The 54,201-nt window shown below is 31.7% G+C and overlaps 2 protein-coding genes across 3 annotated transcripts; both read left to right on the top strand.

The window, feature by feature from the left end:
* Positions 1–280: 280 nt before the first annotated feature.
* Positions 281–4,447, top strand: LOC132759507 (uncharacterized; the record flags this gene model as incomplete). Its single annotated transcript, XM_060751294.1, is given in 4 exon segments — positions 281–385; positions 1,047–1,109; positions 1,958–2,117; positions 3,934–4,447. Coding segments are annotated over 4 exon segments (489 nt in total), but the record flags the coding sequence as incomplete, so codon positions are not given.
* Positions 4,448–14,590: 10,143 nt separating this feature from the next.
* On the top strand, positions 14,591–53,880 carry LOC132759506 (TPR and ankyrin repeat-containing protein 1-like). 2 transcript variants are annotated; one of them, XM_060751292.1, is made up of 35 exons: positions 14,591–14,890; positions 15,525–15,644; positions 18,817–18,938; positions 19,149–19,280; positions 21,248–21,413; positions 22,400–22,599; positions 23,942–24,062; positions 24,646–24,784; positions 25,406–25,548; positions 26,218–26,505; positions 27,192–27,332; positions 28,321–28,440; positions 29,738–29,890; positions 30,201–31,024; positions 31,512–31,713; positions 31,816–31,987; positions 32,450–32,609; positions 32,968–33,181; positions 33,306–33,407; positions 33,845–34,152; positions 35,697–35,825; positions 36,308–36,445; positions 36,580–36,904; positions 37,999–38,150; positions 38,903–39,149; positions 39,680–39,807; positions 40,059–40,164; positions 40,279–40,503; positions 40,686–40,852; positions 41,057–41,224; positions 46,261–46,419; positions 47,839–47,927; positions 48,303–48,445; positions 48,783–51,595; positions 51,921–53,880. In XM_060751292.1, exons 2-35 carry the CDS (start codon positions 15,584–15,586, stop codon positions 52,092–52,094), a joined length of 8,931 nt encoding a protein of 2,976 aa, XP_060607275.1. In that variant the 5' UTR covers positions 14,591–14,890; positions 15,525–15,583; the 3' UTR covers positions 52,095–53,880. The 2 variants fall into 2 exon arrangements, with proteins under 2 accessions (XP_060607275.1, XP_060607276.1); XM_060751293.1 differs by lacking the exon at positions 14,591–14,890 and adding an exon at positions 14,897–15,041.
* Positions 53,881–54,201: the final 321 nt, after the last annotated feature.

Here is a 54,201-nt window from a genome sequence, read left to right as displayed (position 1 = left end):
TGAAGTTGAAATCTTGAATTCGTAAGCCGTGTGTGGAGAACATGCATTCACGAAGGTAAGATTGTGAATTCACGAAATACATGAAGTTGAAATGTCCCCACCGTCTTTCGTAAATTATCTTCATATTTGACATAAAACATAATAGTTCATTTAAAATGAATAAATATTTGCACATGATTATGGGTTTGTGGTATCTCCAAAAATTCTACAATGTTATTAAATTAACCATTATATGCCTGAAATTGTGCAACTTTAGTAAATGAAATGATTTTCATTTTAGCTCTTTATAGCCGAGTCGTATAAAAAGGGTAATGAGAAGATTTTAATTATCAAAGACAAGACTACTGGCAAAATAGTCACGGAAATAGATGTCTTTGAAAATGAGGTAAGCAACTGTATATTGTTGGGGTTTGTTTTAATTTTCACAGATAAATTGAATGCATATTTTTCATATTTTACTTTATAAGACATTTGTATGCAATTGATAAGTAGAATCAAACTTTGAATAAGTCGCAACAAAATATCGCCGTTTATTGACACTCAAAATATCATTTTTGGTAAATATATGAACCGGTGTCAATAATACTTTGCACAACAAGAAAAACACTTACATCATTACACAACATTTGAGCCGCGTCGCGACAAAACCAACATAGTGGGTTTGCGACCAGCATGGATCCAGAGCAGCCTGCGCCTCCGCGCAGTCTGATCAGGATCCATGCTGTTCGCTTTCAGTTTCTCTACTTGTAACAGGGTTTGTAAGCGAAAAGCATGGATCCTGATCAGACTGCGCGGATGCGCAGGCTGGTCTGGATCCATGCTGGTCGCAAACGCATAACGTTGGTTTTGTCATGACGCGGCCCATTTGTTTATAATAATTTTGATGTTCTGTAGTATTATATATTTTAACTCATTTAATGTTATATATATTTAATGTAACAGTCGAGTCACATTGTATTGTAACGATACTTACGGTAATTAGTATTCCTTGCCTTAAACAGATAAAAATGATAATGAAAATAACTGTAAACATTCAATTACCTCAGGGATATCAACTTGGAAAACCTGTAGACGAAAATATCTGTCTCGTCTCACCATTTGTCGAAAAGGTAATATTTATATCTTATTAAATATTAGTAGTGCATTGCAGAATTAAATAGGCATGCGCTATATAATAAACAGTATGCTTTATATTTTTTAAAAATGTTTATCTTTTCCTCTAATAAATATTGTATTAAATGAGCAATCAAGTGGTATGTCTATCCTGTCTACTCATTAAGTGTAGGAAGTAATCAAATGCATGTAGATAATATGTATATTTTCTTAAATTTAAATTGTGCATTAAATGATTAATTTGGTCAAACGTATCATGTCGATATGGCAAATTCTGCATGGGAAGATTTTTAACATACATACATGAAAAGAATATATGTAAACAGAATAAAATGTTCCGGAATAAATTATTATTCTGCTACTTTATAAAGGTTTTCAACTTTTCGGCTACGATTTTATGCATGCGTAATTCGCTCAAAAGAAAATATACACTCATACGTGTACTTCCTTCATAAGCGTATTTTGTAGTTGTTCCTTTCGTAATTCAAACAAAACATTTTGTAAAACTTGAAAATATATCTTTTAAGATATTGATTTGGATATAATTAATTATGTATTTTTTAAATTGTACTAGATATATAATTATTATGATCAATGTTTTATATATCATGAACATTTATAAAACTTTCATATTAAGTTTGCTTAAGCAATTCTACTTCTTAACAGTTGTAATTTGATACAAATAGATATTTCTATGAGTTATTGTGGCACAAATATTTTAATGAAATTTTCATATAATATACACCATATTGACTATGACTTCATTTTAGAGGAAACGCTTTGTTTGACAAAATAAATTAAGAACGAAATTCTTTTCTAAAACTTAACTGTGATATCAAATCAGGCAGATGATCCTCCACATTGTTTCAAACGTATACCTGCTATTGACATGCAAGACGAAATACCAGCCGACCTTACAGAATGTAAAAACCGTGATATTGTCTTCGTAAAACCGACAGAATGTCTTAAGCCTGACATGGACGTGGAGAGTGAAGTAGAAAATGGTAAGATTATAAAATTCTAGTAAAGTGTTTATAATGTACATTTTTATTGTTGGTTATATACGCCCCGATGGAAAGATATGCAACCCGGCGAAAAGTTATTTGTATTTGTATTAGAAATTTATCGCTATACCAGATATAGCGTCATTGAATAAAGTTTGATACAAGATTATATTATCATAAAAAGGCAATGCAAGAGTAAATTGGTCTATAACTTAAATTTTACTGTAATGGATACTACAAGGTTAGCTTTTAAAAAAGCTAGTAGCGACTCGCTTCGTAATTTCTTTCCAGGGGCGTGTTTAAATGTAAAAATGACAGTTCTGTTAGCTAAAAAGACTTCAGCGAACATCAAAATAAAAGTGACATATAAAGTTAAGGAAGCCAGTTCTCTCAGTTTAACAAAGAGGAATATGAGTATATATGAAGATGTAAACAGATAGAATGAAGTCCTATGTCTATGCACATTTACTATATGCCTGTTGACCTTGACCAGAAAAAAAAAATAGATAAGTAGAATTCATAAAAATGTCTCTTTATAACGAAGTTAAGTTGTAATTATGTTATTTAGTATTGGAATAAGTGACAGATACAAGTCCTAAAGCAAACACAAGTTGTCTATCAATTCAGCCAGAAAAGCCGGGATCCTATTGAAAAAAATAGGACCCCCGGGGGAAATTGACCAGTTTCAAGAATATAGTTTTCAGAAAAGCCGGGATCGATCATATTAAAAAATTAAGAGATCCAAGGAATTGGACAGTTCAAGAATATTGTTTTCAGAAAAGCTGGGATCGTATATAGGGATCCCGGGGATTTGACCAATTCAAGAATATAGTCTTTGATTTTTCCAATTAATTAGGCATATAATTATAAGTATTGTGATTTGTTAATAAATAGCTCTTAAATATATCTATATCCTAAGTTAAATCAATTTAACTTTCATTACATACAATAAAAAAAAACTTAACGTTTAATGGCCTTTCATTACGACAATAATCAACACAAATATAGTTTATTAGTTTTTTTCCCTTATTTCATCGTATACGATCCCGGATCCCGGCCAGTAAATACATACACTAAATACCGGAAAGGATAAAATGACCGGAAAAAAGGAAAAAGAAAAAAATGCACAGAACCAGATGTCGTTTATGTTAATTAACCAAACGAAAACTTACTACAGAGTAAACAGGACTGGTGAAATCGCTAAATCAAAAAGTCAGTGTAAATATGATTTACTGAAAAGAATCCATGAAACAACATTTTAATCATCAATATATCTTTGCGCTCAAAACAATACTTGCTGCTTTTTAAAAATGGCGTGAAAATTGAAGGTTTTTTGACGCTATATAAGATCAAATTTGATTGGCTAAATAATTTTGGATCCTAGCCCTGATAGATAAATTTTGTAGAAAGCTGGAAGCTAAGCTTCGATTAAATTTTTGGATTGATTCGGAGTTTTAATTAGGTTGTTTCTCAGTAAAATCCTATCGTAATACCGGCTCGCCGTGGCGAGCCGGCACAAGAACGTATTATGATCGGCGCCCCCACACCTCGTGAGATCATAATCCAATAATATTCTCACCAGTCAAGTTCAAGATATTCCTATAATAGACCTAATTATAGAAATGTGCAATCGTTTATCGTTGAATATTGTAGGGTCAAAATGTGTTATAGAAAGAATTTCCAGTACTATCATGATTATTTTTCTTAAAAAAAAATACAAATATACAAAATTACTTTAGTACTATGATGATTTTTAAAATTCATTCCGTCCACTGACGTCATTTCGACATAATTTAAAGTTTCTTCCTATTTTCAGGAATCAGACAAAAAAGGGCCAGAAGGTGCACCATTGAGTTCTCATATTGTGCATTGTGGGGACTGAAATGTGTCAGACGTGGATGGTTAAATGCATGTGTAGAATTAAAGTCCCATTGTGTACGCCCAAGAGTCATTCGTGGTCCTGAATATAATTGCTAGTGCAACTGAATGATTCAAACTTTAACAACCATAGCTGACATCTTACAGAAACGCTTTAGCATGTACTTGACTGTATGGTTTATAATTTCGTTTTCGTTTATTGACATCATCTCAGTTTGCATACAATTGTCTGTTTAAGTCTAACGGATGCCGCATTTTTCAGTGTATGCTTTTTGTTTTCATTCCATATTTGTTAGAACGTTTATTCAATTACATATGCATAATCAAAATAGCTTCTGTTTTCAAATATGTTTTATCAAAAAAAGCAAAAGACACTGTTTTAAATATTATCTCTTTCAGAATCATTATTAGTGGCTATGTATCTGTCTATAAAGAATATTCAAAGAATTGTTTGTTATTGTTGTTTTTTCTTGTTCCTGTTTTTTTCTTGTTACTGCTAAGTTGATAAATAAATGTTATGCTTAAAACTCTACACGCTATAGGTGGGCACAGTATGAATAAATAGTGTCATTAAAAAAACTGACTGTCCTAATAAGAAAGTACCAACTTTGCTTGACATATAATAAGGAACGCTGTTTCCCATACATAGTTTATTCATTTTTTATTCATAGGCATATTCAGTAATAATTTTATAGATTTCAAAAAATTTCGATGATTAAAACATTTTACTCAATTTTACTCAAACAAGATGTAGAAATCGTTACAATAATTCCTTATGATTGTTTTTTGAATAAATGCCTTTATAATGTAATTAAGATGCTATTATGGTGATGCCTCAAAGGTGCATTATGCCTCTGAAACAGATATATTTTTATTTTGTTAGAACGGGCAAGTAAGAGTTTTATAAAGGTTACATAAACTTTTAGGAGCATGCTATATTTTTGTAATTTGTAAAAGGTAGGGCTAAAATTGGAATTATTTGTCATAAATACAAAATAGAATTTTGACTTTCATACATCAGCTCAATTACCAAAAAGCAGTCAATGGCTAAAGAATAACATTTTGGATCTTAAACTTGGTAAAATCAAAATCTGCTCAGAACATAAAATTATCTTGATGAAATTTGTTTTCTTGGGAGTAATTTTTTGTGGTCACTAAAGAAAATCAGTTTTCACACTTTCTCGCGCTTTAAAGGTTCATTTGGTACACGCTTTGCAACCCAACAGTTTAACCAACCTACTCTCTTTTTGTATATGATTATAAAATGGTGTTTGAACACTTAAAAGCATGTTTGCGACATTTAAACAAAAATATGCAAAAAAGTTAACATAACGTGCCAGACAGAGTTCACAAAAAATATATGTCAAATTCATGACCCTGTCCCTGGAAAAGCCGATGTCTGAATTGAAATCAACTGATATGTTACACGTATATGCAAAACTACAGTCTACACAACGATTCGAACAGTTGATGTGACAAATAAAATGACTAAAAATTGAAAAAAAATGTCAAACGTGTACGTCACATCGGTTAACTGTCACGAACTCCACGTTATGTGACAATTACACGTAATTGTGATTATGATTCTGGAAAAGTCAATAAATAAAGAAAACACAGGTCAAATAAATATTAATAACATTTCATACAGGTCTCTAACATAGTTTTAAAGCAGCATGCCACCAATTTTGCTAAATACAGAGTACAATTTTAGAGAGAATTTAAAATAATGAACTTATTTTAAACTTTAAGGAAAGCCTTCGTAAGATGAACATAAACAACTATGATCACCCTCATTAGTGTTACAATTCTGCAAAAAAAATCAAACTATATTCTTATTCTGTAAATCAGAATACATAACTTTATATATAATTATATATTTAACATTTTAACTAGCATGATAATTGAAAATACTTCACATTCAACGACTTCTATTGTGACGGTCATGGAATAGTGAAATACCAGGAGTTTCAATTGCAAACCATAACAAAGACGCACCATACGTTTTAAGAAAAAGAAATCCCTATAAGGTTAATCTGCTGTCTTTACATACCTTAAAATCAATGTTTTTTTTATATATCCCGATTCTTTGTAGCTTCAGTGTAGCTGGCAACACAAAAATCATGAACAGTCCAAAACATATATTTATTGTCATGTTAGGCATTTGGAAATGTTTTTCTATAAAAGGAGTGAGTTAACAATTAAGACTAAGAAAGTTATTATTTTGGTGGTGTTATATATGACTTTCTTCATATGTTCCTTTATCCACAATGTACCCTAACATAAAGTCACTTTCAAAAAACATAATGTGCAATATTCAGTTGGATTTTCCTATATTGTAATGAATTATTTTCACCATTTTCTCCTACCGTAAAAGCCTTTTGATGCCTGAGCTCCATGTATATCTGTAATGGCTTTCCTACTCAGTCATATGTCAAGCCTTTTTAACGGTAACACATTTTGGAACTTCCCCTAATCGATTTGCTATTTTTTCTGATGCCAAGTTAGTTTTCATTGCTTCATAGGTTATTAAAAAGGTGGGAGTGTACTATGATCAGTACGAACGCACTGCACCATTCCCCCACGGGAATAAGCCGTGGTTCATTCAACTTGGTAGGGACATCACCCATGGCCAGTGGATAACCCGTTTTGACTTTGAGGACGGTATACCTAAGGCAGGGGCACTGTTGGGACTTTTTTTGCCATTATCCTACATTTAGTGTGGATGTTGGTCATGACAAGTGCAAGACATTATTTGTTTTGGGGTATGATTTCAAATGCCAAGGTTTACTTGTTATGCTTTTAAGTGTACTTACAAGATCAAATCCACTTTTCCACATTGGGTGTTTAACAAATATGGATATTTCACAAATATATAAATGATATCTCGCTCTTCATTGTTTTGTATATTTGAACAAAATCCAACTAAACAACAGTATCACTATTTTAATTAGTTTAAGATTAATTCACATCTTTAATTTTTGCGCAAAAACATTAAGCCGTTAAAGTGAATATTGTGTTGCTTTTGTTGTGTTGTCCCCCGCCTTTCCGAAGAAAAAAGGGGGATATAGAAATAGGCTCCGTCCGTCTGTCTGTACGTCCGTCCGTCACACTTTCGTGTCCGGTCCACAACTTTGTCATTTATTGAAGGAATCTGAAATAACTTGGCACAAATGTTTGTTATAATAAGACGATGTGTCATGCGCAACAACCAGACTTCTACCTCCAGGGTCAAGGTCGCACTTGCTCATTCAATGTCAACATTTACTATTTGAGGGTATATGTCGTGTCCGATCTATAACTTTCTTATCTTTGAAAGGATTTTGTAAATACTTGCCACAATTGTTCACAACAATGAGATGATGTGTCATGCGCAACAATCAGTCACCAACCTCCAAGGTCAAGGTCACACTTTGGGGTCAAAGATTAACATAGTCTGTTATAGGGTATATTTTGTGTTCGGTCCATAACTTTTTCATATATCAAAGGATTTTGAAAATATTTGGCACAAATAGTCACTATAAAAAGACAATGTGTCATGCGAAACACCTACATCCCTACCTCCAAGGTCAAGGTCACATTTCGAGGTCAAAAATTAACATAGTCTGTTAAAGGGTATATATTGTGTCCAATGTAGAACTTCTTCATAGTGCAAGGGATTTTGAAATAACTTGGCATAAATAATGCCAATAATAAGACGATATGTCAAGTACAACACCTGCACCCCTACCTCCAAGGTCAAGGTCACACTTAGAGATCAAACGTTAACAGAGTCTGTTATATGGTATATGTTGTGTCCCGTCAATAACTTCTTCATAGATCAAGGGATTTTGAAAATTCTTGGCACAAATAGTCACAATGAAAAGATGATATGTCATGCGTAACACCAGTGTTCCTACCTCCAAGGTCAAGGTCACATGTAGAGGTCAAAGATTTACATAGTCTGTTATTGGGTATATTTTGTGTCCAGTCCATAACTTTTTCATAGATCAAGGGATTGCACAAATAATCACAATAATAAGACGATGTGTCAGGCGCAAAACATGGGTCCCTACCTCCAAGGTCACACTAAGAGGTCATACATTAACATAGTCTGTTAGAGGGTATATTTTGTGTCCCTTCTTTAACTTCTTCATAGTTCAAGGGATTTTGAAAATACTTGATACAAATAGTAACAATAATAAGACGATATGTCATGCACAACACCTGCACCTCTACCTCCAAGGTCAAGGTCACACTTAGAGGTCAAAGCTTAACATGATAGATTTTTAAATTCAGTGTTTCATTTTATTTCTTTTATAAATTTATTGTTGCATTTGCAGATCTAGCATTGATCATAATTTTTGACTGAAAGTCCTGAGATCCATACCTCAATCTTTTGAAATAGCACAATTTTTGCTTCATATAAAACTTCCCCGAGGCGGGGGACGTTGGTAACTCTGTTACAAATTCTTGTTTCATTTGTAGCCTATTTATTTGACATTAATTGTGATATTGTGTTTTTTGTTGTTGATTGGATAAAACACATGCAAGCACTCATTTTATTACCAAAATTACATAACACAATGAATACGTTAACATGGTCAGAGTGAATGTCAAAACAACTTTAATGAACCTTTATTTTAACATAATATTTCTTGTATTATGTAAATATACTCCTACAATCAAGTTACTCTTTAATTAATTCAAAATATGAAGGCCTTATGAGTTCAAACATTGTCATTGTTCTTGTTAATTTATTTTTTAAAATGTTTATGTCCTTTTCCTTGAGTTAATTTAACTAAAACTAGTCACACTGAATCAATTGTTGTTATAATCCTAATGTGGCGATCATTATTTCAGTGTTGTGAATCGTAATGTTTTTCTTCATGATGTACATGTACTGTATCCAAGCTACATGTAATGTATTTATCTAGAAGATACATGCTTACAATACTGTACATATAATTTATTGTACGAGTATACCCTTGTGTCACATATCTTCAATTAATCCAATACCAAATGATGGAATATCAATTACTAAAATTTTAAATAGAGAATAACAATACTATTGTCTTTTTGTTAGCAATTTTATCAGACAAAGCTGATATGGGTTTGTTTACGTCATATTTGATAAATTAAAAGCAGACATAAAAACAACAAATCTATTATTTTAAGGAATTTCTGTCTTGTTTGAATTTTTATTCTCTAGGGCAGTAAACCATGCAATAAAGAAGTTGTAACTTTTTCATTACGGGCATAATTTAACGATTTTTTGCATGTACTATTATTTTAACTTTATAAATTATGTGACCAAAAAAAAAAATACAAAAAAAGAAAAGAAAAAAGACAAAAAGAAAAGAAACAAGTTTGAAAACAACAAGTCATATTCGGTATCTTCAATCTACCACGGATATGAATTTCATACAGAGCGTGCAATATGTGTAACTTAAAAAGTCCTCTGGTCACTTCGTGCACATAATTTTTGCCTTTATTGTAAACTGTTGGAAGCAGGAAATAGTATATACAGTATTTATGGATGAATTTTTTTAATCCAAACTTTCCTTGTTGTTTTATTGAAAATAAGATGTTTTTAAAACATTTTGAGTGAAAAAAATTGTATTAGCGAAAAAAATTATATATTTATAAAAGTAAGTGGGCGGATCATGTACATGTATACTATCTAAGCCACGCACCGACTGCCTGTGGTTGGAAGTTGATGCTTTTTGGGGAAAAATCCATCTTTATAACAAATTAACAAGCCATGTAGCAGGGGTGTTATTGGACAGTTACCCTAGTTTATTAAATTTTAAACACCATCAAGTCCAATGTATACATGTAGCCTTCCATGTTTAACATATCTTGATTAATATAAGTTTATTTACTTTGTTTATAACTATTTACTTATTTTTATTTGCATACTTCATAAACAAAAAGTTAGATATACACACATAGTAAATAATGTTTTAACAAATACATTAATGATTTCATACAATTTGAATTAATATATAAATAAATTAAATTATGGACTTCAGTATGTTAACTTATTTTATTTAGACATTTAAGACACAAGTTACTATCATTATACGTTGCATATTCTAAATAAAAGTCATATCCGTAGGAGAAAGAAGATACCGAATATGACTTATATTTTATAAAGTTTCTGATTGTTTTTCTAGATACGATTTCATATAAAAATAATAATTTACATGCCAAAAAATGGTTTAATTTGGTCCATAAAGAAAAAAGTTGCAAGTTATATTTGTTGCATGTTCAAAATACCAGTCTAACCACGGATATGACAAGAAACTTACCACTTTTTTAATTGTGGGCCAAATTTAACGATTTGCTCCATGTAATATTAATATTATTTCAACTTTATAAATAACGCAAAAGAAGTTAAAAACATACAAAAAAGATGAATTTTAAAACAACAAGTCATATTTGGTATCTTCAATCTGCCACGGATATGACTTATACAGAGCATGCAAAATATGTAACTTAAAAAGTCATATTAGGTATCTTCTTTCTGCCAAGGAAATGACTTTTATTTAGAACATGCAACGAATATAACTTGTATTTTTTTCATTTACGGGCGTCATTTAACAATTTTATTGCATGTGTTATTATTTAAACTTTATGAATAATGGTACATAAAAAATACATTTTTTTAAAAAATAACGAGTCATATTCGGTTTTGTTTGCTTGTTTGCTTGTTTGCTTCATTTTACGCTTTTTCCCAACAGTTTCCTAACCATCGTTCCTGGAGAGTTACACCAGTACTAGACAACCTTCCTCATAGCATCTCCCGGGGATCGAACCCACGCCAGAGAGGTAACTGGATTAGAAGTCATCGACTCTAACCCTCGCCCACGGAGGCGGTTCTCCACCTAAATGACTTTTATAGAACGTAAAGCGAATATAACTGATAACATTTTTATTTATGGACCAAAATTAACGATATTTCCAGTACATGTAATTACATTTTATCATTATAAAATATCGTATCAAGAAAAAAAACAGAAACTTTCTAAAATATAAGTCATATTCGATATCTTCCGTACGTCCTTCACGGATATGACTTATATAGAAAACGCAACGAAAATAACTTATAACTTTTTTATTTATGGACCAAAATTTACTATTTGTTTATGTTATTACATGTTATTATTATGAAATATCGTATTAAGTAAAAATAAATCAGAAAATTAATAAAATTATAACTCATATTCGGTATCTTCCGTCCTTCACGGATATGACTTTTATAGAAAATGCAACGAATTTAACTTTCAACTTTTTTATTTATGGACCAAAATTTACGATTTTTTTCATGGAATTACATATCATGATTTTAATATTATAGCATGAAAAAATCAACAACAAAAATCATAAACTTTATAAAATATAATTCATATTCGGTATCTTCCGTCCTTCACGTATATGACTTTTATAGAAAACGCAACGAATATAACTTACAACTTTTTATTTATGGACCAAATTTTAATAAATTTTTTGCATGTTATTTCATTTCATTGTAATAAATATCACATCCAGACAAAAAACCTACAAAAAACACTTAGTTTATAAAATATAAGTCATATTCGGTATCTTCTGTTCTTCTCAGATATGATTTTTATATAAAAAAAACGCAACAAATATAACTTACAACTTTTTATTTTGGACCAAATTTAAAGGTTTTTTGCATGTTATTTCATTTCATTTTAATTAAATATCACATCCTGACAAAAAAACTCTTACTTTATAAAATATAAGTCATATTCGGTATCTTCTGTACGGAGGTACGGAAACGTATAACGACCACCCTTATATGATACATATCAAATGACTTTTTTTATAGTTTTATAGAATGTTTATTATATGTAAATACGCTTTGAGGAAAGAAATACATATTTAAAAAGATGTAAGTGTTTGTCAAAAAGTTAAAAGTAGTTTATCTTGCATTATAAGATGAAAAACGTACGTTAGATTACGAAAAAATACGTATTATATATGATTTACAACATAACTTGATTTTATTGCTTTCTTTATCAAATACAAATGTCTTGACTTTTCTCGTGTCACACATCATATAAGACTATCCATTTATAGAAACTTACAAGAATGCGGTCAACATCAAATGTTACGGTGATGAAGCGCACGATATTTTATATTTTTCATAAAATCTCTTTTTTGCAAAATATATATAATATGCAGTTAAAATGATAATTTCCACTAATTTAGTTACTCATTGATTTAAAATTGGCTTGTACAGAGGATGTTACATGATAAAGATTATGTAAAAAAGGCTTAATCAACCAGTTGCTAATAAAGATAATATATGCTGGTGATGGAGAGAAATCTTTCATACGACAACCGATCTGCAATATTTGCGCGCGTTATGGAGGAGTCACATTCCTTAATCTTTGAAATACAGAAAGCCTCATTCAAAGGGTTCATATATAATCTTAAAAAAAAGCTTTGTATTGTGCAGGATTTTTCTGTCCTCATTATCAAATATAACTTGTAAAATATGTTATATTATATTTCATAATGATAGAGGTATGCGAATAAAAAACCTCAAGTATATATAACTAATACATATAAATGAACTGAAAAAATTCAAAGCAATATAAACAGCAGATTGAGTAAATGATATATATTCAAGATCAAATAGCAATGTAAATATTGGTCAGATATATATCGTGTGTTCAATAAATTGTCTTAAATTCTGTTTTTACCAAAATGCAGGGGCGGTAGATATAAGTAGATAAATGTTTCAGATCAAGTAAGTTTGTAAAAATTGGTTAGGTATATAATATGTATTAAATAAATTGTCAAAAATCCTGTTTTAACTAACATGTAGGGGTGGTCGCTATACGTTTCCGTACGGAAGAGTATACTGACCCCCCCCCCCCCTTAAATATTTTATATGCCTGTTTAAAATACGACGATACATGATAACAACGTAGTTCGTAATGGTTTTTTTTAAACTTATATATATATATATCATATTGATCTTTTCTGTTTTTTGGCTACTATACTGTTTAAGATACGTAATGGGTATTATAAACTTAAGTCTTTCTTAAGACCTTACTTTTATGTATAAGAAATATATTTTTTCTTCTTTTCATTGAAATTCTACCTCAAGAAGCAGACGTTTCCTTGAAGTATACGCTTTTATTTATTTGAAAACAGTATGTTTTCGAGGCACTATTTGTTTGACAGATATAAAGATGATATAATCATATATAATATATATATTCTTTATCTGAGTTTTTAGCTTTGAGGATGTTTAATATGATCCTAAAATAAGTTGATCGTTATGATAACACGCTTGCGGTTCACGAGTACCTTGCCAGTATAATATATATAATTATAATTTAACTGTTATAATATTATTATTATATAAATGGTTTTGAAACTTTGAGTCACTTATACTATAAATATTTCTTACATCTTTTTCAATGATTATACATGTTGTTTTTTTATATCAAAACGAGAAAATGGCCGTTAAATATTTTAATAATAGATGCGACTTATTATACCAAGAGAATCTAATTTAATTTATAAATTCATACATCTTTTTTCATGAGATTCATATGATAAAGGCTAAAGTGCACAACTACTGTATGTTAAAAAGAACATTCTGTTCTCTTAAATTTCCAAATATCATCCAAGAAACAATGCATATTTGTGATTTATGGTGTATAATAACAGATAAAACTCTGTAAGATCTATTTTAAATATCATATAACTTGTCAATTTTTTGAAGATATGTATTATACAAAGGTATTTTTTTTCTTCTGTTTTTCACGGATATGATTTTTAATAAAAAAAAAAACGCAACAAATATAACTTATAACTTTTTATTAATGGACCAAATTTAACGATTTTTTGCATGTAATGTCATTTTATTATTATAAAACATCGTATCAAGAAAAGTTAATAAAAAAAATATCAATTTATAAAATATAAGTCATATTCGGTATTTCCGCTACGGATATAGAACGTAATTCGAATATCACTTATAAAAACTTTTTTATTTATGGACCAAATTTAACGATATTTTGCAGGTAAAATCATTTTATTATTATAAAACATCGTATCAAGAAAAATTAATAAAAAAATAATTACCTTGTAAAATATAATCCGGTATTTAAGTCATATCCGCGGATATGAGTCATATCCGGTATTAAGTCATACCAAGAATTGAGTTATTGAAACAAAAACAAATGTATTAGATCAAGAAATTAATTAGGAGAGAAACATTGTTCTTTTAACAAACATGCCGTTAAGTATGTTTAATCATATCGGCGTAATTTTCAGTAATTTTTTTTTTATCAGTAAAATATTGAACACTTACCTTACTTTCACTTTGTAATTTCGGAAAATTTCGAACCAGCTAGGTAAACAAGAACGGCATGAGAATGAAACTGATATTGTTTAAAAACGTCAGTCTCAAACCATGTCACTAGTGTTAAACCCACAATATATTTCCTCCGCCTGCTTCCTATGATGATTGTCCGAATAATTCAATTTAATACAAAAATTATCCATGAAAATGTTTGAAACGTTGAGCATTTCCTGTTCTAGGTCAACCATCTTGTTTTTGTTACTATTTTTATCAAGGAATAGAAAAACTGCTTTTGAACGAATTTTCGCCTTAGGTTAAGGAATTTCTTACCTAAGGAATTCACTTAAGGGTTTTTTTACTTCAAAGTTCAGGGGAAATTTTACCTTAGGGAGTTTTCTTCAAGATAAGGAAATTTTTCCCTTTTAAACTAAGGAGATTTATGAATACGGCCCAGGAAGTTAATAAAAACCTGTTACACCAAATACACGCAAAATGTAGTGATTCATTTATAAAATACCAACATCAGTCCGCCATTTTTAATTTGGATATATCGTTATGTGGTCAGGTAAATTAATAAATATTATTTTATCTGTCTTTTAAAACACAAAAGATTGATAAAAACAGTGTCTACATGTGATCATAATAGTTATATACATGGCATTGTATTTCAATTTTAGCCACTGCCGAACTGTTTATATATGTCATGGTCGGAGTATGTAAGTCGTTGAATTCTTACTACTTGCTTATTAATAATCTTCTTTTACTGTATTTTAAGCTAATGGAACTGTGATTAATTAAAAAAGTTATTGTAGAAGTTTTTGTAACTTTGTAATTGCCCCGATAAGAATCAGAAACCAAAAATAAGTTTAAAAAATCAATTGTTGCCTTACCACATAAACTAGCTTTGTGATTTTTTTTTTATCAAAAATATTTTGTATACGATCAAAAGAAGAGGTTGTGGTACATATCTGTTACATGCTCGTTACTTGCTCATCTACCAGCCATGTATTAGTTATATTGTAATTTATCAATTATGGAGATTGACTTTAATAAGCACCTATAGTGCTTCCATCAAAATCCATATTATATGCAATAAAATATGTTTAAACCAAGTATTTTATGTAACGTTACACGAGTATTCAGTTTATACATAATACTCTTATGCACATAAACAAATAGCGCTATTTTGTATTAAACAGTTGCGATCATTCTTCTGAATAGGACAGTAAGTGGCAGCTAATATCTCGGACACAGACGAATGGCGGCTCCCAATTTGGTCTGGAATAGTCTGGGATTAACGGAATTGCATGCCGATCGTAGTAAGTTCATTTGTAATGAATATCAATAGGCTGACTGAAATATTGTAAACTTTGTATTTAATTGAGATTATGAAATACCATATAATAAATGGTATATGAACCTTACTGAAGTGTAGACAAACACGTGCCCGATACTAAACAATGGCAATACAATCTAATCGATAAAACTTGAACTTCAAACATTTGCTTATTCGATAAAATTGTAAAAACTCTTTTTGCTATGCTTTATAAATGATTTAAACATGGGAGTTGACAATGGTAAATTAAACTCGATGGTTTTTAACGTTTTTCAGAAGTTTATTATGTCTTATTTATTTGTGTCATACCACATGTTCTCAACAATATTTAATGATATTGTCAATCAAAAACCGGCAGCGTTTCAAACGATTTTAGTTTAACATGTACTATGTTGTAACCGTATAGAACTTACGCCTAAACGTATATTGTAACACCGTATAAACTTAAACCGAATACAGCTTACCATTAGCTGTATCCATCAATATTCTGCATTTAACCGCGCGTGTATAGCTCATTTTTCGTCCAGACTACGACCACGACAACGTTTACACCGACAATTATGACCACATCTATGAACACGGCTATCACTACAACTACGACTCAAACTGCGACCTAATCCGCGTTTACGACTACTACCTAAACCGCGACTACGACTTTAACGGCTAAATGTGCAGATACGACTACAACAACGACTACTACAGCGTCTACGACTAGAATTACATCTGGTTATACAGAATTAACAACGTCTACGACAACAATTACTACGCCGACGCCTACGACGACGTCGGCTACGAATACGGAAACAACGACCTTGACGACTACGGTGACATCTAAAACGATTAAAGCCCCAGTCACACTAGAGCTTACGACCAGTGAAGACCAGTTCACGATCACCAGTGACCTCTGGTCGCGGACAATCTTTAAAACGTCTTACGACGGTCATCGGTGATCTTTGGCAGTCGCAGGTTATCTTATTTAGGTCCCACGACCAATTTCAGTCGTAGAGAGGTTTTTGAGCTTGCACAAAAACCTCCTTGCGATCAAACAGGTCGCTAGTAATCTTATAAGGTCTTAAGGCTGTCGCACGATGGTCGTTCGGAAGTGCGATAATCTTACGACAGTCTTTACAAATTGCCACTAGTCACTGATAATCCTAAGTAGTCTTTAGTAATCGTGTGATGGTCGTACGACAAGTTGTAGGTGATCGCATGTTATGACACGGGTAGTCGTAAGTAATCCCAGGCAATCTTGAGACCATCGTACGTTTACTTATGACCTGTCGTACGATTGTCAATGATGACTTGTCTTACGATACTCGCAAACGTAAATTTATCTGTGCAAAAATGGTTTTGGTCGCAGACAATCGCTGATGATCGTCAGTTTTACAAGTCGCCTGTGGTCGCAAGTAATCGTAAGCTCTAGTGTGACTGGGGTTTAAGACGACTTCGACTGACAATGAAGATGACTTCGAAAACTACGACTACAAAGATTTTCAGACGATGGCAAGGACGAAAAAAACAATAGGATCAATAACCTCTGCATGTAAAAAGAGCTTTTACGTTTTTGATCGAAAAAATGTTTTTGCTATTGTCAAAGTGAACCAAACTTTTGATATATAGATAAAAAATCATAAGGTGCCATTTTCTGGTTATGATCAATAATACGGAAGCGTCCTGGTGCCAATTTAACATGCTCTATAACAATGATAACTCCTACGTAGGAGATAAAAAAAAGCCTAATAAGGAGTTTATAACTCCTACGTAGGACTTTATAGGTCCTACGTAGGACTTTTAAACCTATGTAGCACTTTATTACTCCTACGTAGGAGGTAAAAAAGCCTAATTAGCAATTTATAACTCCAATGTAGGAGGTAAAAAAGCCTAATTAGCAATTTATAACTCCAATGTAGGACTTTATTAGTCCTACATACCTTTATAACTCCTAAGTAGGATATAAAAAAGCCTAATTAGGAGTTTGTATCTCCTACGCAGGACTTTATAAGAAATGCATACAGAATGCTTTGCAAATCTCAACATTCCGGATCGGCGATGGAGCAGGACACTTATCCCCCCACCCAAAATCAAATCAAATCTTAAATATTGTCGACACTTCACATTTCAATTAAGTGTCTCAGGTTTCTGAAGTTGGTGAGGTGTCTGTAAGCACTGGCGTTGCATCCCGAAAAATTGCTTCACAGCTCTTCGAAAAGCTTACTCGACAACAAGCATTTCAGGGTCTACAATATGAATATATCAAAATTTTAAAGGTCTTTAAAGATTACATTTTCCATACGAACTAGCTGAACAAAACGAGCAATTTATCCATTTTCCGCCGTTTCAGATGATTAAATCCTTATGGAGGGCAGGGGGGGGGGGGGGGGGGTGAAGTGTCTTGTTCAAGTTGCGATTTCCGATGCATTATGCATAAGTTTAAAAATGAATTATATCCTACTTTGAACAAAGTTTAACCCATACAATTTTTGTATAATCAATATAACTAAATGCACATAATACAGAATTATCGTTTAATATAGAATGACATCTTTAGTAGTTCAAATTTCGGTACTAGTTGTATTGCTCAAATAATTCAGATTATTGAGTTCTTGTTATTTGGCTCAAAATCATCTCTGGCTACAGAACGATTGTATTTACTTAAGTGGCTTACCACAATTACAATATGACACATATAATTTATTTTCCTACATAATATGCTATCCTGAGTTATACTCTAGCATACATGTCCGTCGCACTCTGTGCTTTCAGCACTTTGATATTGAAACAAATTATCTTTATGTCATAAAAAATCATTCTGTTTTATGCTTTGTCATTGTTTTCGCAATTTAATTTTTCCTGTTAAAAGAATAATTGTGTTCATACATAATGATTTGTATGTCAATGTATCAAAATGTTTTATACTGAATTTGCCTCTTTGTAATTTACTTTTAATGATTTACTTTCACATGTACTCTTTTCAAACAAGTACGCGAAGTTTTTTTGATATATTTATTTATCATGTAGTATAACCAACCAGTCTTAATAACTTCTTCTTCTTATTGTTATTTTTATTTATATTGATGATACCTCGAAAAGTCAATTGAAAATATATTAATAAAATATCATCAGTTGTAAATCATGCGTTCGCCTTTTTCCTTCAGATGTTTTTGAAAATTTGGAAATAGACGAACTTATAAAAAGGGGTCTTTCAAAGCATAAAGACGGCGAATACAGAGAAGCAATTTCTATATTTAGCAAGGCGCTTGCTCTTTGTCAGTCACAAGTAACTATATCATAAGTAACAATAGATTCATTATCTTTTATTATTTTATCTCGGCTTATTAAAATTGTATTTTAACAACCTCTAGTCGTAAGATATGTTGTTTTTTCCCTCATCTTTTTGGTGTTAAAATCTTTCTCCATTAATAATATGAATAAAATATTTGCTCTGGCATATGACTGATCATTTTTATTTGACGTTTTCCGTATAAAGTTTAATTTCAGGAAACATGTTTGTGCAACAATTCACCAATACAGAGCCGACAGCCATCTGCAGCAGAATGAGTATAGGAAAGCTTTAAATGACGTCAGTGAAAGCTTCAGATTCTCTAACAATAGTCTGGAAGTTTGTATAATTTTACTAAATTTACCATAATTATTCCATTATTTACCATAATTTTTCATTAAAATTCAGGAAAAGTCAGAATCTTTTTTAATTCAATATCTTATTTGGCGTTAATATGTACAATGAATGTTCATCGCCAATACACAACTGTATGGCGGATATAATATACAATTGAGAAAAGTATGTTATTACAAAGTTACAAATATAGATAATACGTGCATAACCTAGCCCAACCCCTTGTGAACACAAGGCAAAAGTGTCTTATTTTCTAACATGCGGAAATGATTTTCTGACAATTCGTCTTTTGTGTTGCTTGATATTCTAACATGCTAATTCTATTATGATAGTTTGTACACAAACATGCTTTTAAGTATGACACTTTTCTTAAATGAATTAAAGAATAACATGACAACAATATCAGTTTTTATTTGAATATGATAATTATAATTTTCGTTTCACTTATTGTTTTACGACTTAAAATATGCAATTTATTTCTCATAATGAAATTAATAACACAGCGTTCCTTTAAACTTCTATTATTACTGTTATCGAATTGTTGTTATACATATTTTATTGAAACTGATTATATGCATTTTATTTTGTAAATATTCTATGCGTTATCGCATGTTTATCATTTTCAAACATTTTATTAACACATCATTTATATTAGTATTTTATCAAATATCAAAATAAGCTCTTTAGAATCAATGTGATACACCTTTGATTAATTTTACATCATATCGACACCAGTTATTGTAATTTAGTTGCAAGGGGAAACAGCTATAGTAAATTAATCATTATTTGTTTTCACTAGAAAAAGCCCTTCCAAGTAAAACAAAGAGCATCGAAACAATAGGCTATCTGATTTGTGCGAGGTGGCTAAGTCCCCGAGTATAAATCAGATTGCCGAGTGTTTTGCTGTTGTTTTTTTTTACCTTTTGTATCTTAGGCAAAGATTAAAACACGTTCCCTGTTGTCACAATTTGAAATCCCAGAAAAACTAATGTACGAGCGTCTGGATAAGACTTTTCTATCGTTATCACTTTTTTGTCGACACTATACGTAAACCCCAGAAAAAAATGAGTCAATCGACGAGCACATTCTTTTAATATCTCCGACAGACAGTGCGGTAACTGGAGTGCGGGTAACCAGTTAACGCACTGTGCATGTATTGGTTTACCATTTAACTCTGGCACATAGCAATAGAAAGGTCTCCAAACTTTGATACATTAACCAATTCATGACTTGTACAACCTACTAAATAACAACCACTCCCTGTACATGTAATAGCAAGAGCATCGAAACACGAGGCTATCTGTTTTGTACGAGGGGGCGAAGCCCCTGACTCCCCCGAGTATCAATCAGATTGCTTAGTGTTTTGATTGTCTTTCTCTTTTGTATCATAGTCAAATAAAAAAAATATGTTCCCTGTTGTCAAAAAATGAAACCCCAGGAAAAAGTAACCAATGAACGAGCATCTGAATATGACATTTCTATTGCATTCCATTTCTCTGCCGTCACAATGAGTAAACCCCAGCAAAAATGAGTCAATCGATGAGAATGCTCTGGAGTGCGGGTAACTTATACCTGCAACTCCAGTCAAAGCACTGTGCATGTATATGTATACGATTTAACTCTGACACATTTTCAACAGAAATGTCCCAAAAAAAACTGTTGTGCATGTCGTTTTTGTACAACAGATACCAGTGATGATAGGACATATTGCGACTAAAAAATAAAGCATTTTAAATTACTTTATAGTTATTAAATACAAATTACAATATAAGGTAACAACAATTATATTTAAATAGTAATTTAAGTCAGTAGTTGTAATCTTAGCAGGAATATTAGATACACTGGCAGATATTCTTTCCATGCGAACAAGACCCATAATATAAATTGATACATTTCTTGTTGTTAGTCTTTTTGTCCGATTGATACCTATTTATATATTGTGTTAATTTTAGATTAATGTCATTGCTGGGAAAGCGTTGACAGCTTATGGTAATTACGATGGGGCGTACAGAGAATATATACGTGCTTACAGTCGTGCTGTGTTATTCGAAAGATGGAGAATTGTTGAAGTGTTTCATGAATTCACAACATTTTTTGGTCACCTTCCTGAAAACCTTCGTAAGTGATTGCAGTTTTGCTTTCATAATTTATCACAATTCTTCGTTCAGCACGACATTATTGTTGTGTGGTATTTTAGTTTCTTGTATTTGGCCTTTTTCAATTTGGGTGGTTCCAGTATTCCTATTTGAATACTGTATAATCACCCTTAGGATATGTTGCCTGCTTTTTAAATTTGTCTTTTGACGTCTTGTCTGTGATATGCAGGCTTCATAACCTCAGATCCACTTTCAAATTTCCATTTTATTAAGTTCCGACCATAGTTTTCTCGTTTAGGGCACACGCATTCTTTTACTTGGGGACCATACGCCGCTTTCATGGAATGACACTTATGTGTCACATTGAAGGTTCCATGATAACCGCCGTATGAACACATCTGCGGATGTTTCTATATTCAAAATTTCACCATTTTCGTGTTTAAATGTTGAATTCTGCTTAAGCCGGTGCTAGGGGGCGTGGACGGTAACTTGCACTTTCCATTACTGTCCATGAACAGGCTCAATCAAACCGAGCCTGCAACATTTTACAATTTTGCCGTGTTGGGCTTTCTTTCGGGATTCTGTTTTTCACTATAATTATAAGATTCTAAAGATTCAGTTAAAATTATACCGACAGTTATTTCGTTGATAAATTTTTTTCTTTAAGATTTTTCTATTTTTTAGCTAATGATCCTTAGATCGCCAGCATATTGTTTATAAAAAACATCGTCTATCCTGTCATTGTCAAAGTAATCTGCCTGAAAGATCATTTGATTTTTATCAAATAAGCCTTCTTTTGCAGAACCACCGAGTATGTCAAATGAAGTTAACACCAACTTCCAATAGATTTATATGCAATGTAAATTATATCCATGTTATATTTTGATAAAAATGAGTAACAAAAAATAAAGAATTAAACGTCATGTTTCAAAATGTCAGTATGTTTACATTGTATCGCATGTTCAATGACTAGAACTGTACCAGCTGAATAAATCTTATTTTCATCAGGTAAACCGTTTATGACTAGAACAAGACTCTATATGGGCGAACATGCGAATAATTGGTTAAGTGTTTGTTATCATAATGTTACGAGGAAAGACTGGAAGAAGGCCAAAATGGCATATTTACAATTTAAAGAGTATCAACTAAGACTGTTAGAGTCCATGAAGTTTGATTTGAAACCATTCTGTAATATTAGGGAGATCAAGGTAAGAAGTTTGTTCCTATTACATGTATTATACACATTTTATATCGATGTAGAATGTATCAGTTTTATATCAAAATTGCATACAACTCGGTTGATATTTCTTAACTACGACCTATTTACTTTGAAGACATTTTTATGTTTGCGAAAGTCCTCCACAGTTTCATTTGTAGGAAAACACTTTTTTGACTTGATAACACATACTTGAAATATCTTATTTTTGTTTTAAAACTAAATTTTACCAGCCATGCTTTTTCTGCAAAATAATCGATCTATACTGCTAAATGTATCTATAATGTCTTTTTGTATTACTTTTCCTGCGTTAACTTTATTTCCATTTTCAAGTAAAAATATCATTTAGTTTGTTTTTTTCAAAACTTACCACGGAATTTAAAAGTGTATGTAATTTATAGCATGTAATTTCTAGTTATATGTACTATAAATGTTTTACATGCATGTGAAATAGAATGGGACTAAAACTTTATACTGTATGTATAGAAGCAATCTTTTTTTGCAAACAACACTTGAGTCAAAATGTTGCTTGTTGTTGGTTTCCAACAACTGCTATAACATATCGAGATTTATACGTTCCCCGCGACATTTTGTACGAATTCGGAATTATCGCTTATAAGGAACTCATTTCTTAGTCCCAATCTAGTTAAAAGTACAGAAAATGACACTTTTATAACGAACTCAAAAATATTGGCTATCCGTAAATAGACTTTCGTTTTCATTGGCAGGGATTAAAACTCGACCGAATGTACCGTTTATCGTTGTATGTACTTAAATACATCTATTAATATGAATTTGTATAGTTTTCTTTTTAGGATATTTTTAGCATGAGCTCTTTTCACCAAGATAAAACGGTTATTTATTTCTTTTCGTCAATAGTTGTGCTCGAGTAAAATAATTATAATAATTTATAATCGGTTTTCAACATAATCACGCATGCTTGCAATCTGCAATGTACGCTTGATTTAAATGAAAAGAAATCTTTATCTTCCATAAGTAAAAGTCCCCCTTAAATTATAAAAGAAGATATTCAAAATCTTGTTTATTCTCAACCATGGAAAGAAAACGAAAAGAGTTCAGAAACAAAATATTATATTTTATGAGAAATTGACATAGGGAGTAAATCTAAAACTGGAATAGCAATTATTTAAATTCCAAAAATGGAGGACGATGGTAAACAATCAGTTCGTTATATGTAAATCTGTTCGCTATAAAAACTCCTGATACAGGGAACTAATTCGCTATATGCTTACAAGGAACTTCGGATATAAGGAACATATTTTGAATGTCCCAGTGCGTTCGTTATAAGCGGAGTTTACTGTATTCCTTTCCAGGGAAATTGTTGGATCGCTGACATAATTTTTCATTTGATAAAATGCGGATCTGACAAAACAGAACTGTCTTTAGAAGATGGTGATACATACCTTCATGCAGCTGTTCGAATATCCGTTGTTTGTAAGTCAATTAGAACATCGTAATGAAATTGTTGGCATTATGACTACCTGCTAGATAATGTTTGGCTGAGCTAATAATTCCAATAAGTTGCACTTAAAGTATTTTTAGTAGCACTCAATAAAAATATTGAAATAATGATCTTTATGGAGCAGACATATGTATATAATCATATACCAATGCCGCTGTGTCGACTCCGTAAAAAAGAAACTACTATTGTCCGGCAGTGTAAATATCTTTACGTGACGTCATGTGCGTTATACTTTGTTTGATTGATGGATTCGAACCGATACGTTATACGTCATATGATGACTTTCTAGACTTTCTAGCTTTACTATTGCGGAAGACTTCAGGTCCCCTCCCATGCATTATTTTATGCACAAACAGGCACCTGCGTAGAACCACCAACGTTCCGTAAGCTAACTAGATTCATTACTAAACAAGCTTTAGCACATTAATGCGGTAGGGTAAAATAAAAATAAAAATGACAGAAAAAGGGAATAAATGTAAAATAATTTGATTTTGAGTCATTGCAACAGAAATCATTTATACCTTTTATAAAAATTTGAAAATGAAATTATTTCAGCTGGTCACCCTCAATTAATAAAATACCTTGTTGAAAATGAGAGTGAGGCGGAAGTCGCTAGTAAACCAATGGTAGATAGTCATGGAAACACATTGCTACATGTAGCAACAAAAGAACGGAATGTTAACAAGAAGGACAGGTAAATTTGAATTATAATTTTAATTTTATATATTTTTACAGCATACTTATTAATAAGTTTTATCAGTTATTCATAATTATTGCTAAGTTTAACATTATTGTGTAATTGATCAGCGTTCAAATGACATTTTGCAATTCTGTAGATTTGCTTCGAATTGATTTTTGCAGTGGTATGATATTATTAAAATGACTAGCTTCGTATTCTGATTAATGAAAATGAATAGAGAAGTGTAGGGTATTTGCTGATTGTCGTCAAATAAGACTGTGTTTTGTTTCACAATTGAAACATTCAACATTCAAATTGATTTTAATTTAATACTATATTTTCTTTTAAAGCATTCAGTGGATATCAGTCGTTAGATTTTTTATGTAAAGATGCGTAGATTGGGTCATTAGAACCTGTACAAATATATTTCTGAAAGTAATATCAAAACGATAAGTGTAAAATATTTTTTAGAAATAATAGATATGTAAAACTATTCTTTTCTCCCTATGATTATAATACACAGTGCTGTAGTTGCATTCTTTATAATGTTTTAAGGGAACAAACCATAAAATAGTTTTAATAAGTGAAAAATAACCACGCTTACATCAATTCTAGTGATCTATTGCCACTTTATAGGTACGAGGTGATGACTATACTTTTGGAATATGGCGTTGATCCAGATATCCGAAATGCTAATGGCAGGCTTGCCGCTTCGTACCTGTCAGATGATAAAAGTAAAAATCTCATAAGGACATTTCGTAAAGCAAAGGAAACAAATGGTGAGATGGTATTGATACTTAGAGCTTGTTTATATTTTCGACTTGTTCATTCTTTATTTCCTTTTCACATGAAGTAATGCTGTACTTTATTTGTGTAAAAGTATGTTTTTGAAGATTTGAAAGGTTGTTTAAAGTAGCAACAAAATTTCAAGTTTGTGCTTTTTATTTCCTTTCGCAAATTTACATGTTGGTGTAAGCCAATTAACTGTATTACATTTGCTGATCATGTTTACAAATAAGTCTTCAGTTTGCTTATGGTATCGGATTGTATGTCAATGGAACAAAGAATGATTTATTTTACTGAACATTTGAACAGCTTTTCATTACCTCTTTAATACGAAGGCAAACTGCAATTCGTATTGTTTCAAATATGTTTAAGGAGTTTGCTCAACTAAATTTTGAACACTTTAAAGAATATTTTAACTAATTTTTATTGGAACCTCTCATAGCATGTGATTAAATGTAATAAAACCTAAAATGTCTGATTTATTACCACACAATATACAACAGTTTTGATATTTAATGGTTATTTTGGGAGATTACCGTGTGCACTTTGACAAGTATTTTATTTTTCGTTTTTGTTTACTATCTGAATTGTGCTTATAATATATCAAAAACAAACAATAAATCATTAAAAGCATTTAAAGGTAGTTTTTTTTATACTTTTAGAAAAGTCAAATACTCAAGATGTCCAAGTAATGTCAGGGAATAAAACATCCACTGGCAAGACAAGGCAAAAGAAGAAGAAAGTAAAGAAAAGAAAGATACACAGCACATGTGAAGAATGTCAACAAATTTATAATGAAGCTGTCAGTTTACTACAGAAAAATAAACTTGATGGATTACAATTATATATAAAGTTGTTTAATATAGACCATAGCAATGAGCAGCACTCACGATTAGTTCAGGGCGCATTGAAGGATTTTGTTGAATGCATTGATGAGCTCAATGAAACTGGTACATTTATCACATTTAGTATGAAATTTAACAATATATGTAGGTTTTTTCTGGCATATAAACATATATACTGTTTACACCGGTGCTTGAAAAACCAGTCTTGCACCCCGTGTGTAACACAAGTCTGGTGTTTTAAATGGCGTCATTCCCATGCGCCTTTTATTAATTAATTGTGTTCTTAGGAAGACGTCATTGTGCCGTTACGAATGAATTTCTAAATTCATACGCTACTATAAGAAAAAGTACTAAATGAAAAGATTAATTTTTGTAATTTATTTTCGTAATATCATTAATTTGTAGAATTTAAGACCGGCTGTTGTCACGTACAGAATTATCTAGCTCTCGGGTAGCTGTTAAGCGGAAACTCGGCAGAGCCTCTTTTTCGCCGTAAACAGTTACCCTCGAGCTAGTTATTCCGATCTGTATCGGCAGCTGGTGTAAGATCCTAATAGTATAACTCATATCAGTTTAGTTAAGATAAATTAATATTCAGATGATCTACAAACTCAAAACCAGTCATTTGAATATTTGTCAGCTGTATTGTATAATGTTACCTTTTTGATGTGGAAATATTTTGTTGTTCTTTATTGTCAAAAAGTACACGTAACAAGAGATAACATTTGGCAAATCACACAAATTTATTACTTTACTAATTATTGAATATATTAAGCGTCTTTGCTTTTCAGAAATTCACGCTTGTATGGAAGGTTTATATGAAGGAAAAGTTTTCCTGGTCATAGAAACTATTGCAACATTTCAAAAATGGACACTTTTGGATGTGATTCACAGACATTTGAAACACAGCCTAGATGATAAGGCACTTAAAGGTGATTATTTGCAATACTAAAAAAACAACATTTTTTAAATTATTTTTTATATTATTGATGATTGCTTTGTATTATAATACGTTGCATTTCCATTGCAAAGTGTCTGAGGTAAGTGCATAGCAATTCTAATATATTAGGAGCCAGTTGATCAAAATATTTTTATTATTATAACTTTTCAAGTTGCCAATCTGTTATTCACTTTAATCTTTCAGCAAGAAATTTCGAAACAATTATAGCAAAGTGAACGTTAGTTGAGATTATAGCTGTGATGTTTCAATACAATTCTTCACCTTTTTCATCAATGTCTTATGCATATTATTTGATCTAATGGGTTGTATTTATGCGTGATTGTAGATCTATTATCAATATTTAACGCAATAAGGACAGTAATACCTTCTTTTACAGAGACATTTTGTAGACAAATACTATCAAACACTATCAAAGTTCTGACTTAAGCCATGTATATGAGTTAATTCAAAAAATATACAACCCTCAGGGAAGGTGATCACGTGATATTTGTTTACGGTATCATGGTGACACCGTTAACGACCGGACTTGTGACTTAAAATGTATTTGTTAATTTTTCGTATATCTTTGAACATTCTAATAATAAATATAAACAATGTTTCTGGCTATCATTTGCCGATTCCGATGGTATAAATTATAAAACTTACGATTGAAGGTGTTCTATTTTTCAAGTCATGCTTGCAATAAAATCATATGCATCAATATTTTGATGAAAAAAATTATGCGGTAACACTTTGGAACAAATTCTGCAAGCATATCGCGAAAATACAAGTGTTATATTGGAAAAACATGTATCACTCGAATATGAACATATTTGCCTTTTGTATATACATGCTTACTATTTTGATATTGAAAGATATAACAGATAAACTGCCTTAAAATAAAGATCACTCTCCTTAATCTTTATGTCTTGAATTGTTAATGGATATCATTACCTAAACTTGTAATATTTTAACTTCAGAATTATGTTCAAAATTTTCATTGGATTCATACTCGAAAAATATCCCGCAAACCGAAGAAGAAGTCAATATACGCATTGTCAACAACTTGCTAGACTGTGGATGGTGCCTAGGAAAAGACAGTAAACAATTTCTTTTATACTTGGGATTTAAAAAAGAATATTTTCTTTAAAGGACCATTATACCATGATTAGTACACAGGACAACTTTTAATGCCGTTACTAATTTCAATTTAAATGTGGAGATTTCTTTTAGAACCATGTAAATGTTTTGTATACAGTAAATTCCGCTTATAACGAACTCACTGGGATATTCAAAACCTGTTCCTTATATACGGAGTTCCTTGTAAGCATATAGCGAATTAGTTCCTTGTATCAGGAGTTTTTATAGCGAACAGATTTACATATAACGAACTGATTGTTTACCATTGTCCGCCATTTTTGAAGAGCATTTGATTAAGAAATAGAAATATTCGTCATTTATTTATATTTTAGACACAATACCCGAGAGCGTACTTTTTGGAATTTGAAAATCATTGCTATTTCAGTTTTAGTTTTACTCCTTATCTTTATTTCACATAAAATATAATATTTTGTTTCTAAACTCTTTTCGTTTTCTTTCCATGATTAAGAATAAACAAGATTTTCGATTTTTCCTTCCTTTTATATTGAATATCTTCTATATTAATTTAAGGGTGACTTTTTCTAATGTAAGATATATATTTCTTTTCATTTAAATAAAGCGTTCTTTGCAGTTTGCAATGGATCATGCTTGCAAGCATGCATGCTTATGTTGAAAACCGATTATAAATTATTATAATTATTTTACTCGAGCAAAACTATTGAAGAAAATAAATAAATAACTATTTTATCTAGGTGAAAAGAGCCCATGCTAAAAATATCCTAAATAGAAAACTATACAAATTCATTTGAATAGATGTATTGAAGTACATACAACGATAAACGGTTCATTCGCCCGAGTTTTAATCCGTGCGAATGAAAACGAGGGATCTATTTACGGAAAGCCAATATTTTGGAGTTCGTTATAAAAGTGTAATTTTCTGTAATATTAGCTAAATTGGGACTAAGAAATGAGTTTCTTATTAGCGATAATTCCTTATAACCGTGTTCGCTATAACCATATATTTTTTATATCAAATAAAGAAGGGCAAAATTCGGGCCAAAATAAATTGTTCCCTATAACCGGAAGTTCGCTATAACCGTGTTTGCTATAAGTGAAGTTTACTGTAGTTGTATCACACATCAGTATCTTATACAATGTAACAAATGAACGTTTATAGTAAATTACCAATTTGACTATAATTAGAGTTCAAATAAAATGATCAACATACTGCTATCGTTAAATGTGGTCATTGCATTCTGAAGACAGACTATATATTACGACATCACACAATTTCAGATGCCCGGATATTCATGCAGACCGCCATTGACTTTAAACAGTTAAAATTTGCTGTTGAGCTTTTCAATCATGGGATGGATCTTTCATTCTTGACTATTTACAAAGGCGATACACCGATTCATGCAGCTATTGAAATTGCCATGCAAGAGAAACGTACGTTATTCCTATCTTATATACTTATAATCTTCTTTTGTTAAATAACGTTATTCTGTAAAATTAATGTATGTATTGAATTATAAAATAAATGCCATTGCTTTTCATTTTGCGTTTCTTTCATAAACTTTGCTATCATGACAAGGTCTTTTGGTAGTCTGTTATTGATTAAAAATGGATCTGAGATTTACTTAACATCTATATGAACGTTAAGAACATTCCACCAACGCTCTGTTCAAAGAGTAGCAGACATTTAATTTACGTTTAAAAGTATATCATCCGTTAATTACATTGTATTCTGTCTTTCTAGAGCCGTCATTTTTAAAAGGACTGCTGGGAAAATTTAAATCAGACGAAAAATCGTATCCGTACCTTAACCCAGAACAGTTAGATATGGACGGTAACAGTGTTTTACATCTCGTTACAAAGTCAAACGACAGTGATTTGGTCTTGCAACTTACACAGATACTCAACGAAATGGGTATTCCTGCAAATAATCACAATGTCGATATTATCGCGTCAAAAATAGAGAATTTAAACGACCAAAGTAAATCCACGGAGTCAAAAAGTCGTAGTGAAATTGCTCAATCAAGTCCAACTGTAGATTGTCGGAATAAATCTTCATCATTTCTGAGTGAAAACCCAGAACAAACAAAGAGACGAATAAATGATTTGATTTCATCATTGCCATGCAATATACAAGACACACCTATTCAAAAGCAAGCAAATGACAAAAACATCGAAGTAAAGATGATTGACAAACAGGAACATAACGTTAATACATTCAAACATGAAATACCTTTAAAAACAGTCTCTAAATGTGTTTGTACTGAAGTTGATGATCCTCCAAATAAACACAATAAAGCACGAAATAAAACGTTAGAGGATATTGCAACATCTGTATGTTTTGCTTCAAAGAAAGATGATTCAACTGACAACAATAAGAAATTAGAAGCAATGGATAAAAAAGATGTAGATTTTTCCGATCTTCCACCCCTGGAGTCAAATGAAGATATTATAGAAAAGACAGAACATAATACTGACGTCGATGTAGATATGACGACATGCAAAGAAGATGAAAATATTTCGGACAAAGCAGATGATGAATATGATAGTCTCGATCAAGAAAGTTCCGTATGTAGAAATTTTAATGTTTTTTCCGAGAGAGGATTTACTTTACTTATTTTATTATATCTAAAAACATTTACCACACATTTTACCTCGACATTCTTTTTTATTTTCAATACTTTTATTACAAATATAATCATAATGATTGATAAGCAACGTTGAAGATTATTCTTTGCAAACATTTTCTGACATTAAATTAAAAAAAATCATATCGCTATGGAAATTAAGCTATATAGCTAGTTTTACAACATGTTTTATGATAGATTGATGGAAGCTTTATAATGTCCTCCATGAGAAAATGAGAGATATTAAAGCAAATGAAACTAGTATGCAATTCTTGTCTACTGCATGGAAAAACAAAATACACCTCTTTAAAGTGATAAAACAAACTATATGAAAAAGTATAAAAATCCAGAAACAAAGCGGTCTAACAAAACTTCATAATGTAACAACAAACCTTAATAATGTCATTAAAACCTTTATTTTCTTTCAGTTTGAAGACCTCACATGGGAAGTTGAATATACTGATAAAGTTAGAAAAAGCATGGAAAATAAACATATTGAACCACAGTTAAAACTTAAAATGTTACGAATAATTCGAAGATTGGCAGATGGTGACTGGCAGAACAATTTTTGCAAAAAACTTAAAATAGGACCTCATGATTTCGATTTATTCGAAGCAAAGTTAAGCAAAGGTATGATAGGTACAATCATTTCTATCACCCATCATAAACTTTCGCAATCAATTCCAAATTAAATATTTGCACATGAAAAATGTATGTCTGATTTATTTACAGGTAGTCGTATAATATGGGAGAGAGCTATTAACTTTTCACCAAGATATAATGATAATGCTGCTTGTAGCTTGAATGATACCAATGACAATGCCACAGAAGTTCAGGAAGATAGAATTTACACAGAAGTCATAAGGGTCTGGGATATTGTTATAGATCACGACAAGATAAAAAGGTGATTCAGGCAACTAAAAAATCTCAAATGAATTTTTAATTGTGCTTCGTAATGCTTAATTGATGCTCATTTCGTGATCTATGTGCAGTAACTGGTTAACTCAATATATCTTAGAATATGATTACCCATTTCTGCACTAAGATGACGAAGTATCAAATTAGCATACAAGTATAGTTTCTACTAGCAAAAATATAGTTTATTAAATTTTCATTTGAATAGTAAAAAAGTTACTTTTAAGTTGATATTGAAATAAAAAGAATACAAAAGCAGTGTTATTTAATCAATGTCAAATTTAATTAATATATACTCTTGGTCTTTTACATATAAGACAGCAGAGCACTGTTTTGTACTTTATTGTGAACATGATAGTTTTAATTTAAGGCTTATAAACGAAATATTTATATTTGCAGGCTAGTATGTTGTCTTGTATCAATAGCACCATTTATTCTTTTCTATTACAAGATCCGTGGAACATATTATAAATGCACACCTGCGCGGCGAAAAAAGTCTGATTCAAAGAAAATTGAAGGGTTTGAAGACCAACGATGAATGCCGAAAAAGAAATTACCCTTTACTCTTCACTTCAAATTGTAAACCAGACTTTATATCTGGTACTGATGAGGTAAAAGGTGCTTTTTGACCAAACTCAGTTTAATTGCCAACGTTTCTATGTCTGTTGATATAATTAAAATCATAGATGATCAGCGTTTGTGTGTAACTTGTGTTGACTGATGTGTTTTGATTCCCTATTTCATTGTTTAAACTTCAATGGTAATCATAGTCTATGCCTCTTATCACTGACTTAATTTGTATCAAGATATCACAAATGTATAAATTTAAATAATAGATAGATGTCAGGTAGCGGGTTTGTCTTCCTCTATCAGACTGCATCACAATAGGAGCACAAATCTGACTTATCTGTTAAATATGTTTATAGCAAATTAATGTTTAAAGTGTATTATGAATAATCAATTTTACAGGTCCAAGAACGACATCACTTTCCCCCAGCCAGTTCAAACAAGACCGATTATAATATCCTGAAATTCTACACATGGGATGGAGCACTTGAAAGATATTTTCTTCATGGTGGCAAGAATAATATTGAATTTCCATTTAAAGTCACAGAAAAAGAAGATGCAATAATTCGTTTGAATGACAAAGGGCCAATTCTACTATTGGGCAGAAGTGGAACTGGTACTGCTTAGCATTTGACTTGAATATTTTGCTTAAGATAAATCAAATAAATGCAATTAAAAAAGATGAACCGCTGAAAGAAATGTTTATATTTTGATACAATATGTATTTGCATTTTTTGCAGGAAAAACAACATGTTGTTTATTTAGACTTTGGAATGAATACAAAAATCATTTGCCTCAAGGTGAAAAAAATATCGACGAACGTGAGGAAGGGCAATCTGAAGGTAACGTATATAAGATGTACACGAATCAATAATAACTCATACAAGTTAATTTTAATTAGGCAGATATTGTTCAATGTTTCGGCTATGTAAACTCAAGCTCAATATACCAGCAGACATCAACACTTTGTTCATATTGATAAAAAATGGTTGAATCAGTTAAAAGACTGTGAATATATTAAGAATAACATATGAAACGGAAAACGAAAGAAAAGGCATATAAAGGGTTCACTAAATGAATTAAAAGAAAAAGTTGTTTTCAATATGTATAAAGGATATTTCAACGATAGCAAATTTGTTAATTTCTTAAATTGACCTTTTACTCGTAGTTCACGATCTGATATATCAAATTTATCTGTAAATGATTCGTGTTGTTTCTGCAAATCATTATATTTGTTCTATTGGTGATGTTTACACTTGTATAACTTTGTAAATGTAAGGAAACCGCGAAAGCTTTGAAAATGACGAGAAAAAGGGTGCTGCATATGAACAATTTCATCAATTGTTCCTGACAAAGAATTACGTCCTGGCAGCTGAGGTGAAAAAGACATTTGGTGGTTTTTTGGACACTTACGATACTAAACAGTATAGTATATCGCAGGACCATGAGAAACCAGTTCCTTGTCGTTTCGAAGATTTGACAAACTCATCTTTCCCCCTGTTTCTTACTTCAAGACAATTCCTCTGTACACTTGACGCGTCTATTGGAAATCCTTTCTTTAGTAGAAACGAAGATGGTTCTTTAAAGGTTGTATGCCATTCTCCCTTATAATTGATTTACACATAACTTAATTGATCTAATTGTTTTATATCAAATATGAATTTCTTATGATTACTAATTTTTATGCATTATATTCATATACGAGTATAAAATAATAAACATCATGATATAGTATTTTATTGTCTTATCATATCATGTGTACTCTAACTCTGTAGACAAAGATATGAATGTATTGTGAAAATACATGATATGGAAGGATATTATGAATGAAATAGTTTTAAAGTGATTATCTAGGCCAAGAATATGAAAACGATGTAATCATACAATGCAAACGCCCTAACACACTGTGCACAATATATGGTATATTTAAACCAGCATCTTAAAAATATCTACGCGTAAAGCCATTGCAATCGAGTTCTTTTGAAATGGTGGTAATTCCGTTGCCCGTAGCTTGTTATCGGAAGATATCTAAATTTGCTTATTTGCATATCGGGTTTTGTAGGTTAATATCAATTTATGAGAAGCTTTCAATTCGATAAAATACGAGTATGTTAACAAAACAATAATATTAACTTATCCAAGTATAAAGGAAAGAAGACACGATGGTAAACTTGCAATAGCTATATAGTGTATGCTGCGCTAGTGTAATCAGGAAATTACCGAATCACTTAATTCTTTTAAGTGCTGAGTTAATGTTTTAACTTTTTGTTTGTATTAACAATTGCAATATTTCATATATAGCCTATACTTTGGAGATGTTGTATTTATCATTTATGTCAGTTATTTCGTTTAGCTTGGTAAGTAAGAGTGTAGGTCAATAGATGTTTTGAGCTTGTGCCTTGGGCGAGGTACACAATCCTCATTACGCTTTTTCGTAACTATAATACTTTGTAATATATATGGGGAAGTTGCTTGTCATTGCCCGCCGTTATATAACTGAAATAATATTAATATTAACTCAACTGTAAGACATATAAGAAGTTAAAAGTATATTAAATCTACTCTAGTATTGTTTTATGTGCTGCAAAGAACACAACAAAATAATACAAAAAACCAGCTCCGCCTAAGACTTCAATGCGGCAAAGATTTGAATAATAGTTGTTGCAAAGTTATTCTTAATTAGGTTTAATATCGACTGCGCTCTTCCTTATTTCCAAATTAGTCCATAATATTGTAAACATATCGTCCCCAAAGTGCAATAACTGAATAACTGCTATTAAATTTAGAAGGACTGATAACGTTATTGCACTAATGTGATTATAACATGTTTTGTTAAATATACACATATTGACGTTTACCTATGCACCGGCCGATATGCCAATTAGAAAATTACGATTACTTTTAGAAACTAGCAACAGACAATGAATAATGTATGTCAATGTTAAAAGTACAAAAATAAATCCGGTTTCATCGGCTATCAACGTAAATATCAGCTTAAAGATGTTGGTTCATGTATGCTATATAACTATGCACCGTTAATGCATTAAATTTTACATTTTATGGTTATATTTTGTTTGAGTAGTTGACTAGTGTTATCGCTAATTTTACGTTGATTTCCTATTGCAATGCAGTATCCTGTGGAAGGTTGGGCCGATGAGGAAGAATTTACCGCTCTGGATATATTAGATTTTGATTCTTCCGATGAAGACACCGCTGATGGAGACGATTTCTACCCTGATGTATCTAGAGAAAGACAACAAGTATACACTTATTTTGTTTTTGACTTTGCTGAAAGCAATGAATGTATTTGTTTTTGATGCTTCATTTGTAATGATAAGTATGGGAAATGTTTCAAATGTATCAATGATATTAGGTATATCAGAAGAAACTTATGACATTTGAACATGTAAACTAGATTTACCCTGAACGCTTTTGCCAAGCATTTCAGCATTCCCCATTCAATGTGTTTTGTAATTAAAAAATCTTCGGATTTAAACGTAAAAAAGTAATAAAAAATATGATTATCAATTTAAAAAAAATGAGGTATTAAATCGTATTTATTTTAAAAAATTAAAAAAAAATGTTATGATTTTTTTATAATGGCTTTTAGGTCTCTAACATTTCAAGACATGAAATTCTTGACACAGATATTTGTATCATTAATAAACTAAACAAGTTTACTTAAATACTTCTTCACTTTAAGATCATATTTTATACTTAACATAAGTGTATGTAATTTTAGAAAAGTTATGTTGAAATCAAGAAGGAGGTCACTTTCGAAACCTTTGAAAATTTGATATGGCCGAAACTAGAACGCAAATCAGGTGGACACAGATATAATCCTTCGTTAATCTGGACAGAGATAATGTCTTTTATCAAGGTTAGTTGACTGGTATACAATCTTATAAACTTAGTATAATTCACAAAATATTACTATTTGCGATAATATCCCCATGTTTAAAACAAATCATTGTACATTGGACGGTATTTAGAAACTTTTGATTTTTTCAACAGGGTTCTTACGAATCGCTCTACACAAATCGTGGATACATATCCAAAGAGGAATATTTAAAGATAGGCGCGAAAAGAGCTCCAAATTTTGCAGGAGAGAGGGAAGAGGTCTATGAGATATTTGAACTGTATGAATGTAAGAAGAGACAGCTCCATATGTTCGATGAAACCGACGTTGTTTTTGACATATTCAGAAGGCTTGACGGCTTAGATTCATGTCCGATAACGCTTCATCAGGTATATGTAGATGAGGCACAGGACTTCACACAAGCGGAACTATTTCTTCTGATTACACTTTGTAGAGATCCAAATAACATGTTCTTGACAGGTAAATGATTTAGACGGTATTTAAATACTTAATAATAACTTTGTTTTCTTTCTTGTAAATTTTTATTACCATTGATATATGGAATCAAATGCATAATTATGCATTCTTTCGGGGAAAATAGGTATACTGTTTTGCAAATGGTCGTCATTCTTTCGAATTGTCGCCCGGTTCGTCTGTATGTCGGTCTTTTCCGCTACAAAATTGATAATCATTCACAAATAGCAAATAATTTTTACCCCGAGCATGAGACGTAAAAGGCCGATCACCTTCATTGAGTAGAATATCTCTGTTGGTTTCAGTGCATATGCGCGCACTTCAAAGTTCCCGTGAACTTCAATTAAAGACATATTTCCTTTCAATTACTTGAAAACTTTACAGGTTGATCACACTCGTTGAGTAAAAAGCATTTCCATTCGGAACATCTCTTAATGTTCAGAATCATTTATCTAATACGGATTGAAAATGGAAATAACTAGAAAATAGCTGTGTATCGGATACAAAAATATAAATGTGTATTAGTTTATAATCAATATTCATGTTTAATGTTTTATCTATTTTAAGACTGTGCATTTATGACACGTAAGGAAACTTAAGTTTGGTATTAAAATTGAATATGAATTTTTTTCTTGGTAATATGCACCAGGGGCTTAAACATCTTTTACATCCTTATATCTGTTCTGTATAATTAATCAGAACAAAAATTTGTAAAGAATGTAACAAGGTAAATATGGTAAACATACTATAACATTAACAATTTATCTGTGACATTGATAATGGTTATTCTAACTGTACATAAGCGATTATTGTGCCAATTCTTGTTAATGACATGCATATATGTAGTTAGTCAATCGTTCAAATGTTGTATAATGAATGCTATAGGAATTTTAGATTTAAAAATCTAAAAAGTGCATAAACTTAAACAAGAAGTATATTAAAGTACACTCATTTTCATAATCAAATTAAGGCTTTAAAGACGATATCATCAAACAAAGTTTTCAACGATCAACTGGCAATATGACAAATTAATTCAAACTATATACAAAGCAATATGACAAATCAATTCAAATTGTATACAAAGCAATATTCTATTATAGGTGACACTGCCCAAAGTATCATGCGAGGAATTTCCTTCCGATTTGAGGATCTTAAAGGTCTCTTCCATCACGTAAAACAAGTAGTTGAAGGAAAAAAGAAGCAAAGCCAATCGTCAAAAACCCAATGCCTAACAATAAATGTTCCAAAAAGGGTAAATATTGTAATGCCAGTATTTGGTAATGGCTAATTATGTACTTTGAACATAGTGAGTTAAAACATATTTTTTTTTGACTATTACATGTATCTAGTTGAGAAAAATTAAAAGCACTGAGTGCCTTGATGTTGCATATATCATGATATGAACTTGATGGATACATATATGGCAACATGTTTAAATTTCTTTTCAAACATAAAGGTAGAAAATTTATATGATTTAACCCTTTATATTCTATATACAATTACCCTGTTTGTTCAAACAATAATTATGATTTAACCCATACTTATACTTCTGATAAGTCAACACTTTTTTCCCTACAGCTCAAAATGTTTTTCTACCACTCCTTATGTTGATATCATTAAAAAGAAAACGACAAATTTACTATCGTAGTTAATTACAAATTCAATGTGAGATTGGAAATTCCTGTGGTTAGGGTGACAGAGACTAACTGGTTAGGGTGACATAGACTAACACTTTATGGACTATTTTGTCCTAAAGCTTATTTATTTATAGACACATGTTAGTTCTTCTTTTTAGGTCATCTAAATCAACTTCAAACAACTAAAATAATTTTCTTCTTTTGTTCTTTATATTTGTATCCTTTTTTTTGAATGAAGTTAAGTACATACGACGTAAGTTACATAGCTCTGTGTAAGTATCAATATGTTAGGATTATTTATATTTATCAGGAAGTAAATCATCAGTGTAATAAGAAATGATATGAATATGCTTATTTATCATTGCAGGTACATAAACTAATTTACAACTATAGATCACACTCCGGCATTGTTTCAATGGCTGCAAGCGTCTTGGATATCATGAGCTACTTTTTCAGGGAGTCATTTGACCTGTTGGACCCTGACCAAGGGCTTTTGCCGGGTCCAGAGCCAATTCTGCTGGAATCTTGCACTTTTAGTGATTTGGCTGTAATGTTAAGGGGACACAAAAGAGAAACACCAACTATTGAGTTTGGTGCTCATCAAGTTATCCTTGGTAGCTTTTGAAATATCTTTTTTATTATGAGTTACAAAGATTTTTGACAAGTTGTATGTTCTTACATAAACGGTTGTTTGTATATATAACCCAAGCCGCTAGGTCGTTTATATACCTGTCAAGAAAGAATCTTTCTCACGAATTTATGATACAGCAAACTTCATTTTAGAGACAAAAAAAAGATTTCTTCAAAAATTGACAGCAGCCCTAGATATAAAACCATGTAAACTTCACAATTTCCAAATGAAAAGTGACGTTACAAACATATCAAGATTCCTTATTACGCTGCATCTTTATCAAGTAAAGCTGTATGCACAACAACGTTTATATCTAAATGTTATGCACTGAATTTTAAATGTTTGTCTTTTGTTTGCTTAAATTATGAATCTTATTGAAAAATCAAAGTGTAACAACTATCAGTTTTTCCCGTATATAACCTTTTGATATAATTGTAATATAGAATTATTTGCGATATGTGTTTTCATAAATGCATAGTACTTTGATCGGATCATATTATTTTAAATTTTAAGTATATGATGAAGAGGCTAGGAAAAATCTGCCAGAAGAGTTAAGTTGTGGATTAGTTCTCACTATCTATGAATCAAAAGGTCTGGAATTCGACGACGTTTTGCTCTACAATTTCTTTAAAGACTCCAAGGTACAAACTTCAAAAAAGGATTGTAATGGTTATTATAGAAACAATATTTCATATCTAAATTTAAATAGGATACAAATATTTGATAAAATTCCAGGACAGCTTATCTTTGGTTTTACAATAGAATATAACATATTTCTCAGCAATGTAGATCTAATGATTTTATTGCTCACAATCAATCATTTTATATAGTAATGAAATGTAAAAGATAAATTAATCCTTTAAATCAAAGTTAAGATTACGTCTAATTTTAGGCTTCAAAGGAATGGCGTGTAGTCACACAATACTTGGACGAATTGGCATCTGGCGATATCAATATAGCATCGCAGCAAAGTGGAGTGTGCGTCTCAATTGATACAGGTAAGTTCATTTAATTTACCTGTATATTCACATATTAAACAGTTTATGAATAAGTATTTTGAAGTTTTGCAATATAATTTGGGATATGTATTTGTTCATCATTTTGTTTTACAGATGTTCTTTCATCACAAAATCGACCAAGACCTTTAAATTTTGATCCCTGTCAGCACAAAATACTCAATTTTGAGCTGAAACTACTGTATACGGCGTTGACGAGAGCAAGGGTAAATGTATGGATATTTGATGAAAATGAGGACTTTGAAGGAACAAGGCCCATGTATGAATATTTTAAAGCAAGGAGAGTCGTTAAACCTATTGCGATCACCGATGAGTTGGCCGGTCAGTGTATTAACACTTTTTCGTTTTATTCTTTGGACATATATACATATACATTCTACTTACAATTATATCTAAAATACTTAATATGAGAATGCTAGAAACTATTGCAATTTTGTAACTAAATCATAGAGCTTATGTTTGCCTTACACTATAAATGTTTTTTTATTCGAGTGTCTTTGCAGATCTTTCAGGAGTGATGTTTGTTGACAACTCTGATAGCAAGGAATGGTTACAGCAAGGTGATTATTTTCTGAAAAACCGTCTGTATGGTATTGCAGCAAAATGTTATCGAAAGGGTGGTGATGAATATAAACAGGCTCTAGCCAAAGGACATGAACTAGCCCACATGGTAGGTTAATTGAATAATATTCATCTTTTATATTCAACGTATCAAAACATTTTGTAGATGCTGCATTGATGTATTCAAAAGTAATAATTATACAAAGCGTCAATAAATGTGTGTTATATAGAAAATAAAATATGTTCTAAATTACAGATCACAAATTTAGATTCATTTACATGTCGAATGAGCTATTCTCTGTTTGTGATTTAGGCTTCGAGGAAAAGAAACATGGCATGCGATTTAAAACAAATGAAAACAGAATTTCTGCTTGCTGCAGAAAAGTTTCTGCAATGTGAACATTATCTGAATGCAGCAACCTGCCTTAGAAATGTAAAAGAAGTAGATTTAGCTACACAGCTATATGAGAAGCTTGGTTTGGTAATCAAACTGTTTTTCTATTATTTTATGCCTTTGTCCGCGTTTAGCTTTTTACTTTTGTCTTATTATTGTATGTACATACAACTTTAAAATACTAGCGAAAAAAACTGTGCATGAGTACAATATGCTATTATGTAAGAAATCGCAGAACAAGTTTAAGGTTGCTGATCACTTAAATTGATATGGTTATTGCATAAGCAGTATGTATGATAGAGATACGTTTCTACAGACGTTCTATAAAATCTGTATAACATTTCTTCTCGTCAATATCATGTATGTCAGGTATTTGACTTGCAACTTGCCTGAAATCTACTGGTAGAAAAAGGTCCATTTGGGGGCATTATTTTAACGTAAATTAACATACATTGTTTTTATTTCAAAATAATTTAATTCATCAAATAACGCGTTAACTGAACATACATTTCCAATGTTTTCGTTCATAGAGAGATGTACAACCCAAATGTATTCACTGAAAGTTACGCGTGGATGCTCTGACTGTGACCATCTATTATAATCATACGATCTTTTTCAGGCATCTACAGTTTTTTCGGTACACACCAAAATTGTTCCGAAACGTCAGTATAATAGAAATTCAATAGAGAAAAACGTAATCTCTTAAGAACCTCCAAAACTACAAAATGTTTCAGGCTCGGTTTGATTGAACCTGTTTATTGACGGAAGTGGTAATTGCAGGCTACCTTTCAGGCCCGCTAGCACCGGCTTAAGTAGTATTCAACATTAAAACATGAAATGGTGAAATTCTGAATTAAATGTGTCCATACGACGGTTATCATGGAACCTTAAATGTGACACTTGTATGCCATTCCATGACAAGCGGACCATGGTCCCCAAATAAACGGATGCCGCACACGAACTTTAATTGGTTTTTAAGATATATAATGAGTTAGTTTGTTGGTGAAGCAAAACATTTCTGACTGGCTCAGGGCATAAATGCAGTAAAATCTGACCGACCTCTTTGACTGTTACAAGCAAGACAAACGTCTTAAACGTCAGGGAAATAATTGGAAGTGAGGGCATGTACACGATTCGTGATATTGCCGAAACTTTTGACATATCTCTATCTCAGATACATTTCATTTTTAAGCGTATTTTGAAGGAAAGAAAGATTTCCGTAAGATAGATACCCAAAATATGGAGGATCAAACAAGGGTACTAGTACAAACCGCTAAGCAATTCCTTAAAATGTTTCTAAACTTCAATCAAAGACTATTTGCAAACGATTTCATTAGTGACAAAACAAGGGTTCACTATTTCGAAGAAATGTGAAAAATTGGACTAAGTTATGGCTAACCAAACACGGTAGAAAACCTTTTGTTGCCATAAAAACCATAAACAAATAGACCTTAATTGCAGATTCTTCGCTATTGATGGTATAGCCATACACATTATGTGGCCGAAGGGCAAAAGTGCCACAAGCCTTCATTATTGAGATATTTTACATGTATAGTAAAAAGCTCAGACGATGTTTTCAGAAACAATGCACATGTCATGATACAGGCATACTTCATGTTATTAAAAGATATTATAGCATAAAATCGGCTATTTTTCCCTCTTTTGCCCATGTTATAACGGGACCAAAACCATGTGTTAACATAGTCACGCGCTCTTGTTATAGCCCGGTTTCACCTATGCGCAATACATGCAGGGCCCAGTAAACAAACAAACAAAAAATGACGATTTGGCCTGTTTGCCGAAGAGTCATGCGCTCTTGTTATATTGAAATTTATTGATTCGAGGGCCTCAGTAACTATGCCGAAAAAACGGCGTATATACATCGGTGCTAATCTTGGTTGTCGCCCTTTCTAAGAAAATGACAGTTGTCAATGTAAACAAATACAGTAGAATCTACCTGTCATTCAGTTTAACACTCCGATTAACTTACAAAACTAGATAACACAAAATTAATATGAGAAAATGTTTTTTATTTATGTTAATGTTGATAAATACTCTTTATATTTCTTTGAGAGAATAATGCTTAGTGCCTGATTTTTTTATAAACTTGTTTGCTTGAAAAAAAAAAACGATTCTGATGTCACTGATCTTTTTTCTACCGTCAATCTGAAATCATACTAAGAATTTCTGAGGGTCATGTTTTGTCTTGGGTAGAGGGTAGAGTAATGTAACGTTTTTTTTTCTTGAGATAATACATCTCCAAAGGCCAATTTAAGCTTTGTAAAATCAATTAAAATTCAAAATTTCGTTCGGTTCCGTGAATTTTCCAAGTTGTTGGCCCCGGAAAAATGAAACGCATACGTAAAACATAGAATTGGATAAATACCGTCCAAGCACAAGACTTTAATGTAATTGTGTTTTGTATAAACTATACATCACGAATCTGTTTGAAAATTTTATGCTATAATAGCGTCAACGCACGTTTGTTTCGTGTTATAAAGTCTGCAGAGTCCCTCGGAACTGTTGGAGCCCTCGCCCTACCGGGCTCGGGCACCAACCGTTCCTCGGGACTCTGCAGACGTTATAACACGGAAAAACGTGCATTAACCCTATAATGATACATCTGAGCTTTTGAAGCAATTGTTGCAATCGGAAAAGGTTACCGTCTTGTCACGACGTAAAATGTTATGATCACCTGGTCGACGATACATGTCCTGATAGACCCTTGTTTCGGTCATAAGTCAGAGGTCTATCTTAATAAACGTACCATCAGATATAAAAATTATGTCATTGAAACCGCGGAGAATAATCTGTGGAATGTAATGTTTAAGTCAAATGCCTTTAATGAATAGTCACAAATTTGATATTAAATACTTTCCTGACACTTTAACCGATGTATCTGAACATTTTAATTCTGAAGGGCATTCTACCAAAGAATTTTCATTCCTGGCAATTGATAAAGTAAAGAATAATTGCAAAGATAATTAAAAGAAACTTCATGGATGTATAAGCTAGGCACAATTATTCCTGATGGCATGAATTCCAAAATACTTTATTAATTTTGTAGATTATAATTCTTCATTTAAATATTTATTTTAATAATTGTATTTTCTATTTTTTGCTTATGACTTTAAAATAATTTCATGTCATATGTAGTTTATACTGGTTTTCTAATTTTACATTGCTTTTTTACTGCATCCTTAACAGTGTTAAGTATCTTTTATTAAGATCCTACGTTTTACATTTATACGCCAAATTATGTATAACATTTTGACGTCGTTGTCCTTGACGTCATATGACGTTGACGTCACTTCCTGTAAAACGAAATATACCTGATGAAGACTTTTGAGTCCAAACGTTGTATATTTTTCAAATAAAATACTTGCATTTTTAAATTGAAACTGGAGTTGATTTCTATATTCAAACTTACTTTTATATATCGTAAAATACAGATTACATATCGAACAACATAAACATTTGACACATGCACAGTAAATTTTCCAGCTTGTATTCACAGGACAGATAAAATATCTGAAATAGACTATGCATTTATCGATTACTCTGATTTATTGGAAAGTTTAATCTATCAGTATGATATTGTAAGCATAAATTTAAATAATGTTGGCATTAAATGTTTATTTTATGTAGTCTTTCAGTCTTTCATTTGATAAGCTCTGTTTCACCATAGTTTTTGTGCCCCAAATTAAGTGGCGGGCATTTAGATTTACCCTTGTCCATCCGTCCGTTCTTCCGTCCGTCCGTTCTCTTTTGTGTCGCAGGTAACTCAAAAAGTATTTGACCTAGAGTCATAAAACTTTACAGGAATGTTGATCAGCATGTGTAGTTGTGCACCTGGGTATTTTTGTCTTGATATTTTCAGTATTTTTAGAGTTATTGCCCTTGACTTAGTAAAATTTTGCAATTTTCAACTTGTGTCGCATGCCACTCAAAAAGTATTTGACCTAGAGTCATGAAACTTTACATAAATGTTGATCAGCATGTGTAGTTGTGCACCTGGGTATTTTCGTCTGGATATTTTAAGTATTTGGATATTTTAAGTATTTTTAGAGTTATTGCCCTTGACTTAGTAAAATTTTGCAATTTTCAACTTGTGTCACATGTTACTCAAAAAGTATATGACCTAGAGTCATGAAACTGTACAGGAATGTTGATCAGCATGTGTAGTTGTGCACCTGGGTATTTTCGTCTGGATTTATTTAGTATTTTGAGAGTAATTGCCCTTGACTAAGTAAAATTTTGCAATTTTCAACTTGTGTCGCACGTAACTCAAAAAGGATTTGACATAGAGTCATGAAACTTTACAGGAATATTGATCAGCATGTGTACTTGTGCACCTGGGTATTTTCGTCTGGATTTATTTAGTATTTTTAGAGTTATTGCCCTTAACATAGAAAATGTTTGCAATTTTCAACTTGTGTCGCATGTAACTCAAAAAGGATTTGACATTAAACCTTACGGGAAGGTTGCTCAGCATATTTAGTTTTGCACCTGGGGTTTCGCTTGTGAATTTATCCAGTATTTGTAGAGTTATTTCCCTTGACTTAGTAAAAACTGCTCATTTATTTGTTATTTGTTCCTTGAGTTAGAATCAACCAACTTTACAGGAATAATGATCAACATCACTAAATTACAGGAATAATGATTCACATCACTGTGAAGCTATGCACCTGGGACTTTGCATGTGGATTTTTTTCAGTTTTGTTAGAGTTATTGCCCTTGACTTACAGTAGTATAAATTTGCAATTTTCAACTTGTTCATGCATAGCTCAAAAAGTATTTCACTTGTAGGCCTGAAAGTTTACAAGAATGTTGGTCAGCATGTGTACTTATGCACCTTGGGGTTTGCTTGTGGATTTATTTAGTATTTGTAAAGTTCTTGCCCTTTACTTAGTAAAAGATTTTTAGTTTTCAAAAAATATTTGACCTAGAGTCATAAGATTGACAGAACAGTGGCGCGTTTGGGGCACCTGTGTCCTATGGATACATTTCTAGTTTTATATTCAAATTAAGGAGATGGCGATATAAATCTGATAGATTTGTCATGCGTAAGTTTTTAATATACTCACCAGTTGATAATCATTTTCTATCCATTTCTGCTTCAGTATGAAAAAGCTGCTGAGCTGTTTAAAAGGCACAAACAGTATGAGAGATGCGGCAAATTGTATGAACGCTTTGGACGCTACAATAAAGCAGTGAATGTTCTGTTTGAAAACGAGCTCTACGGCCTGGCATTTGATATTTTTGAAAGACACGCTGACGAGGTATGTACTCATTTTACGCCGTTTGATTTCCTGTTATTCATTTCCCGGCAACAATGTTTGAATGGTGCGTATATGAGTTACATTGCTCATGATTTATGTCAGTTGTAAATTTTGTCTGAAGAGTAAATTCAGATCTGTTCTCGGAAATTACTCGAAACAAAACAGACAGACAGACACAAAGAGACCAAATCAGGTGCCGTGATAAAAATATTACACTCAATCTGCTCTCATGGTTTATTGTTTTTATTCTGAAAATGCAATGTCTTATCATGGACCAGATTAGAACTTCACCTTAAATCTATTATGGAGTCAAACACATAACACAAGCGAGCTTGCTATATGCCAAGTTTTGTTACAATATCTTATTACTTACTCTTTCTATATTTTTTAAAAAGTGACATTGACCTGACCAGGGAGGTGCAAAAGCAATCCGAACCATATAAGATTGCTATTTTGCAAGTTTGATAACAATATCTCATTGCTTACTCTAGTAATTTTCCATATTTTTTCAGTCACATTGACATTGAACCGCCTCAGGAGGGTGGAAAGCGAGATCTTCAAATAAATTTGCCATAAACCAAGTTTGAATGCAATGTCTCATTGCTAACTCGCCCGGAAACAATCTTGACTTTGACCCAAACGCGCTAGAATTAGCAAACCGCAATTACCCAAACCGGGAACTTTAGGTTCGCGATATACGTAATTTAGTTGCAATAACCCATTCCAAATTTTCGTTATCATTCGGAAATCCATGAATTTGACGAACGGACGAATGGACATTGTCGGTGTTTGTCTTATCATTTTGTATCGGTTTCAATTGATACAATTATACATCGGGCTAAATTTCAATTTTAGGTAGAACATCTTTAATTTAGTATTTGAAGTTTCTTTCTGATGGCAAGAACTGAAATCTCTAGCTCGAATATATAAAGATCAAAAATTTGCAAGGGATAAATTTTGCAAGTTTGCAACATCTTTGTATTTTATAGGTTAAACTGAAAAGAAATTTGCGAATATGTTAACTTTCGCCTTTCAGTGGTGTTCTCCTAAGCGTCACTATTGCCATACAAAAAATATCTTTAAAAAATAGCACATACTTTTTTATGTTTTTTTTACTTGAAAGTCACATTGCCACTTTCATGTTGTTTTTTTTTTCAGGTAGAGAAAAGATGGCTTGATAAATCTTCTGTTTTTTCCCATGTCAATGTTCATTTAAATATATTTGTTTTTGTACTTTTATCAAACTCTTGAGACGGAACATCTATCAAACTAACTACCGAAAGTAAAGAAAGTCAAATATATAAGACATGACAAGCAAAATCAATCAATAAAGCAAAAAAATACTAAATATTGGAAACAAATTTATACAAACAAATTAACTAACAACTTATAATGCAAAGATGGTTAAATTATTTGCAGAAAATAACACAAACAGAGGAAACGTTGCGTGAACTAACGAGAGTCAGCAGTTCTAATGTTTCCTTCACAGAGGATAAAATCTATAAACGGTATGACCATCTGTTTCTTGAGCCAAAATGCATTATTAACAATTTGTTGGTCAAAACTAGATTGACGTAACAAAATGTCAAAGGCATATTTTGTGAAAGTTTTTTTAGAAATAACATCTCTCCATTTAACGAACGCTTATTAGATGCGTGTATATTGGAAAGCACTTCACATAATCCCGAGTAAAGTAGATGATAATACTACTTTTTATTAGTATACTCACTGTTAGACATTGAATGCTAATGTGTACATCGACTTGCAACCTCGTAAAATGCATTTTGTCAGATTAGCATTTTTTTCTTTCACTCTCAAAGGGTTCTGATATATTATAATTGACAGACAGATATAATTTATAATTAATGTTGTTGACATTACAGCGCTGCTGAACAGTTTCATAAATGTGGAAACGTTGAGAGTATGAACAAAGCTGTCAGTAGATTTAAACTAAGACGTGATATGATTGAATTTTACAAAAAGAATGGATACATATCAGATGCTGCTAGAGAGCTATTAAGTATAGGTAATAACATGCAGCCATAAATAAAGCTGCAATTGTTGCAAACAGACCATGGGTATTAAATAGGACAGCCAGTTATTAACTATGCATTTCATTCACCTCCTCTTTCTTTTAATATCTTAACGAGTTAACACTCCCGATATATTCTTATTTGTCACTTGAACATGTGCTAAAACGTTTGATTGTCCTATTTAAACACAATTAATTTGTTTTGTTTTTATCTGACAGAAACACGTTTAATCTGTAAGGTAAAACTGAAATATAGTTAATATAATATTTTTTCTTTTAACATAAAATGCCTGCCCTAATCTCTCTTTATACGTGTATCAAATTATTCTAGGAGAGATATCAGAAGCTGTACACATATATCTTATCCATGGCAAATTCTCAGACGCCTTAGAAGTTGCTGAAAAGTCTAAAGATGATAAAGAAATTGCAAAGTGTTTGCTCGTTCGTAGTAGAGATACCATTTCATGTGAAACACAAACCAATGATTCATTAGAAAACGATTTGAAAAGGGCATTATTACTTTTCCGTAAGCTAAAGGACAAGGACTCGACTGGAAAAGTGATGCTATTGCAAGCTAAAGTATATGATGATGTACAATATGTTCGTTCTGCTGAGAAAGAATTCACCAAGTTACCTCCAAACAAAGAAGGTTATATTGAGTGCTGCAATGCATTGGTACCATTTTTAGACAAGAGAAACATCTATGATTGGCTTCCGCAATTTCTACTTAAAGGTGTTGATAATTTGTTTGATGTTTTCAGGAATCTTTTATTTAAAGCAACTATTCAGTCTAAATTGCATGATAAAGCATTCCGGTTTTATGAAATGCATTTGATTACTAGAGAAGGAAAACCGGACCTTGTAGCGTACCCGAAAACAAACCCGATCTGTACCAAAATGCTTCCAGAACAGAAAATGCGCGACATTGAAGCTCAAGGTTTAAATGACATGAAATGTATTCATAAGATTGTAATGCGTTTACTTAAAGACAGTACGCACTGGACAAAGTTCTTAAAGGACACACTATTACATCAAAGATCTTCAGCTCTAGACAGGTTTTCCGAAGATTCTGAAGGCACAAAGTCGTGTAACATGGTTCAAGAATGTAGAGACAAACTCCTACAGCTTGTTGAAACGGATATGCTGCTAGCTAAATATAACTTTTTCACAAATAAGGTTGACACAATCTTATTTGAATATGAAAATAAAGGTGGAAATGATGCCCCGGCTATTAGGAAACAAATAAAGGCCTTAAATTTTCCCATCGAAGCAAATGAAAATTACATGGCGTGCAAATTTATCTTGAAAAATCTTATACAACCGCGTCATCCTCTGTTCGTTGCCGATGATACTGACACATACATGTTCGAAAACCAGTTTTTCCGTGTAGTTATGGAGAGGTTCTTATCGCAGAAATTTCAAGACTCCTATCGAAGTTTGAAAAATGGTGAGCCAGTTGAAGCCGTTCAGAAATTTCGACATAAGCTGGCCAAATTGAAACTACAGGACAGACGCACTGATCTTGATCATCAACTATTATGTCTTGAGATTTTTTTCACCATTGCATTATTTTATGTTGCAAAGGATAAATCAGTACAAGACAAGGAATTCACGTTTTATATTCCAAACACTTATATGACTTTGTTGAATTTTGTTGAATCAACATTGAATACAAAATTTTCTATTCTTGAAATCATTCCAAAACTGACTCCAGGAGAAGGAAATAAGTTATTGAATTGTGTTACAGGGATTGCTGATGTCATATCTAATCAAATGGAAAAACAAGTCCTGAAGTACAAAGACAAAGAAAACAAAATAATGCTTTTGTCGAGACTTATTATTCTAAATAATACAATGTTATGCAATGGACAACTCGTTTCCTCAGAATGCTACAAAATTCTTGCAATATCAGCTTGTAAAATTATGACAGAATATAGTACTTTAAAGGATGCTTCAAAGAAAACTGTCCACAAAATAGAACAGTTAACAAGAATAAAAGATGTTGCAAAAGGTTTAGAGGATTTTTTTACCACTCGTGATATGGGCGAAAGTTTACAATCTATCAGATGGATTCCACAAGAATGCGATCTTGTTTTCTCTGCATCTCCAATAGACACCGAGGTCATGCCAACAGCAGCAATGTTAGGTATCAAATGCAAAACTGAAAATAGTAGTGATCGAATGACGACGGACAGTGAAGCAGCTTCATCAGCAGAAGGCGATGATCGTAGATCAGAAAGCACATCTGAAAAGCTTAATTTAGTTACAGGGAAAACACATGAACCTAAAGACTACTCTGAAAAAAGTGACAATAGCAAAAAAGACGACGAAATATGTTTTAATGAAGCCGATTTTCCTGCATTAGAAACAAATGTATCTAAAAATGAAGAGCATGTTAAACAAGAAAAAAAGAAAAGAAAACAATTGACCAATGATCCAGTGAGCGAAGAAGAAAATAAGCCCAAATCATCAGATGGAAGTTTAACGGATTTCTCGGTTAATCATAATCAAGAAAAAAATATAAAAAGTCACTCCATGGAACTAAATCATACTAATTTAGAATCTACTGAAATACAACCTAAAGATGATAACATAAAAACGCTTCCTTTTCTACATGTTGATGAGGTTTTCCGGGAAATGTTAGAAAATAATTACGAATGCGTTATCTGTGGAATCCTTTACGAAAACAGAGGCGATGACATTAGTGACAATAATGACGAGAGAGTTAAACTATTAGAGGAATCCGATGTCGAACGAAACCAAATTCCCTATGATAGTAGAATAAGCAGCGATGTTTCAGTGGCTAAAGAAAATCATGAAATGGAACAAACGCACTTGGAGAATTTCAAGGTTTTCGAAAAGTTTGAAAGAACTTACAATGAGGATATCAAACCAATGATTTGTAGAGTGAATGAAGTTCTTAAAAATTCTAGATTTCATTCGCTTGATGATAATTGTGTTGTTGCCAAACATCGCGAAAACTTTAAAGAAGAGATACAGAGTCTGACAGATTACAATGACAGACTTCAAACACATATTATTGATGTACTGCGTAACAGGACATGGGCCAATGGGATAGAAAGCATGCAATCTATTGCAGATGTTCTTCAGTCGTACGTGACAAATTCTGCTAATGAAATATTGGTAAGGTAACTTAATATCTTGCATATTTAAAGACTTTAATATACTTTTTACCAAAGTTTCATAAGATAACGTGGTAGCTTCTTTGTTTGTAAAAAGTATAAAGCACTAGAACAAGAAATCTGACGGCTTATATCATATGTGAACAGATACAAAAATACAACAAAAGATTATTTGATGATGAAAAGTAAGTTTTGAAAAAACACGTCTCTAAGATTGATTTATTATATTACTCTACTTCAAAAGAATTTTTCTATTTTATGGAAGAAAGATGAAGAGAAACAATCCTTTAAAACTTTTGAAATGTTTTATGTAAATATTGTTACAGGAAAAACCCATGTCTCTTGCAACCGACATGGAACAAACTGTTGTTAAACAACCAGCTCCAAACATGCATGAAAACGACTTTGAGGAAGTTGCTGTTGGGCCAACACTCAAGAGAAAGAAATATATATCAAGAAAGGCAAGGCGTGATAAGAAAAAACAGCTTGTCAAAAAATGACCAATCAAACCAATTGTCAGTTTTGAATATATGTCGCACGAAAAATCTGGTTACATTTCATAAATGAATAAATAGAAAATAGTCCAACTTGTATATAGAAATTAGAATTGACAAATGATAGATATTAGAATGTGTTTGAATGTGTTTGAATATGGTCTTCTTGATGAAAGTTTTATGTCTCATCGCTATACATATGGTCCACGTCCGTAATTTAGTTATTACATAATGTACTATACTTTGTGACCTAAATCTATAATTTTAAAAAAATTATCCTTGATGAAATATATTTGTAAATATCATGTTTGAGTAAATAGTTTATTATTTCCGACATTTAAAGTGGCATTATGTTCATATTTGAGCTGAATTGACTTTACAATTCAAAAGATAATAATGGTGACTGACAAACAGTTGATAAGGATAAAATATAAATATGCCCTAAATATAAAAAAGACTGTCCCACTCTTTTTACAAATTGAACATTACAGGTAAATTCCAATGGCTTTTTACAGAAATTTCCTTGGCCCACATGAGTTATTTATTGTTCATTCAAAATAAATTATAAAACTGAAAGGGACTGTGGAAAAATGTAAACTTATTTTGAAATTCACCTTATTACTCACATAATATCCTTTGATGGGCATAATGTAACTTTAAGAAACTGAACAAAACAATTATAACAAATTTGCTATTTTACTGAAGGCTTTGTGTGTCAATACTGAATTTTTAAGTTCAAATAATCATAACAATATAACAGAGACTGAAGCATGGACAGTAAGATAGATATTAATATATTGGTTTTGCACATGGTCATGAATTTTAAAGAAAATGTCAAGATCTCAAAAGATAAGTTTAGCTTTTGATTTCGCAAATCAAGTTTACTAAAAGTTTAATTAATTTACTGAACGATAATTTAATCGGAATTTGGGGAAATTATTTTATTTATAAGACAAATGCTAACTTAAAAAGCAAGGATTACATCCCTATTTTACTTTACAAGAACAAATACAATCAAGTTTGTTCGTCGACGTAGGATTGGTTTTGGCAAATGCATACTTGCCACGCATTTAAGTCTGAGCATGAACGAACGGACTAGATCCATGATATCTCGAAAAGGCCACACGGTCCTCATTTGATCTTAATCCTTTTTATTTGCATTAAACATCGAACGCGAATGCCTCTATGAGTAATGTGACCGGATAACCTTTCTTCGTAAGCTTTTAAGCTATATGTGATAATACGTATATATTTTCAACATTGATGGTCAGTGTAAATGTTGGATATACAGTAAAATCTTCCCACTGCTCTGATAATTGTAGCCAAGTTGTTTTCATACATGCAAAAAAGTGTTATTTTGATGTTGAAAATTTGATACTACATTTGCTCTTTTAACGAACCAATCCGTGTACGTATGTGGAAGGTACTTATATCAAATTGTGGTATAACTGCATATAAGAGACTTATTTCAAGCTCTCCATTAAATCAGTTAATAGACTTTCTCGCCGTATTCTGATCATAATAATTTCTTATTTCTTATTACAACAATTAATAAAATGATAACGTAAACATATGTTAAAGGGTCTTACGCCTGATTTCTTCATGATGTATATGTCCCCTCTTGCTTGTAAACTTATAATATTGTATAATTTTTTATGTTTATTCATTCCATAGCATTGTCTGTTTTGTGCATGTGAATTGATGTTCTTTTATAAATTTTGTGTATTATGCATGTTGCTCTCCGCTGATGGAGGTAATAAAGAATATATCTATCTGTACCGAGATTTGAGGTTGTATTAAATAGCCTGGGTGGTGATTCTTTGCTGTGGAATCATTTCCTATGAAAAGCCTTGACTGTCTTTTGATTATAAAAATGAACGTGTTTGTGTCTCTCTTTCTTTATATAATGTGCACTCATTAATATATTATGTCAATGCATCCTTATATGAATTCAACTGAACAATATATGATGTCAATGTGTCTTTCAAAATTCCATTTTATTTAGTTCCGCCCATTGTTTTCTCGTTAAGGGCACATACATTTTTTTACTTGAGGAACATATATAGAGGTTTTTGCAAAATTAATTCACCGCCAATGCAAAACACGACAAAAA

This window comes from Ruditapes philippinarum, unplaced genomic scaffold, assembly GCF_026571515.1.
Source record: "Ruditapes philippinarum isolate M1 unplaced genomic scaffold, ASM2657151v2 ctg1845_1_1_1_1, whole genome shotgun sequence".
In the NCBI taxonomy this organism is placed as follows: Eukaryota; Metazoa; Mollusca; class Bivalvia; order Venerida; family Veneridae; genus Ruditapes; species Ruditapes philippinarum.
This window is presented reverse-complemented; position numbering and strand designations above follow the sequence as displayed.

Coding starts and splice junctions, on each gene's coding strand:
- LOC132759506 (XM_060751292.1), top strand. CDS start 15,584: ATGGCGGCTCCCAATTTGGTCTGGAATAGTCTGGGATTAACGGAATTG. Junction 31,025..31,511: donor GTCTCGATCAAGAAAGTTCC/GTATGTAGAAAT, acceptor ATTTTCTTTCAG/TTTGAAGACCTCACATGGGA. Junction 38,151..38,902: donor CAATAAATGTTCCAAAAAGG/GTAAATATTGTA, acceptor TTATCATTGCAG/GTACATAAACTAATTTACAA.